This window comes from Spodoptera frugiperda, chromosome 15 (assembly GCF_023101765.2).
Source record: "Spodoptera frugiperda isolate SF20-4 chromosome 15, AGI-APGP_CSIRO_Sfru_2.0, whole genome shotgun sequence".
In the NCBI taxonomy this organism is placed as follows: Eukaryota; Metazoa; Arthropoda; class Insecta; order Lepidoptera; family Noctuidae; genus Spodoptera; species Spodoptera frugiperda.
The window spans coordinates 8,233,551-8,305,639 of NC_064226.1; the positions used below are offsets into that span (position 1 = coordinate 8,233,551).

General features: G+C 37.0%; 1 protein-coding gene across 8 annotated transcripts; it reads left to right on the forward strand.

Annotated features, from left to right (window-relative positions):
• Nucleotides 1-237: 237 nt before the first annotated feature.
• On the forward strand, nucleotides 238-54,655 carry LOC118274325 (band 4.1-like protein 4). Of its 8 annotated transcripts, none has more exons than XM_050698605.1 (21): nucleotides 238-593; nucleotides 11,860-11,993; nucleotides 30,072-30,176; nucleotides 31,447-31,568; nucleotides 33,917-34,014; nucleotides 42,678-42,798; nucleotides 43,442-43,529; nucleotides 43,616-43,768; nucleotides 45,353-45,507; nucleotides 47,268-47,368; nucleotides 47,713-47,791; nucleotides 48,232-48,426; nucleotides 49,545-49,694; nucleotides 49,854-49,929; nucleotides 50,005-50,090; nucleotides 50,173-50,355; nucleotides 50,433-50,576; nucleotides 50,648-50,884; nucleotides 51,084-51,417; nucleotides 52,117-52,301; nucleotides 52,770-54,655. In XM_050698605.1, the coding sequence occupies exons 2-21, from the start codon at nucleotides 11,907-11,909 to the stop codon at nucleotides 52,783-52,785; spliced, it is 2,715 nt and encodes a 904-aa protein (XP_050554562.1). In that variant the 5' UTR covers nucleotides 238-593; nucleotides 11,860-11,906; the 3' UTR covers nucleotides 52,786-54,655. The 8 variants fall into 8 exon arrangements, with proteins under 8 accessions (XP_050554562.1, XP_035447683.2, XP_035447703.2 ...); XM_035591790.2 differs by lacking the exon at nucleotides 11,860-11,993 and adding an exon at nucleotides 24,718-24,851; XM_035591810.2 differs by lacking the exon at nucleotides 11,860-11,993 and adding an exon at nucleotides 24,718-24,851 and having other exon boundaries at nucleotides 51,084-51,180.
• Nucleotides 54,656-72,089: the final 17,434 nt, after the last annotated feature.

Consider the following 72,089-nt stretch of genomic DNA (forward strand, 5'->3'; position numbering starts at 1 on the left):
ATACGTAGGAAGCGAACCGAGCGAGCTTTTTCCTCCCACGCAAAGCTTAAGCCGCTACGTATAACACCAGGAACGATAATTTATACGTTTGCTATCCATAGCTCGCTGAGTACGGAAGCCCCGTGAGATTGATATAGGAAGAGCAGCAATGTATGCGTCCAAATGAAAATGTTCGTGCGTGAATGTAAACCGGTAATGTCATGGTGAGCTGGAGTTGTGAACGCGGGACCGGCAGGCCGTGGCCGGCGGCAGTAGATTCGTGTTCGCTAACAGTGGCAGGTGGCACGCTGCCCCACACCACCACCAACTTGCGCTCGCGATATCATCCCTTGTACACAACACTTGTGACCCACGTTTGTGTTAACTTCAACAACTGATAAGTTTAAGACAAGTTTAAGTTAAAACATTGGAAAATGTGAACTTTAATAAAAGTGTTGTGAAGTGTTCTTAGAAATACCGGCTCCGTCAGTCATGTCGTCAAGTACGATTTAAGTGCAAAAATTACCTTGCTTTAAAACTTACGATGTCCACAAATACTGAATGTTAGTGTTCACCTCGACCTGTCTGCTGCACAACTTTGGACTTAGTTACTAGTAAGCAAACATTTTTTATCAACTTTGTTTTGTAGTGTTGTTTGATGTTTATGTTTAATAGGCATTATTCATTTGTTTGGACAAAGTATGCAGGTGTATCAACACAATAGTTGAGGCTTGTATGAATCGTAGCATGACAACTAGATTCATAGAAATTCATTTGGTTAATTACTTTATGATGCGTGACCATTCTCTTTCGTTTTGAGTTAATTACAGAATTTAACGGGCATAGCTTTGAGGTGGTCACGTCAGTTGTTTGGGTGAATGATGTTATGGGTGGTGCGGGTGGAGGTGGATAGTCCAGCGGCAGTGTTTCCATGAAGGCTAGCAGAGCGCGAGGCCACGGTTGAGTTGAATGGCCGCCGCCGTGGCCGCGGTCGTCGGCGCCGTGCATCCATCGCTGGCCGCACTTACCTCACCTTGGCAATAATCTCATTTTGTTTCGTAGCGGAACTGATTATACAGTAATCTCATGTACTTTTCGAGCCTATGTATAGAGTTTTCGAAACCCAAGGTGACTCCGCTCCTGGGGTTCTCATGGTCGATTTCCGCGGCGTACGCGCTCAGTGTCGGGTTCGATTGAATTTGTTATCAGTCGATGCTGAGTTATTACGGAGGTGCTCCTCTCGATTTCCTGAATGTAATAAAGTTGTCGTTAGGTATAGATACTAAGGCTTCTATACGTATCACACTGGTATCTTCGGTTGAAGAAGGTCTCCGGGGAGACTGCCATCTTTCTTTCTTTCTATCTCTGCCTGTCAGTGATAACGAGGTCGATGTCATTTATAGCTTTCCTTGGAAATCATGTCCTTTGTGTTCGAATCCTTTTTCTAATACATAATATGTACCTTTGAATTTTCTCGTTTATTTCTTTCTGTACATAAATTGATTTTGTAATCAATTTTATAGAATAAAATTTAACGACATCCTCTTTCAAATTATTTAACACTCATTAAGGAGATTGAAGATTAAATAACATTGATTGAGAGATAAAGATTAGAAATACTGTGTAATTTGCATAAATTATGTAGGTACGTACCTATAGAAGACGCGTATCTCTAAGGATCTGATAATGTGTCCCTATAAATTATAGAAATTCTGTAGTAGAGTCGGGAGCAATTCGGGCACCTCAAGAGAGGGTCAAGAGGGTTCTTGTCCTCGACAGAGATTTGTAAATCGCGGTCCACTCAGCGGTCCACCCACTTCTAAACCATCGAAAATCGACCCCTCGACTTATTCTTTTGTCGCAGAGTCGTCAAGATATTGCGAGAACAGAAATTGTTCTTGTAACTCCTCCTTATACGAAGTACTTAGTTTCAAGAGAATTACTATTGTGGTTCGAGAACGTTGTCAAGTGACAACTATTCTGATAAGATTCTATTTCATATTTCACGTTAGATTTGTGTATCAATCAGCGGCTGACTGGTTGAGTAATAAGAAAAACGAGTTTAGCCGAGTTGTCACTCATTTATATACAGCAAGAAAATGAAAGTTGAAACTAATAACATAATTGGAAATGTTGGCCTAACAAGCGAAGTAATCTATGCAACGCAATTAATGTGTAATTGCTTTATTAGTGCATTGTCGTGCTTCTTCCAACCGACTATTACACGCGTATTACGAAATTGTAGCTATGTATATCTAGATTTTATTTTCTTAAAAAAAATACAAGACGAAAGTTTACGTTGCCTACAAAAGGAGGAAATCCTTTGGAAAAGGATTTTCCAAGGAAATCTTTTCCTTAGTAATGTTCAGGGATTATTATTATTTCTCGGTATTTGAAAATGGTATCCAAATCTACGTAACAGATGTTGTTTGAATTAAGTAAATAAAATTTTGTTAAATACATTTATTTAAAAAGATAGAACCATAAAACGTGTGATTTTTCTATCGACAGGGTTGTAATAGTAAATAGTAATAGTTCATTACCTTATGAGTAAGACTAAGTTCAGAAAATGCACTAGACGCGCGTTTGTGTATGTAATTGTAAATGCACGTTACCAAAACGCGCGTTATGCGCTTAGGCTACAAATACCATTGGCAACCCTTAATGAAAAATATGAAAAAAGTTTCGTCGTTACGTTAAAAAAGAGTAATAGACGATCAACAAATCGATCATTCAATTAATAACGAAGCAAAATTTACAGTTCAAAAGGTGTTCTTCTTGAAATCAATTAGACAATTTATTTTTAACCGTTCTATTTATTGAAATATCTCTTCAAACTTAGAGGCTTTAATACGAGTACTTTTGTAGTTGTTTTAATTCTGCCACCCCATTTTCTAGCTCAAATTTATTTGCCTACAGAATGGTTTTGTTATCCAAACTAGAACATGGAGTTGTTCCGTAAACTAAGAACTTTGTGTTCACTAGAAACTATAGCTCGAAATAAAATACTAGTTGAAAATGAAATAAGGAATACATCATGTAGATAATCAAAGTAAATATATACTTCTCGACATGCATCGTTATTCTCTCTGAATTGAAATACTGATTCGTTTAATTGTTTACCTGAAAATAATGATGACAACCTCCATTTTTGTCATGGGACAATAAATTTTGGTCGAGATATGAGTGTGTATTTTCTATGGTAACAAAAGCGCATTGATACAATTGTTTTTGTATGTTTTGGGAGGCACGCCCAATTTTATCTTGTTATAATTTATTTTACTGTAAAATGCGTAAAAATATAAGTAGATATGTAGACAGACATGATTGACTTTTACGGTCTAAAATTAGCTGACTTAACAATGAACTTGATCAATATTGCCTTCCCATGTTTTCCTCAAAAGTCCTGTAGTCAAAATAGTACATATAAGTAGTATATCAGTCTCTTTAATTTACGAACTCTGACGTTTGTTACGCGTACTACCTGTGTAGTACAAAAATATCTCTTTTTATTTCACATTTTACAACCACTTAGAATTCGAGTAGGCACGAACTGTGCTCATAATAGCATTCCTGTTTCACATAAACAGGGATTATTTTAACGATTTCCCTACCTTGTTAGGAAGTTAGATACGTAATAAAGTGAATTTAATAAATATGTAAAAGTACTTCAGATATATTAATACCAAACGTTACACGAACAAAGTTATAAATATGATCAAATTCCGTAAAATAATTGGATAAAGTTGTTCAATGAAATGTAAAATGTTCATATTGGATGAGTATGTAGTTGACGTGTAGTAGGTTCGAGTCGTACAATACATATTGTGACGGACATGTTGGATTCAATGTGTGCCGTGCTGTATTATTGGTTGCGGCATGAATATTCGCGGGCATGCGGCGAGCGACAGCGCGGGCGCGGAGGACCATTCTGCCGGAGGACAATGGGACCTTTGTTGTAACAATACCCATTTCCGATTACTAGATTGAATCGTGTCTGTCGAACTGATGCTGTTCCAATAGCCGGTTATGGAATTAACGCAATTTTTGTAGCATTAAGCTGTTCACGTATTTCGCTGAACACAAGTTACAACACAATCCACTACCGTACCGCTTTAATACGTACAAACATTCCGTATTTATTAAAAAAAAGAACAAAGTTTAGTTCAATATTAAAACTGGAAAATGGGAATACTTGTGTGGGTACAACAACAACAACAACGTCGAATCAGGTCGAAAGTAAAGTGAAAAAGTTGGATTTTGTTGGTGAGGAAAGGGAAGCAGAATCATTCTGTTGAGTATCAAATAAAAACTTTACAAAAGTGAGAGTAATAGTTTTTCGATACATAAAAGTTCACTAAACAATCGTAGTACAGCTAAAAAATATTCTTCCTTCTTAGTCAACGTAGAAAAATTATAGATAGTGATCAGATACGAGATATGGGACACTGATAGTTCACACTTGGCAGTTTTCTCCGGTTAATGCAGTTCATTGACACAAATAAAAACCAGAATGAAATGTAAAGTCCGCGGAGTTCGCAGCAGCTTAGTAGTGTTAATGTTTAGCAAAGTGGTGCCAGCAGTAGGTAACTTGGTTCGTATTCGTACAGACGGACACGTCAAGAGCTGTTTGCGGTCAGGAACTTCCGATAGGAATCGAACTAATAATACAACTCCATCGCTACAGCACTCGACTCGAAATTCTCAAAGTTTGGTTGTTATTTAATTTAACCTCTCGTTATGCGGGCGGATGAGTAACGCGCAGTCTGCGAAACGACGCCTGGCGTACTCATTGTTGCGGAAATTTAGACGAATTTGCGACGATCGCGTTTCATTAAGGGGCGTTTTAGTGCGAAAGGAGCACCGCTTTTAATTCACAAAGCGAGTGCGGTGCGAACGTAAAACAAAGTTTTAGAGGGGTTCTTCGTTAGTTGCTCATTCACAAGGTGGAGGAGTGCCGCGCCACGTCCTGACGCACTGAGTATGTTAATCGGGACCATGTTCCTACTTCCTTCTTCTGCCCGCGTGTTATGACTTCCAGCCCTAACTAACAAGCAACAAACAAACATCCACTCTGACTCAACGTGCTCAGTCTACAATTTTGCAATAAGTAATTTATTTTGCTATCATTTTGAACTGAATCGAAGTACAAGTATTAAAATAAATGCGTGGGTGTATATTTTCCGCCAATAAGGAACTGTTACAACAAGCTCATGGAGTCTTAAATGTTTATGTTGGGAATAAAGTTAGAAAGAAGTAATGATGTGATATGTAACGTAGTATTACGGAGCAGGTGAGGCCACGAGGGCCGTTTACTTTACAGTTAGGGGTGCCATCTCCGATATTTATGGTTCTTTCTGTTGCCAAAAGCTTCTTCGAGGTGCTAAAGCAGAGTTAAATATTTTTGCTGTAAATATTTACCGGTGTAGTAGCGGTATGAAATTGCGGGAGAAAGTATGAGAATTTGTTTTTGAATTTACAAAATCCTCTTTACCTTCTTAAAAAGTTGGATATTATAACAGTATCAAAGCTTCAATATTTATAACGTTAAATTAATAAGCCTTGGTGAATAGCCAATAACCTATATGTAATTTTAAGAGTGTCATAAGTTCATTGCAATCTGGTACAAAAATATCAAATTATGCAAGTTTACGGAACAGACAAAATCCTGTCTCAATGTATTTTACAGACAATGCAATAACATTTTTATTCACAATCTTAATTAAAGTATAAGATACGCTGTTACTATTTCCCAAAGAGCTTTTAATAAAATAACAGAGAAGGAGAGATCGCAGTGCTCTTAGAATCCTTATGTGATAACTGCAGTTTTTTAATTAACGCTTCTATTATTACGTGACAAAAAATAACGATCTCACAATTTCCTCGTTCATACGGTTTCCGAGCTTGCGGATTGAGGCGCGCAGTTATGAGCGTGCGAATTTTATATCGCTTTAATGCTAATACACCCACTCGACGTCACTTACGGAATAACTACGTAAACAGGCCAACCGTTTTGTTTTCAATGTGCTTTCTGTATTTTATTGCTTTTATTCGATATTTAATGTTAATAATCATTTGTTTGTTTTCGATATATCGATCCTGTCTATGTACACCCACGTAAACGTTGTGATAAATGTCTATTTTAGAGAAATAAACAACGTGCCCAGCGAGCCACCAGTTCATCTAAAATCCAATACACGTTGAAAAAATATATCCCGTCAAATATTTCAAACAAAATCGAATAGTAGTGAGAGCTTCGACAAACTGCTTCGCTAACAACGTTTCACATGCAAGCTTTATTAGTTTTTGTTTTGACGTGCCGCGTTACAAGTGACCCGGTAATTTCATACGAAACAATTTAAAGACGTTGACCCTTCCATAGTAATCACGGCGCGCACAAAATAAAACCACACCACCGCGCTTCGGCTTAAGTCGAAAATAATAATGACAGTATAATTAGAGTGGTCTATAATAAACAATGCAACGAACTAGTATTAATTCCCAGGCGAGTTGAAAAATGTTAAACTGTGGGCGGAGCCGGGCAAACGGAGGTGAGCCTTCATATGAGATGCGTTACTATGCTGCGTTCCACTGATTGTTGCCGAGCTCGCCGGTTCCCGCCGCGGGCTACCTGCCTTAATTTGAGACTCCAGAAATTACTCATAATAATAAATGTACCTACTAATTTTCGAGTGAAAGAAAAAACCTTTCGATGAAGAGGCTGGGGTACTTGGAACGTATTACGCTATGAGTCAGGCTTGAATAACTTTAACCGCCAATTCCAACGTTTTGTGGTCTACGTGATTATTCCGTATTGCGAACGTTGTAAACATTTTATTGGATAGCTTTATACAAGTGAATCGCACTCACACATGTCCTAGGTTATACATATGTGTAAGTTCCTACTTATACGGCATTCGCGACCCTGTTTTTGGCTTCATTCCAGCTAAGTACTCGGATCTAAGTCATCTGTTAACTTTATTTCAAGGATATAGTGGTTAATGCATTACATTTTATATTCAAGACTGGCTATTGAATAATGCCGAGTGGGTGTATAATGGTGTTTTGTAGTTTTAACGACATGCCACATTCTGGGCGATAAAAGTGAGGGAATGGACCGAATCTATGATAATTACTTCCGTAATCTGTTGGAGCGGGGAGAGTAAATAGGTATATAATTTACCCTTACAAAGTGGCAAGAAGAAAACTCGCGATAGCGGGCCTTATCGATGTAATTCTGCGTTGGTTTACCGTATCGAAGCGCGAAAAGTGCGGCTGGTGTTGTGCAAACTTTACGACGTCCGGCGAGATACGGCCTCTGATCAATTTATTCCTTAAAGCTCGAACATTAGACTCGTACGGTACATGCAACTCGCGAGTAATGCGTGCGATTTATTGCCGAATAAAATTCGAGCTGGGTCATTTGGCTTGATAGGAATACGTATATTCGCCCGCTAACCGTAATTCGAAGGAAATAATGACTTAGAAGTAATGCGTTATTGGCATCTTTACAACCTTATTTCGGTAATGTCTACCTGCTACAATACATATGTATAATATGAATATATGAAACAGACAGATAAACGCAGTACATATTTGTATTAAATTCGCAGTCATAGCAATCACGGGATTAATTTGGAACATTATTGATGGACGTCGATGTAATTTCGAGAGGCCCTCATTCAATATCTAGGCACTCTACAAACGCATTCCATTGAAATTCATAAAACGTAGGTAGTTTCGGCGTCATTTAGTAGCAGTTGGTACAAAGCCACTCATTCATGCAGTGAATCCGGACGAAATATTCACGTTCCGTTAGTCAAACGAACTACAACGTGCGAGCACAAGCTTGTTTACTACTTATTGATACCAATGTATTTATTACCTTCTGTTTTGGGACATTTTACATCCTACCTGTATGTATTTAAAATTACTAATTAAGTGGCATGATTTTTGGCTCGTATGTCTCTATGCTTTTGGAACAGAGAGATTTAGATTTGTTAAGGTAAAATGAATCTGTAATGGAATTAAAATTAACAATGGTAAATCAAGATTTATTATAAGTACTCAACATAATAAAAGATTCATTGTGGTTGTGTCAGACTTTACAATTTGCTTTGTTTCACAGTTTCGCTAAAATATTACTTCTCATGCACTTATCGTAATGTTTTAACAAAGGTGAAAATAAAATAGAATCCAATAAAATATCTTTCATGAGACCTAAGATTCTATAATTATAACTATGCGGAGCAGTACTCCACCCACGGTCATAATGGGATCATGTGTTCAAATCAACTATCTTATTAACTTATCAAAACTTAAGTGGAAAAAATAATACAGAAAACAGGTTTAAACTTTCCCTGTGTCATCGCACAAAAACGCTTTTAGGTGTCAAAAATTTCTGCTCGTCATGAATGAAAGTAATTGTTTGTGTAGACAAATTAGTACTCACTTGGAAAATCAGAAATCTCAAGTAAAATCAGGTGTCAACATGCATAATCTGTTGCGTAAAAGCATAACTGTTTTAGAATTCTGGATAAATGATCAAAAATGGTTGAGCGTTTCTGAGTTTTAAAACAGTCCTTCTTGATTGAAATTGTACTAATAAGTGCCAGCTTCTCAATTGTTTCGTTGATTTAAAGTTCTCAAACTAAACAAAAACGTTGTTTCTTAATCTTTTAATGAAAATATATATAAAAAAAATCAAATAATGTCAATCTCAAACTAATACTTCACGAAGAATACCTACAGTTAATTCCGCTACAAAAATGTACGTAGCGTAGCGCGGTGTAGCATTGCGTAGTGGAATTAAAACTAAATTCTACTAGAAGTATGGTATGGATTGCCGCAAATTAACGTCCGATGTTATTCTGCTTAACGCAAATCCATGAAATACAGACGGAACAGGGAGCTTCCAACAAGATTTAAAAAACTCAAAGCTGTGTCATAAATTGACGCCATAAAAATATCCACAGCTATTTTTATCAACAAAATTAATATGCGATCAATCAATTCGATGTTTTAATTTAATTGTAGGTATCAATAAAAGTATCCATTTATGGCTAAACACACGTGCTAGTATATTTTACGTCAAACGTAATTGCTTAACACCGTTTCGTGCACATTAAGTGCTGTTAAAGTGAGCCACGCAAGTGGATTGACTTGTGCTTACACATTAGGGGCCAGTTCGACAAACTTTTCAAGAGTGGAATTGATAAGCAGTATTTACTATATTATAAAGCAGTTTAGATAGTGTCGGCACTCGGCACTCGGGGCAGCAGGCGTCACAAGGCTCACGCGTCGCCATCAGTATGCGCCCGGCGAGTGCGTGTCGGCATGCGACGCCGCGCCGTCCGCCTGCCGCTCACACTCTGTTTATATCACCAACAACTAAGAAACATTTTGTTACTAACATATTCCATACCGTACACACTACGTCCTATAACAATCATTAACCACATACTAAACAGGTTTTGATTGCATATCTCTTACATCATATCCGAACCTTCATATGTGATAATGCCAACAGGCTGTGTCTCGGTTCAAAAGGATTTAAACACTGACATTACACAAGCTCGTAGTGCCGCTAACGACATCGTAATTGCCTCGCTTGTCGTTTGTCCTCTCTGTGAAAAGCTACATGATACAAAAAACCACGCCCTTTGAAGTCCTTTAGATTATATTTATTTCCGTAATCACAGGAATTACACAAATAAAATCGCTCTAAAAAGTAGAAAACATAACGCCGGGAGGAATTTCTTAGAATAAATAAATTCTCTCTTCCTTTGTCTCATAAATCCTTTGTCTCTGCCTTATAAATTCTGTTTCTTATAAATCGCTTGTTATGCGTAACAACAAGGCATATTTCTAAAGAGGCAGCGTCTTCTACTGTAAATGTTAAAAAATGTACTCTAACATTTGTGTGCTGAGTACTGTTAAACTCGTTACCTCGGTGCACATGGGAAATATTATACGTGAGAACGTGATTATTGTGGGGAGACATTAGTACGGCGGCGGGAGAATATTGCCGGGGACTCGTGTTATTGAGATATCTAGAGTTCGTCGTCGATTCCATCGGCGTATCTCGTGTGTATCTTCTCAAGAAAACAAAGGAAAAATCGCAAATATCGAGTGCAACCGCGATAGGACGGGGTGCACGCTGGGTGCCGGCAGCGGCGCCGCGCGGCGGGCCGGGTCGCCGCGCGCAGCCACGATGTCAATCGCGACTCCTCTTTTTACTTCCTGCTCAGTCAGACAATGGCGGGAAAATGTTTTCTACGTGTGGGGACGTGGCGCGGGGTGTGGGGTCAATAGCGGGAGCACTAATCTCTGTCGGGATCGTTCGGATTAATGGCTCGTGTTGCCGTGTCTGTTGTTTGTTTCCACAATTCTTGGTCCTCCTTCCTTCTAGTTGTTATAAGTTTCTTCGTAACTCACAGGCGTTAGAATGAGTAGACTTTTACGGTACAAATTAAAGTTTTCTGCTATTGTCAGGTTATTTATTTGCACTTACAAAATTTCACACAGTAACTACAGTTTTCACTTTAGATAAAAAGTTAAGAGACTAACGGATGAAAGTTAGTACCTTTTTCTGTTTGAACACAGAACTTGTTTTAAAAGTGCTGTGATATGTTTGTCTATTCGATTTCTCTTTTCTGTATTCTATTTGAACCCTAAAACACTTCCCATTCATCTTCACCGAATCTTAAAAGATTACATCAAAGATTAACCTAAAGCATTCCAAGTTTGCACTGTTTAATATGTCAGACTACAATCACGGTCACAAAGAGAGGAGCCTACTTAATTTATGATGTCCTCTGCAAACTTACAACGACATTGAAAAACAATGAAAATGAAAAGCCATCGAGCGGGTCCAAGCGCTCTTGACCGACTTGGAAAGAGCGCAACACGGGAAACGAGAATTTATCCTACGCCAAACTGAATTTTATTTAACACAAGAGGAGGTATAAATTAAAATCTCCAACCTGTATATTTGGATTGTTAATTTTTATTCAAAGCGTTATGGAAATAGGAGCAGGTGATAATTATGCCTTTGAATTGTACTAATATGAATGATTATGTTCTTAATATTGTGTTTATAAATACCTATATACATCACTGACTGTAACTTTGATGTAGAGGAGTTACCTGTGGCTGTAACTAATGAACATATTCATAGTAAGGCAACAAAATCCTACCCTATTCAGACTATAACTGAAAACACTTTTTTTTGTGTACGTAAAAATCCAGCCGAATCAAATCCGCCTATTAGGGAGGGCGCTGCTACTAATTAAAATAAAATTGTTAAAACACAGAAGCGGGTGCGCGCTCTCTCCCCACACCAGACTAACTTTTAACGAGGATATATTTGGTTTCGACCAACCCTTTGGTGATTTTACTATTGAGTCTGACTGCAAATAACTCCTTAATTGACTTCAAACAACTTCTGGCTTTGTGGATGGAATACCGAGGTTACTCTACCTCTTGTATTACAATTTACGGCCTACCTGAGTATCGTTTCAGACCGTAACCAAATACAATCCTTGTATAATGTAGCAAATTACATGTGTACATTGGGTAATCGATCAGAAGTTCTTACGATACTAGGCAATAACAAGAAATGTTAAAATATCATCCGTACAGAAACACTTGCGCTGGTTAAACGAATCAATTATTTTTCATCTAAAAATAATTCGAGAGCTCCCCTGTAAATATCTTGTAATCTGTTTCTAGAATTCGTGAAAGAACCTTTTTATTTCGCTGTGTAAGGTTATGTCAAGAGCCACTTATTTCAGGTTAAGTTTATCGCCGCGTTAAGAACAGGCTGTAGTGGAGGTAATGTTTGGTGTTTGTTTTCTTAAGTGAGGTCATTTGTTGCAGGAGTCGCATAGCGGCTGGCAGCCCGGTGCGGCGGCTGCGGCGCCAGGATGATGGACTGCCTGTGCCCCGCGCCGCGCACGCTGGCTTGTCGCGTGGTGCTGCTCGACGAACGAGAACTCCTGCATGAAATACAGGTACACCGTGTAAACACTTCACAGTCACACAATTTATAACACAGTAATATCACACAATGTAGATATAATCATCGTTACATATCTTAACGCTACCACTGCCGCAGTCGTGGGTAACCACAACTTTTTTGTTTCGATCCAATAGTGATAATACGATTCCTATAGCTGACGTCCGCAGGGGAGTTTTTATGAATCCTGCCATAACCGCGACGACTCTTCAACACTCCCGAGTCCCAACGGGCATCGATAGTATTTTTCAATTTTCTCTCGTACATGAAACAACGCGTGGATTTTTCTCCATTCCTCAACCCACACTTGTGAAATGCAGCTATTCCGAGACGAATTATTTGAAGTACACCCAGGGGCTCAAGGAAGGTCTTTTATATGCGAAGCTCGGGTCCAAGGTGCGGGCGATGAATTCACTGAATCGTACGTCGGCTCTATGAATATTAAATTCTATTTGACTCGCATTGTCGCCGCGTGGTGAATGTGAGAGTGGCTCGCGAGCGATGAGCGGTCCGCGCCTTCCTGGGGCCCTATCAGTGTGTCCCTAATGTTTACCTACACACAACTTTTATTTATAGTCAAGCGACAACTTTAGAGACTTTCATCAAAAACATTATCTCTTTTGAAAATGCATCTCCTAAACTTGGAAGCACACAAGATCTCAACGATCACTAAATCTTCTCATTCTAAGATAATACGTATATAAGTCTCCATCGTAACCGTAAACAGCCGGGAATTTATGGCAGAAATGCTTTTGTTCGGTCTGTATGAAGACCCACAACTTGTTCGTCAAACAAATTCTCAAGATATATTGGGCTAAAATCATCCAATTTGGGTAAAGTGGAACCAACAAGAGTTCGACGTTTCTCGCTAAATTGTATGGATGTTTTAGATAAATCACCGTCCTTTCGTAAGTTTTCCCTATCTACAAAGGAACATTTGTCTTTAACGGATCTAGTGAGGACTTTTTCTTGCAAGAGATGAAAATAATATTCAGATTTATGGCCTCGATTGCTGTGAATTGGATTTCTGTCACGGATAAGATTGTATTCAGCAAAATTGTATTGAACTCACAAATTCATTCATTCCATAAATTCAAATCGGACCAATCACGGAGAATTGAATAGAACCAGAACTCGATCTTTTTAAAGTTTGAGAAATGTCGAAGCATCCGCTCGTAGCCCATAATTGGTTAGGCTCATACTTAAGTTTATTATAGAAAATTACAGGTAGACGAGTTGAACGACGGGATGATATCATCCCAAGCCTACACTTGAAGCCTGAAAAATACCGCAAACTCAAACGGAAATTTCCTGTTATTCAGATTCAAAGATTATAAAATGTTGTATATTTGTGTAACAATGAATATGATTACAGTGGAAATTCAAGAGAACAATTTAAATAACGTCGACGTATATTGAGTGTCGAGTTGGTAAAAGCAACAAGCTTTTCTTTTGTCAAGACAATTGAGTGTCGAGCGACGCGGGGCGGCGTTTTATTTGGCTCGGATAGTAAAGGGGAAGACAAGGAATTGCTGTGCAATTTATGAAGCGGGCCTAGTGTCGGCGGCAAGTGGTGCGGGCTTCGACGTGTATTGTCGTGCTGGCAAATTGACTCGGCGGCATTTCACGGTCTACTGCGCTGATGCACCTCGTTCCTAGTTCTGCTTTATTGATGACGTCTTCATTGGCTGTCCCTTGACAATCAGCCTGCTGCACAATGCAGCAAGCAATTACCTGTCCATTCGGGCCAGTGCAGTTGATTAACGTATTTTCTCGCACGGCTTTCAGTTTTGAATGAAGCATTAACGGCTAACAGAATTGATGATATTTTGAGTGAGAACTAGACATGCCACTAAATCGAAAATATTTTTGTATTTCTATTAAAAGATACATTATTATTATATTAGAAACTAGAATGAATACAAATTAATTTAGATAAAGATGTTAAAGTAAAACGACTTTCTTTCGAAACCCAAGGTGACTCCGCTCCTGGGGTTCTCATGGTCGATTTCCGCGGCGTACGCGCTCAGTGTCGGGTTCGATTGAATTTGTTATCAGTCGATGCTGAGTTATTACGGAGGTGCTCCTCTCGATTTCCTGAATGTAATAAAGTTGTCGTTAGGTATAGATACTAAGGCTTCTATACGTATCACACTGGTATCTTCGGTTGAAGAAGGTCTCCGGGGAGACTGCCATCTTTCTTTCTTTCTATCTCTGCCTGTCAGTGATAACGAGGTCGATGTCATTTATAGCTTTCCTTGGAAATCATGTCCTTTGTGTTCGAATCCTTTTTCTAATACATAATATGTACCTTTGAATTTTCTCGTTTATTTCTTTCTGTACATAAATTGATTTTGTAATCAATTTTATAGAATAAAATTTAACGACATCCTCTTTCAAATTATTTAACACTCATTAAGGAGATTGAAGATTAAATAACATTGATTGAGAGATAAAGATTAGAAATACTGTGTAATTTGCATAAATTATGTAGGTACGTACCTATAGAAGACGCGTATCTCTAAGGATCTGATAATGTGTCCCTATAAATTATAGAAATTCTGTAGTAGAGTCGGGAGCAATTCGGGCACCTCAAGAGAGGGTCAAGAGGGTTCTTGTCCTCGACAGAGATTTGTAAATCGCGGTCCACTCAGCGGTCCACCCACTTCTGAACCATCGAAAATCGACCCCTCGACTTATTCTTTTGTCGCAGAGTCGTCAAGATATTGCGAGAACAGAAATTGTTCTTGTAACTCCTCCTTGTACCAAGTACTTAGTTTCAAGAGAATCACTATTGTGGTTCGAGAACGTTGTCGAGTGACAACTATTCTTATAAGATTCTATTTCATATTTCACGTTAGATTTGTGTATCAATCAGCGGCTGACTGGTTGAGTAATAAGAAAAACGAGTTTAGCCGAGTTGTCACTCATTTATATACAGCAAGAAAATGAAAGTTGAAACTTAATAACATAGGTAATTGGAAATGTTGGCCTAACAAGCGAAGTAATCTATGCAACGCAATTAATGTGTAATTGCTTTATTAGTGTATTGTCGTGATTCTTCCAACCGACCAGAACACGCGTATTACGAAATAATATCTAAGTATATGTACAATTTTATTTTCTTAAAAAAAATACAAGACTAAAGTTTACGTTGCCTACAAAAGGAGGAAATCCTTTGGAAAAGGATTTTCCAAGGAAATCTTTTCCTTAGTAATGTTTATGGATTGTTATTATTTCTCGGTATTCGAGAATGGTATCCAAATCTACGTAACAGATGTTGTTTGAATTAAGTAAATAAAATTTTGTTAAATATATTTACTTAAAAAGATAGAACCATAAAACGGTGAAAGTGTAATTTTTCTATCGACAGGGTTGTAATAGTAAATAGTAATAGTTCATTACCTTATGAGTAAGACTAAGTTCAGAAAATGCACTAGACGCGCGTTTGTGTATGTAATTGTAAATGCACGTTACCAAAACGCGCGTTATGCGCTTAGGCTACAAATACCATTGGCAACCCTTAATGAAAAATATGTCAAAGTTTCGTCGTATTACCAATAAAAAAGGATAATAGACGATAAAAAAATCGACTATTAAATTAATAACGAAGCAAAATTTACAGTGCAAAAGGTGTTCTTCTTAAAATCAATTAGACAATTTATTTTTAACCGTTCTATTTATTGAAATATCTCTTCAAACTTAGAGGCTTTAATACGAGTACTTTTGTAGTTGTTTTAATTCTGCTACCCCATTTCCTAGCTCAAATTTATTTGCCTACAGAATGGTTTTGTTATCCAAACTAGAACATGGAGTTGTTCGGTAAACTAAGAACTTTGTGTTCACGAGAAACTATAGTTTGAAATAAAATGCTAGTTTAAAATGAAATAAGGAATACATAATGTAGATAATCAAAGTAAATATATACTTCTCGACATGCATCGTTATTCTCTCTGAATTGAAATACTGATTCGTTTAATTGTTTACCTGAAAATAATGATGACAACCTCCATTTTTGTCATGGGACAATAAATTTTGGTCGATATGAGTGTGTATTTTTCTATGGTAACAAAAGCGCATTGATACAATTGTTTTTGTATGTTTTGGGAAGCACACCCAATTTTATCTTGTTATAAAATGCGTATAAATATAAGTAGTATATGTAGACAGAGATGATGGACTTATACGGTATAGAACTAGTTGATTTAACATTTAACTTGATTAATATTGCCATCACACATGTTTTCCTCAAAAGTTCTGTAGTCAAAATAGTACCTATAACCAGTATATTAGTCTCTTTAATTTATGAACTCTGACTTTTGTTACGCGTAATACCTGTATAGAACAAAAATATCTCTTTTTATTTCACATTTTACAACCACTTAGAATTCGAGTAGACACGAACTGTGCTCATAATAGCATTCCTGTTTCACATAAACAGGGATTATTTTAACGATTTCCCTACCTTGTTAGGAAGTTAAATAAGTAATAAAGTGAATTTAATAAATATGTAAAAGTACTTCAGATATATTAATACCAAACGTTACACGAACAAAGTTATAAATATGATCAAATTCCGTAAAATAATTGGATAAAGTTGTTCAATGAAATGTAAAATGTTCATATTGGATGAGTATGTAGTTGACGTGTAGTAGGTTCGAGTCGTACAATACATATTGTGACGGACATGTTGGATTCAATGTGTGCCGTGCTGTATTATTGGTTGCGGCATGAATATTCGCGGGCATGCGGCGAGCGACAGCGCGGGCGCGGAGGACCATTCTGCCGGAGGACAATGGGACCTTTGTTGTAACAATACCCATTTCCGATTACTAGATTGAATCGTGTCTGTCGAACTGATGCTGTTCCAATAGCCGGTTATGGAATTAACGCAATTTTTGTAGCATTAAGCTGTTCACGTATTTCGCTGAACACAAGTTACAACACAATCCACTACCGCTTTAATACGTACAAACATTCCGTATTTATTAAAAAAGAACAAAGTTTAGTTCAATATTAAAACTGGAAAATGGGAATACTTGTGTGGGTACAACAACAACAACAACGTCGAATCAGGTCGAAAGTAAAGTGAAAAAGTTGGATTTTGTTGGTGAGGAAAGGGAAGCAGAATCATTCTGTTGAGTATCAAATAAAAACTTTACAAAAGTGAGAGTAATAGTTTTTCGATACATAAAAGTTCACTAAACAATCGTAGTACAGCTAAAAAATATTCTTCCTTCTTAGTCAACGTAGAAAAATTATAGATAGTGATCAGATACGAGATATGGGACACTGATAGTTCACACTTGGCAGTTTTCTCCGGTTAATGCAGTTCATTGACACAAATAAAAACCAGAATGAAATGTAAAGTCCGCGGAGTTCGCAGCAGCTTAGTAGTGTTAATGTTTAGCAAAGTGGTGCCAGCAGTAGGTAACTTGGTTCGTATTCGTACAGACGGACACGTCAAGAGCTGTTTGCGGTCAGGAACTTCCGATAGGAATCGAACTAATAATACAACTCCATCGCTACAGCACTCGACTCGAAATTCTCAAAGTTTGGTTGTTATTTAATTTAACCTCTCGTTATGCGGGCGGATGAGTAACGCGCAGTCTGCGAAACGACGCCTGGCGTACTCATTGTTGCGGAAATTTAGACGAATTTGCGACGATCGCGTTTCATTAAGGGGCGTTTTAGTGCGAAAGGAGCACCGCTTTTAATTCACAAAGCGAGTGCGGTGCGAACGTAAAACAAAGTTTTAGAGGGGTTCTTCGTTAGTTGCTCATTCACAAGGTGGAGGAGCGCGCGCCACGTCCCGACGCACTGAGTATGTTAATCGGGACCATGTTCCTACTTCCTTCTTCTGCCCGCGTGTTATGAGTTCCAGCCCTAACTAACAAGCAACAAACAAACATCCACTCTGACTCAACGTGCTCAGTCTACAATTCTGCAATAAGTAATTTATTTTGCTATCATTTTGAACTGAATCGAAGTATACGTAGAGGTATTGAAATAAATGCGTGGGTGTATATTTTCCGCCAATAAGGAACTGTTACAACAAGCTCACGAAGTCTTAAATGTTTATGTTGGGAATAAAGTTAGAAAGAAGTAATGCTGTGATATGTAACGTAGTATTACGGAGCAGGTGAGGCCACGAGGGCCGTTTACTTTACAGTTAGGGGTGCCATCTCCGATATTTATGGTTCTTTCTGTTGCCAAAAGCTTCTTCGAGGTGCTAAAGCAGAGTTAAATATTTTTGCTGTAAATATTTACCGGTGCAGTAGCGGTATGAAATTGCGGGAGAAAGTATGAGAATTTGTTTTTGAATTTACAAAATCCTCTTTACCTTCTTAAAAATTTTGATATTATAACAGTATCAAAACTTCAATATTTATAACGTTAAGTGAATAAGCCTTCGTGAATAGTCAATAACCTAAATGTTATTTCAATTGTGTCATAAGTTCATTGCAATCTGGTACAAAAATATCAAATAATACAAGTTTACGGAACTTAATCATTTGCATACAAAATCCTGTCTCAATGTAGTTTACAGACAATGCAACATTTTTATTCACAATCTTAATTAAAGTATAAGATACGCTGTTACTATTTCCCAAAGAGGTTTTATTAAAATAACAGAGGAGGAGAGATCGCAGTGCTCTTAGAATCCTTATGTGATAACTGCAGTTTTTTAATTAACGCTTCTATTATTACGTGACAAAAAATAACGATCTCACAATTTCCTCGTTCATACGGTTTCCGAGCTTGCGGATTGAGGCGCGCAGTTATGAGCGTGCGAATTTTATATCGCTTTAATGCTAATACACCCACTCGACGTCACTTACGGAATAACTACGTAAACAGGCCAACCGTTTTGTTTTCAATGTGCTTTCTGTATTTTATTGCTTTTATTCGATATTTAATGTTAATAATCATTTGTTTGTTTTCGATATATCGATCCTGTCTATGTACACCCACGTAAACGTTGTGATAAATGTCTATTTTAGAGAAATAAACAACGTGCCCAGCGAGCCACCAGTTCATCTAAAATCCAATACACGTTGAAAAAATATATCCCGTCAAATATTTCAAACAAAATCGAATAGTAGTGAGAGCTTCGACAAACTGCTTCGCTAACAACGTTTCACATGCAAGCTTTATTAGTTTTTGTTTTGACGTGCCGCGTTACAAGTGACCCGGTAATTTCATACGAAACAATTTAAAGACGTTGACCCTTCCATAGTAATCACGGCGCGCACAAAATAAAACCACACCACCGCGCTTCGGCTTAAGTCGAAAATAATAATGACAGTATAATTAGAGTGGTCTATAATAAACAATGCAACGAACTAGTATTAATTCCCAGGCGAGTTGAAAAATGTTAAACTGTGGGCGGAGCCGGGCAAACGGAGGTGAGCCTTCATATGAGATGCGTTACTATGCTGCGTTCCACTGATTGTTGCCGAGCTCGCCGGTTCCCGCCGCGGGCTACCTGCCTTAATTTGAGACTCCAGAAATTACTCATAATAATAAATGTACCTACTAATTTTCGAGTGAAAGAAAAAACCTTTCGATGAAGAGGCTGGGGTACTTGGAACGTATTACGCTATGAGTCAGGCTTGAATAACTTTAACCGCCAATTCCAACGTTTTGTGGTCTACGTGATTATTCCGTATTGCGAACGTTGTAAACATTTTATTGGATAGCTTTATACAAGTGAATCGCACTCACACATGTCCTAGGTTATACATATGTGTAAGTTCCTACTTATACGGCATTCGCGACCCTGTTTTTGGCTTCATTCCAGCTAAGTACTCGGATCTAAGTCATCTGTTAACTTTATTTCAAGGATATAGTGGTTAATGCATTACATTTTATATTCAAGACTGGCTATTGAATAATGCCGAGTGGGTGTATAATGGTGTTTTGTAGTTTTAACGACATGCCCCATTCTGGACGATAAAAGTGAGGGAATGGACCGAATCTATGATAATTACTTCCGTAATCTGTTGGAACGGGGAGAGTAAATAGGTATATAATTTACCCTTACAAAGTGGCAGGAAGAAAACTCGCGATAGCGGGCCTTATCGATGTAATTCTGCGTTGGTTTACCGTATCGAAGCGCGAAAAGTGCGGCTGGTGTTGTGCAAACTTTACGACGTCCGGCGAGATACGGCCTCTGATCAATTTATTCCTTAAAGCTCGAACATTAGACTCGTACGGTACATGCAACTCGCGAGTAATGTGTGCGATTTATTGCCGAATAAAATTCGAGCTGGGTCATTTAGCTTGATAGGAATACGTATATTATACGTATATTCGCCCGCTAACCGTAATTCGAAGGAAATAATGACTTAGAAGTAATGCGTTATTGGCATCTTTACAACCTTATTTCGGTAATGTCTACCTGCTACAATACATATGTACAATATGAATATATGAAACAGACAGATAAACGCAGTACATATTTGTATTAAATTCGCAGTCATAGCAATCACGGGATTAATTTGGAACATTATTGATGGACGTCGATGTAATTTCGAGAGGCCCTCATTCAATATCTAGGCACTCTACAAACGCATTCCATTGAAATTCATAAAACGTAGGTAGTTTCGGCGTCATTTAGTAGCAGTTGGTACAAAGCCACTCATTCATGCAGTGAATCCGGACGAAATATTCACGTTCCGTTAGTCAAACGAACTACAACGTGCGAGCACAAGCTTGTTTACTACTTATTGATACCAATGTATTTATTACCTTTCTGTTTTGGGACATTTTACATCCTACCTGAGTGTATTTAAAGTTACTAATTAAATGGCAAAATTTTTGGCTGGTATGTCTCCATACTTTTGTAACAGAGAGATTTGGATTTGTTAAGGTAAAATTAATTTGTAATAGAATTAAAATTAACAATGGTAAATCAAGATTTATTGTAAGTACTCAACATAATAAAAGATTCATTGTGATTGTGTCAGACTTTACAATTTGCTTTGTTTCGCAGTTTCGCTAAAATATTACTTCTCATGCACTATCGTAATGTTTTAACAAAGTTGAAAATAAAATAAAGTCCAATAAAATATCTTTCTTGGGACCTAAGATTCTATAATTATAACTATGCGGAGCAGTACTCCACCCACGGTCATAATGGGATCATGTGTTCAAATCAACTATCTTATTAACTTATCAAAACTTAAGTGGAAAAAATAATACCGAAAACAGGTTTAAACTTTCCCTGTGTCATCGCACAAAAACGCTTTTAGGTGTCAAAAAATTCTGCTCGTCATGAACGAAAGTAATTGTTTGTGTAGACAAATTAGTACCCACTTGGAAAATCAGAAATCTCAAGTAAAATCAGGTGTCAACATACTGCATAATCTGTTGCGTAAAAGCATAACTATTTTAGAATTCTGGATGAATGATCAAATACGGTTGGCCGTTTCTGAGTTTTAAAACATCCCTTCTTGATTGAGATTGTACTAATAAGTGCTAGCTTCTCTATTGTTTCGTTGCTTTAAAGTTCTCAAACTAAACAAAAACGTTGTTTCTTAATCTTTTAATGAAAATATATATAAAAAATCAAATAATGTCAATCTCAAACTAATACTTCACGAAGAATACCTACAGTTAATTCCGCTACAAAAATGTACGTAGCGTAGTTGCGTAGCCTAGTGGAATTAACTAAATTCTACTAGAAGTATGGTATGGATTTAAAACGTCTGATGTTTTCTGCTTAACGCCAATCCATAAAATACGGATGGAACGGGGATGCATATGGATTAAAAAACTCAAACCTGTGTCATAAATTAACACCATAAAAATATCCACAGCTATTTTTATCAACAAAATTAATATGCGATCAATCAATTCGATGTTTCAATTTAATTGTAGGTATTAATAAAAGTATCCATTTATGGTTAAACACACGTGCTAGTATATTTTACGTCAAACGTAATTGCTTAACACCGTTTCGTGCACATTAAGTGGTGTTAAAGTGAGCCACGCAAGTGGATTGAGTTGTGCTTACACATTAGGGGCCAGTTCGACAAACTTTTCAAGAGTGGAATTGATAAGCAGTATTTACTATATTATAAAGCAGTTTAGATAGTGTCGGCACTCGGCACTCGGGGCAGCAGGCGTCACAAGGCTCACGCGTCGCCATCAGTATGCGCCCGGCGAGTGCGTGTCGGCATGCGACGCCGCGCCGTCCGCCTGCCGCTCACACTCTGTTTATATCACCAACAACTAAGAAACATTTTGTTACTAACATATTCCATACCGTACACACTACGTCCTATAACAATCATTAACCACATACAAATCCGGTTTTGATTGCATATCTCTTACATCATATCCGAACCTTCATATGTGATAATGCTAACAGCCTGTGTCTCGGTTCAAAAGGATTTAAACACTGACATTACACAAGCTCGTAGTGCCGCTAACGACATCGTAATTGCCTCGCTTGTCGTTTGTCCTCTCTGTGAAAAGCTACATGATACAAAAAACCACGCCCTTTGAAGTCCTTTAGATTATATTTATTTCCGTAATCACAGGAATTACACAAATAAAATCGCTCTAAAAAGTAGAAAACATAACGCCGGGAGGAATTTCTTAGAATAAATAAATTCTCTCTTCCTTTGTCTCATAAATCCTTTGTCTCTGCCTTATAAATTCTGTTTCTTATAAATCGCTTGTTATGCGTAACAACAAGGCATATTTCTAAAGAGGCAGCGTCTTCTACTGTAAATGTTAAAAAATGTACTCTAACATTTGTGTGCTGAGTACTGTTAAACTCGTTACCTCGGTGCACATGGGAAATATTATACGTGAGAACGTGATTATTGTGGGGAGACATTAGTACGGCGGCGGGAGAATATTGCCGGGGACTCGTGTTATTGAGATATCTAGAGTTCGTCGTCGATTCCATCGGCGTATCTCGTGTGTATCTTCTCAAGAAAACAAAGGAAAAATCGCAAATATCGAGTGCAACCGCGATAGGTCGGGGTGCACGCTGGGTGCCGGCAGCGGCGCCGCGCGGCGGGCCGGGTCGCCGCGCGCAGCCACGATGTCAATCGCGACTCCTCTTTTTACTTCCTGCTCAGTCAGACAATGGCGGGAAAATGTTTTCTACGTGTGGGGACGTGGCGCGGGGTGTGGGGTCAATAGCGGGAGCACTAATCTCTGTCGGGATCGTTCGGATTAATGGCTCGTGTTGCCGTGTCTGTTGTTTGTTTCCACAATTCTTGGTCCTCCTTCCTTCTAGTTGTTATAAGTTTCTTCGTAACTCACAGGCGTTAGAATGAGTAGACTTTTACGGTACAAATTAAAGTTTTCTGCTATTGTCAGGTTATTTATTTGCACTTACAAAATTTCACACAGTAACTACAGTTTTCACTTTAGATAAAAAGTTAAGAGACTAACGGATGAAAGTTGGTACCTTTTTCTGTTTGAACACAGAAGTTGTTTTAAAAGTACTGTGATATGTTTATCTATTTTATATTTCTTTTCTTTTTATTTAAAAGCACTTATCATTCATCATCACCAAATCTTAAAAGATTACATCAAAGATTAACCTAAAGCATTCCAAGTTTGCACTGTTTAATATGTCAGACTACAATCACGGTCACAAAGAGAGGAGTCTACTTAATTTATGATGTCCTCTGCAAACTTACAACGACATTGAAAAACAATGAAAATGAAAAGCCATCGAGCGGGTCCAAGCGCTCTTGACCGACTTGGAAAGAGCGCAACACGGGAAACGAGAATTTATCCTACGCCAAACTGAATTTTATTTAACACAAGAGGAGGTATAAATTAAAATCTCTAACCTGTATATTTGGATTGTTAATTTTTATTCAAAGCTTTAGGAAATAAGAGCAGGTGATAATTGTGCCTTTGAATTGTACTCATATGAACGATTATGTTTTTAACATTGTGTTTATAAATACCTACGTACATCACTAACGGAAACTTTGTTGTATCAGGAGTTACCTGTTACTAATGAACATATTCATAGTAAGGCAACAAAATCCTACCCTATTCAGACTATAACTGAAAACACTTTTTTTTGTGTACGTAAAAATCCAGCCGAATCAAATCCGCCTATTAGGGAGGGCGCTGCTACTAATTAAAATAAAATTGTTAAAACACAGAAGCGGGTGCGCGCTCTCTCCCCACACCAGACTAACTTTTAACGAGGATATATTTGGTTTCGACCAACCCTTTGGTGATTTTACTATTGAGTCTGACTGCAAATAACTCCTTAATTGACTTCAAACAACTTCTGGCTTTGTGGATGGAATACCGAGGTTACTCTACCTCTTGTATTACAATTTACGGCCTACCTGAGTATCGTTTCAGACCGTAACCAAATACAATCCTTGTATAATGTAGCAAATTACATGTGTACATTGGGTAATCGATCAGAAGTTCTTACGATACTAGGCAATAACAAGAAATGTTAAAATATCATCCGTACAGAAACACTTGCGTTGGTTCAACGAATCAATTATTTTTCATCTAAAAATAATTCGAGAGCTCCCCTGTAAATATCTTGTAATCTGTTTCTAGAATTCGTCAAAGAACCTTTTTATTTCGCTGTGTAAGGTTATGTCAAGAGCCACTTATTTCATTTCAGGTTAAGTTTATCGCCGCGTTAAGAACGGGCTGTAGTGGAGGTAATGTTTGGTGTTTGTTTTCTTAAGTGAGGTCATTTGTTGCAGGAGTCGCATAGCGGCTGGCAGCCCGGTGCGGCGGCTGCGGCGCCAGGATGATGGACTGCCTGTGCCCCGCGCCGCGCACGCTGGCTTGTCGCGTGGTGCTGCTCGACGAACGAGAACTCCTGCATGAAATACAGGTACACCGTGTAAACACTTCACAGTCACACAATTTATAACACAGTAATATCACACAATGTAGATATAATCATCGTTACATATCTTAACGCTACCACTGCCGCAGTCGTGGGTAACCACAACTTTTTTGTTTCGATCCAATAGTGATAATACGATTCCTATAGCTGACGTCCGCAGGGGAGTTTTTATGAATCCTGCCATAACCGCGACGACTCTTCAACACTCCCGAGTCCCAACGGGCATCGATAGTATTTTTCAATTTTCTCTCGTACATGAAACAACGCGTGGATTTTTCTCCATTCCTCAACCCACACTTGTGAAATGCAGCTATTCCGAGACGAATTATTTGAAGTACACCCAGGGGCTCAAGGAAGGTCTTTTATATGCGAAGCTCGGGTCCAAGGTGCGGGCGATGAATTCACTGAATCGTACGTCGGCTCTATGAATATTAAATTCTATTTGACTCGCATTGTCGCCGCGTGGTGAATGTGAGAGTGGCTCGCGAGCGATGAGCGGTCCGCGCCTTCCTGGGGCCCTATCAGTGTGTCCCTAATGTTTACCTACACACAAGTTTTATTTATAGTCGAGCGACAACTTCAGAGATTTTCATCAAAAACATTATCTCTTTTGAAAATGCATCTCCCAAACTTGGAAGCACACAAGATCTCAACGATCACTAAATCTTCTCATTCTAAGATAATACGTATATAAGTCTCCATCGTAACCGTAAACAGCCGGGAATTTATGGCAGAAATGCTTTTGTTCGGTCTGTATGAAGACCCACAACTTGTTCGTCAAACAAATTCTCAAGATATATTGGGCTAAAATCATCCAATTTGGGTAAAGTGGAACCAACAAGAGTTCGACGTTTCTCGCTAAATTGTATGGATGTTTTAGATAAATCACCGTCCTTTCGTAAGTTTTCCCTATCTACAAAGGAACATTTGTCTTTAACGGATCTAGTGAGGACTTTTTCTTGCAAGAGATGAAAATAATATTCAGATTTATGGCCTCGATTGCTGTGAATTGGATTTCTGTCACGGATAAGATTGTATTCAGCAAAATTGTATTGAACTCACAAATTCATTCATTCCATAAATTCAAATCGGACCAATCACGGAGAATTGAATAGAACCAGAACTCGATCTTTTTAAAGTTTGAGAAATGTCGAAGCATCCGCTCGTAGCCCATAATTGGTTAGGCTCATACTTAAGTTTATTATAGAAAATTACAGGTAGACGAGTTGAACGACGGGATGATATCATCCCAAGCCTACACTTGAAGCCTGAAAAATACCGCAAACTCAAACGGAAATTTCCTGTTATTCAGATTCAAAGATTATAAAATGTTGTATATTTGTGTAACAATGAATATGATTACAGTGGAAATTCAAGAGAACAATTTAAATAACGTCGACGTATATTGAGTGTCGAGTTGGTAAAAGCAACAAGCTTTTCTTTTGTCAAGACAATTGAGTGTCGAGCGACGCGGGGCGGCGTTTTATTTGGCTCGGATAGTAAAGGGGAAGACAAGGAATTGCTGTGCAATTTATGAAGCGGGCCTAGTGTCGGCGGCAAGTGGTGCGGGCTTCGACGTGTATTGTCGTGCTGGCAAATTGACTCGGCGGCATTTCACGGTCTACTGCGCTGATGCACCTCGTTCCTAGTTCTGCTTTATTGATGACGTCTTCATTGGATGTCCCTTGACAATCAGCCTGCTGCACAATGCAGCAAGCAATTACCTGTCCATTCGGGCCACTGCAGTTGATTAACGTATTTTCTCGCACGACTTTCAGTTTTGAATGAAGCATTAACGACTAACAGAATTGATGATATTTTGAGTGAGAACTAGGCATGCCACTAAATCGAAAATATTTTTGTATTTCTATTAAAAGATACATTATTATTATATTAGAAACTAGAATGAATACAAATTAATTTAGATAAAGATGTTAAAGTAAAACGACTTTCTTTTCCATCCAAGTTATTGATGGCCAATTAGCATAACGTTATTTGGGTATGTATCTGCTTAACTAAAAATAAAATAACTTAGGCGTCGCGTCGATTGATACAGTATTTGTTTTGAGAACTACTCTGATATGTAAAAATTAGTTTATGGCTCAAATAAGAACACAGGAAAAGGGATTGGGTGTTTATTAAAACGTAGTGAAAAGTAAATTGAAGTTAGTGGCGGTAGGCCGTGGGGAACTGGGGACAGGCGGCCGTGGCCCGCGGCTGCATCGCGTGCACGTCGCTCGCTACAACTGCACCGTGCTGCCAGATTTTCAAATCGTTTGTTATTTTTCGAGCTTCACATACGCTGGGAGCAAACGCGCTCTGTTATTAAATCATTTATTATTCAGCCCAACGAACTGTTTCGCAATTTTCCCACAAGCCGACGAAGGATCCTATAGCCAATATACATTTATAGTGATATGTTATTTCAAACGCACGTACCTACCTCTTTTTATTAGGACTACTGATATCGTATTTTTTCAGATTCACCAATATTAGGCGTCATAATTTTTACCGTTGAATGTTCACCTGTAGGCCGTAAAGTGAGTAATGAAATCTAATGCTTCATTGTTAACGAAGGTCGAACTGAAACAACAGATCGTAAAAGAACCGTTGTTAATGTATATTAACGATTTTGACAGTAGTATGACTGTCAGCAAAAAATGTGTTAAAGATGGTAAATCTTTAAGACAATTTATTATAATATTTATACAATAGCATATTTTCATTTATAAAACAAATCGTACTTCTGCACCTATTCATCTTAAGCAAATCATAATGTAAGTAAAATATTCTCAATCTTCCCAGAACGTGTGGTCGAAATCAAAATTTGCCAAAAAAAGTACCTTACATTTGGAATTGTTTGGGAAAAATGTTAAGTAGCACCTTGGGGTGTAGTTAAGACGTCACGCGGACGCGGAGCGCGCACGCAAGTCGTTGTGTGAGACGTTGCGCGTGAGAGCTGCGCAGTGCGCTTGTTCCACGCGAACCCATTCATTATGTGAGTAGTACACAGCCCGTCGACTACTGGTGTTACTGGTCCAGGCCCATCGCGTGCCTATTAGCCTAATTGTGGAAACCTGAGCATCAAGAAATGCTAATCAGAGATAGCCCGACTGCATTATTGCTCGTGATAGCGTTTGATTTCTAACAGTAAGCTTTATACATATAACCGGTCTCGACCACTATCTAGTTTCTTCTCGGAAACCATGTATTTTTGCAGCATCAATAACTTAATTTTAATTGCAAATCTTCTATTTGTAGAACAGTTATTGAGATCACATTGTTTAAATACGAAACAAGATCGCTCTAAAGATAAATTTACAAAGGAAATGCTCTTGTTATCTTCAGATTGTATTTAATACTGATTTAAGTCTCACATAAAAACAAAGCACCCTATAAGATTCAAACGAACTTGGGTAAAATTAAATTGCAGGCAGACAAGAATTTCTAAGAAGGCATTCCACTGTCGATAAACGAATAATGAGAGCTTATTTTCGCTAAATTAAATTAGGACGGACGATAAATTCAGGTAACTACGCCGTTATGCCAAATTCAAATGGTTGTTCTGCATGAAAACTAGAATTGACCTTAAATAAATGTTTCTAAATAATTAGACGAACCAAGTAGGTCAGATATTCAGACATGCTAACGATGATAGCGATTGCCTAAATGCAAAAATACTATTAGAATTTTGCTACGCGACGGTGATTTATTCGTCCGAAAGACATTTATGGGAAAATGTTTTATGACTTTATTTATGGTAAAGAACTACACCTAAGGAAATAAATAAGTGGCCATATTTTAGGCGAAGGCTGCCATGAAACTTGTTTGCTTTTGTATGAAATCACAATTTATTTAAATGTTTAATTAAGGTGATAAATGTTGTTTACTGTTTTAACTATCACGGAGATAAATTTTATATTTGTCTAGTGTCTACCTGCTGTTTGTCTGCTTTCGATTTTATTAACAAAATAATTTGATTAACTTTTAAAACATCTATTCATCGAGATAAGATTTAAAATATACCAGTTTCGTACCGCTAGGTTTTTTAACACTGTATTTAATAAAATACCTTATGAGTATTAACTCATTAGAGTCTGAGAATCCTGATAATTTGACGTTCAAAGTTATTTATTTCAAATAGTTGTTTTTTAATTATTTAATAATTAATTTTAAATTTAATTAAATAGACTACTAAATACAATTGAAATAAATAGCTTTGTATACAGTAATAATTTTGACCTTTACTTATTATCATTAAAAAAAAATTGTACTTTAGTAACCACCATTAAACTTTTCTAACACTAAAATGAAAAACTAAAACAACCGCAAACAAAAGTCAGTAGTCTTCTTACATTTGAACTATTTAATTTCGTCTCAACTCAAACGTTCTCTTTACATAACAAGGATCTATATACACTACGTTGTTAGGGGAAACATCTTCGTCATTGCCATTAAAGGTACTTTCGTCATTGTGGTTACGTTCCTCTGAGATTTGCGGTTAAATTTAATCGAGCTCAAACGATTTGTAGTAGGTTTAGTTTCCGGCGACCGGCACAAGCGGTAAGTGATCGAATTTAGGATAGAATTACAATGTCATTTAACAATCTTGAACAAGGCTATGTATCAAAGGGTAGGCCTGCGGGCCGTGGTTATGCTATAGGTATTTTAGATGGTATCCAACATAGTTTACATGCTACGACTAGGGTTTCTAGTTAAATTATGCTGTAATAGTTGTTAGTGGTTTTACATAATTGAATTTAGATCGTAGTTTCAGCTAGATAAATGATATTTAAAAGTTAATCAAACAACTGAGGACTAATATGTATTTCTCGCAAATAAATGAATTTAAATTTGAAAAATCAATGTATGATATTAAAACTGATATCGATAACTTGTATCAAAGCTTATGTTAAACACGAACGATAACTTTCTGTTCACTCATTTGGGTAAAAAATATATTTCTGCTGTAAAATTAGTTCCTGTTAACTAAAAGGCAAAAAAGAAAAATTCAAAGAAATTGTTGACAAACTTTTTTGCTGCTTTTGTTAAGAGTTGTTGTAATATTTAATTTTGATATCGTATTTTTTGTATCAAACAAAACTGCTCATCTAGTATAAAGATGAAAATTGAAAATGCCAATTGTTAGAGTACCTATCTAAATGTATTTTAGTACAATGTATTTCAATATAAATTTTGTTTCAGGATAACAACACCGGCCAAGCGTTACTAGACGTAGTGTTTCGCCACTTGGATCTCCTAGAAACAGCTTATTTTGGTCTCCGCTACGTAGACCAAGATAATCAAACGGTAAGCCATTTAATATTCAGTGACCCATCAATAAATTACTAGTGAAACTATTTTAATATTAATCTCACACTTATTTTTATAGCATTAAAGTTGTTTTTTGCTATTTAATGGAGTAAACAAATTTATATTTTGAGTAGCATTAAATTAAGTAGCGAGCTACCGTTTTACTGAACTATTCTTGTTCAAATTGTGATTTATTTTAAGGCAGTGAATAACAAAAGAGTCTCATTTTATTTTAAGCACAATTTAAGTTAAAAAAAGCTTGAAGTAAGGTACGAAATGTTATTACGAGATAACATAACGCTACGTTTTATCCTCAAAGAGATAGGTAGAGTTGTACATCTTAACAATGTACCCAGTTTTCACTAGTTATAAATCCTATGAAATAGGTTAGCAAACCATATACCATAATGATGATATCGGGAAAATGTTGAAGAAGAACACTCTTCGATTCCTCGGTTAGGCGAACTATAATTGTCGTTCTTTTCGCTTTGCTGAGAAATTCACACGGTTGCTATAAAACATTATGTTTTAAAGCCAAATATATTCTCATTTAACATTCAAAACAGTACATACAAAGAGTAAAAATACGCACACCTAACAAAAAAGTAAAGTTATTTTTAAACTTTTTGGCTCTCAAAGTTGAGCCATTTTGCAAAGGTGACGTCACAAAATTGGATAAGAAGATTATATTCTGCGGAGACTTTTTACTTGTTGAAGTGCTATCTACGTCTGGGAATGAAACCTAAAGGACTTTGAAATGGAAAAATATTCTATAACTATACATAGACCATAATAACGTATTAATTATTGCATCGTTCATTAAAATTGATACAAATTATCTATTCATGGCTTTAAAAGCATGTCACATAATACAAACGTATTTATTAATTAATCAAATATAATATCAAAATAGTTCAATATAACTTTGTGATTGGTTTTATGATATATTTCGGTTAATATTTGTCAATGCTTTAATAGAATAATAGATTATATGCTTATTAAAATTCTGTTTCAATTACGCTATGAAAGCATTTCATATAGTGACGTTTTATATAAATTATTTTATTCATTTCTCCAGGTATATATCTGCTTATTTTTGATATTAAACTGCTAACAATTTGTTGGACATTTGCCATCAAAGAGCACTTTGACTTACGACTGCTATGTTAGATGACAAATTAATACATTCCTCAAATTCCTTTCACTGCGAGGTTATTGAGGAAATCCATTACATTGATATGTTATATCTATGATATTTCTTATACAGCATTGGCTGGACGCCGGCAAGAGATTGCGTCGTCAGCTTCGAGGCTCCGATCCCCATACTTTCTACTTCGGAGTGAAATTCTACGCGGCAGACCCATGCAAGCTCCTAGAAGAGATTACCAGGTACGTAAGGAATGCATGACTCATCCATTGTATACCCCTCTCCGTTCACGTCAAACATTGTTGGCGTTAGCGCAAAACAATCGCGGTCACCCATTGTTTGTCATTTACCTAATGAGAATTGTACAATTGCAACTTTTGCGGAATTAATTAAAATATCAGTGGAAATGTTCAAATTACCTAACCAACCTACTCTAACGTTTCCTGTGTTGTACGATTTAATTTTAATGACTCGTTAGCAACTACTAAAGTAAATAAGTATGTTCAATAACATGGACAGTATGTCGACGGAAAATCAATTAAACATGTTTTTGAACGTTACAGTCGCCCATAATTATATAAATGTTCCGAAATATTTTATATCATTACAAGTTGAACGCTACCTCATTTAAAAGTTTATAAAGCTTGTTAATACTTCGTCAATAACATGGATTTTATTGTCGACCTTCCGCTGTTTGTGGAACTCACATGTTCAAGTTTTAATAGGATCGTTGTACAACGTTGACCGATCCAAATCAAACCAACTGTCACACACATGTACGTAAATACTTTCAAACACATGTTCGTTTTACAAACAAAATCAGTTATTATAATGAATTCCAGCCAAACCGCTAACTGCACGTGAAAATCAAATTAATGGTTGAACATTAACAAATTATACTGAGCGATATTTATTAATGTGGTTTTCCATCAAAGCGTTGAGTGCGGTGTGTGTGTATAACTCGCACGTGTCTCGCTACGCAGGCACTAATGTAAGTAACGCTTTCACAACATCATTCATATTATGGCACATTAATTCGTGAGCGTGAGGGATGAAATAGGAAGTGATAATAAAACACATCTGTGTTCTTAACGTGCGCCTCGTCAGCGATTCGCCACCTCGGCACCGCGGCACCTCGGCTCCTCGCCACCGCCACCTCGCCACCGCCACACCGACACATTTCTGTCCGCTTTCTGTCACTAACACACAAGCTATAAAATGACACAGATATATCCTTTTTAATATTCAATGAACGAAACGCAAATGACGACATTGACTTATTTATAGACAATGCTTTACAGAGCTTCTATAATAACATTTTGTTATCCTTGTTATTTTGTTATTCTACCTACAAGTGATCACGGCTACCATGTTTTCTGATATCTTTGTCTCACGCTAAGCTATGACCCCATATAAAAACTTTGTACATTATTAAGAACATTGAGCTACGAGAGTGGCCCATTATTCCCACATATAACAAGATAACGCTGAGAGATAGTGGGACATAATTAGTGTAACGTTGCAAGGACGGTAGAAAGACTTTTATAGAGGTAGTCGCCGCATTTGTGTAGTGTATGTCGCAACTAAATAACTACATTAACCGTAATAATAACAACATGACTCGGTTATGTACTTTACGCGACTTCCATTGTGGAGAGAGTGACATAACTGGACACATTACCGTTCATATACGATAGCGTGTACCGTGAAGTGTACATAGTATCTACTTGTAGGGTGTATCTAGGAGGAGCACATCACTCACTATATTTTTATACTCGAAACTATTAAAATTTCATAATCATAAAAGAGAGTGAAGTCTAGTAAGGATACAAAAGAAGGTGTAGTGCTCTCGCAATAAACGCGGTGAGCTCGTAAACTGACGTCGCACTGATGAAATGAATGGGGCCAGGCAGTGCAGCGCCGCGCGCCGCTCCGTAGTGCGCTCCACTGTCAATGGTGAAACATAAACACAGGAATTTCATTTCACGAACAATTTTAATTGGACACCTTTTATAAAATAGGCTCCTCCGAGTTATATTTCCTATTCACTGAAACAAGAGTTTGCTAATTTTTTTCCATAGAGATACAATTTAATTTCTGCCTAAAATATCTTTTGTAACCGCAGAGAAACTTTCGTCTACTCGTATTTCCTTTAAACTTTACAACAAAGGCTACAATTGAAGTCAGTTAAGTGGAATTTTGAAGAGTTTCCATTTATTCTTTATTTTATTCGCTGTGAATGTTGGGAGGGTGCGGGGATGTTTTATTAAAATTTCGTTATTACGGTGTTGACGGTGCACGGCCGCCGGCACCGGCCGCGTCTATATCAGTACGTACAACACGAGGAAACGTCTTCCTTTAGGTAAGGGCCGCAGTTTAATACTCGTAAATTCTTTGAAAACCTTTGCCTTGATGGTCTTTTAATATTTAATTTCCTTCTAAGGCCAATCTTTTTGCAACACGTTTGTTGGGCTTGTGCCAGTTAGTGAAAACGAAATGAGTGAATAAGGATTTTATGTTTGGGGAAAATTAAATTTATTGGGAGTTGTCTAGATGTTTATTGTGTAAATTAATATGTGTGTTTGTACAGGTACCAGTTGTTCTTGCAACTGAAGCAAGACGTGCTGCGTGGTCGGCTGCCTGTCAACTTCGACCTCGCCGCTGAGCTCGCCGCATATGTGCTGCAATGTGAGTCACCACACATTAACTATTATCTACATTACAATGTTCATTACATTTTTATATATAACATTATGTCATGGGAAGTTAGGACGAGCCGTAGTTTTTAATTAGCTGGTAATGTGGTAATGTCGAGGTTCGGTGGGGCTCTGCGTGCTCAACATAAATTAATTATCGTTATTAAAATATTTTGTAACGGGAATCTTAAAAGTAAACACGTGTATGAGTATAGAGACCCTTAGTATGACTTTGCTTTACGTTTAAAGTAATCGAAATTTGAGCGCGTTCGGTGCTCTGATTGGTTGGTTTATTCGAGCCGACCAATCAGAGCGCGCTCTTGTTTCGATTACTTTAAACGTAGAGCAAAGTCATACTAACCGCCGTACTCAGAGTCATTTAATGGTTATTTAATTAAGTCCTTAGCTAGTGTTTTCAGAACAAAATCGTTACTAAGGTAAATAAGTAATCATTAAATATCTCTGAGTACGGCACTAAGGGTACTGAACTTGATTCGATTTTGATTTATTCTGTGTATTATTTTCGATTCTTTTTATTTTATAAACATTTTATCACAATGGCGTAGGAAAAACTGAAGTATCTAACATTTTGAACAAACCGAGAATACCAACATCATACACGGTAGTCATTCCAACCATAAGTCCAATGAGGCAATCTTTGTTGTAAACATGGTTGACAAATTGGAGTTTCTTAGTGTGGGACGAATAGTGGCAGTAAAATCCGCAAGTGCGACCCGTGCGCCGGGTACAAAGTGGCTGGGAGGCCACTAACCCGCCAGCTTACTGTGTTACTAGCCTAGGATTTGCTGGCGCCCCTCATAGGTACTATATAGTACCAGAATATAAATTATGTAAGGATTTTTTTAGTCTTCATTAAGGGTTTTTAAAAATGAGTGTCAGTTACATAGGATAGGTGAAGCAGGTTATTTTGTTGTAAAAAGATATTAGTCCTGATATTCTCCATAGGAATAAATCATGAAAGACCACAGAATCACCAAAAGCTAAATTTTTCAAGAATCACATTTAGTTACTCGAAACTCAATGACCTCTTAACAGAGAAACACTTATTTTTAGGACAGTATTTAAGCCGTCTCAAAATAAATGCCTAAAGCCTAGAAATAGGTCATAACTCTCATTTAAGTATAAACGAGTCAAGTCCATCTTAAAAAGTTAAAGTAACAATTTATCATTAAGTACATTTGCCAAGCCAAGTAACAACTTCATCAAAAATCGTTCAGAAAAAAAAATATGTCTCGTCATCATTCAACAATACGTTTTTTGATCAAACTCAGTTCAGTTTGCGAGCAATCACAATTCTCATTGTGATAGAGTTCAGATTGTATCTGTGTCCCTTACCGTGTTATTATCGACTGCAGATGAAACCATTTGCGAAACTCAACTCAATTTCATTTTAAATGGCGATTTTATGAAACACTCATAATGATCATGTGGAAACCTTTCGGTTGATTGCGCTGTAATCCGATATTCTTTTAGTACGCGGTTGTAAATGTGTTCGCTACGTACAATTATAAAATCGAATTATTTGATAAAGATTTTATGTTACACGATATGTATTGGTTTTCTGTTGGGCACATAACTAACGTTTGTTATTGTTTGTTTGTTTCTTGTAAAAAGTTTTCAAATTTATTTTCTGTTTGTAGAACAATGTTTATGTACCAAACTAATTTAAATTGTAACTTAATTAGGTAAATAGTCGGGAATAATTCTTATATATTATTTTAGTTCCTTTATAATACCTTCTTAGGTTTAAAAGAAGAAAAGTTACTGCTATAGCCTATACTTTTAATATCTTTTCACTAACTAGGAACCGTTTAATTTTCAAACCTTGTCATCATTCCTGTTCAATAGCAGTATACAATAATATAATGAAGTATACAATGACAGAATGAAGAGATAGGTATGTCCTTTGTATATACCTATATATAATCCAGTGCCGGCAGTATTGTTTACCGCCACACATGTTTACTATTACCATGCAATATCACGCCCAGTTTATTAACTTGATTGTCTACCCGTTTCCCGGAAAACTGCGCCAACGAGTATTTGAATTAGATTGTCTGCTCACATGAAAATCTAGATTACATTTCTAGTCTTGTATCTATGTAGTATTGTATCTATGTATTTTTAGGATCTGGTAATTTAATTATCGTCTATTATTTTAATCTATTCCATGGTATATAAAGTAATGTTTAATGAATGATAATGTAATACAGAGGATTGATTAAGTAGCAACGTATATTATGTAGTTAATCGATAAAGCAATAACCAATATAAAAAATTAATCCTCTCAGAACATAGCAAAAGCTTCACGACAAAAACTCCGACCTAATTGGTACGTAATTGAAAGAAACAAACCACTGCCGGGATTGGTTGAAACACTATAAAAAGTATTAAAATCATAAATAAATAACAACATGCCATCACATTAAAGTAGCGAGCACAGTTCTATAAAATAGTTTAGTACACGCAAGGGAATAATAATGTGTGATCATGTGGGATCGTTGACTCATCGCCGAGGGGCCGAACGATGGCCGACACAACAGTACGCATGAACACTTACATACAAACTACCGCGAATGAACCTAAATATATAGCGCAATAAAAAATATCTGCGACAAGAGAAATGTGCACAAAATACAAACAAATAAGAATTTGTATAAATAGATCTCGTAGCAAACAGGAACAACAATTGGAAATCAACGCTCAGCAACGCATAATCAGCGCGTTGTTTATGTGGATCTGAAAGAATACCAACACAAGAATTGTTATAAGTATATTTACCACAATCTTTTACTCAACTTCAGACTACTTCTATTAAGAATTTATTGCTATTCAACACTAGATAGCTAGAGTCCAAATAACTACCCAAAAACAGTAAACAACTTTTATTTTTAGGAACAAAATTAAACTCATTCATATTTTGTTGGATGTTTTTTAGTCCTATTTAAGTTGGTTTGAGAGCACAGATCATCACAATTTTCAAATACGAAGGAAATATCCTAAAGTCAACATTACCCGTGTAAATAGCTGTGCGTATTTCTTAAAAGAGGAAATGTGATACATGATTCAGAACGCATGATGATTTCAAATAGCCACCGATCCTAATAAACTGCCGTAGTCATCTTTGCACTGGATCGTAAGTTGACCTCACTGAATTTGTGCAGAATTCGTAATGAGAGGCAATGACGTAAAAAGCCATTTACTGTGTTTGGCGTGAATAAATAAATTGTAGAGAATCAAATCCACGGAGTTTGTGTAGTCCGCGGTACACAGAACGCTATTCAGTCGGACTGAATTCCGCAAGCAGTGCCATTCTTCTGAGATTCTGCAGTGTCGGGACGAGGAACTATCTAACCGCAAACGCAGTAAAATTTATCAGGCATTCCGCTCCGCTACTTCAGGCTCCGACTAATAGACTGCGCTCCTGCGATAACTATAAGGATTATACAAGTGTTTTCACCGAACACTTTATCGCAAACTCCCAAAAGACACCATAAAAACGACCCGTTAGCAACAGAAGCTTGATCGTCCAATTAAGAAAGGAAGGTACACAAAAAATAAATTTTATTATTACGACCTAATTTACGCAATCAAATTCGTTTTTTATAAACATTAGGAGATAATTACATCTTGTCTCGACTTTACCTTTGAAGATTCACGTAATTAATTACTCCCCAGTTTGATATTCGCTTTAATATTTATAATTGACTTTGTAACGTAATTAATTTTATTGCCATTTTCTTATGATCTCGTTATTCCTGAATAATATTTTATTAAAACACGAGATGTGTTAATAGGTGTACTTAAGAATGCCAACGCAAAACAAATAATGTTTTGTTTTGGGGATGTTCAAAGAGAAATCTTCGCCGGCAACGAATTGTTTTATGATGAAGATATTTAAAACGACTTTAATTAAGATTATTTTACTTGTTTCGTCTTTTCTAGGCCACAAATATTTAAATAAATAACAAGAAGTAGCTGTTATAATATCTTGGGAATTTTCCAGGGGTATCAAGTACCTGTTAAGTATTTTTGAACACAAAATGTTATGATATCGCAATTAGTACCTTAGTTGGTAAGAACAAGGAAAAACTGATAAACATACAAACATAGGATATTCTACTTCATTTTTAAAGTTAGTCGGAATAAAGCAAGAGCGGGGCCGTGGAAGTAACATTTTATATTAGTGGAACCCTCCCCTACCCGAGGGCGGCTGCGAGGTCTAATATCGATGCGTTATTCAAGAGGTAAATGAGCCATCAGCGGCGCACCATCGTTTGCATCTAATCTGCCTGTACCAGCGACCCTCGTGACCTCAAGGGACATATATCCTACCTCCTGTTGTCGACGCTCTAAACTTTTTTGCATGTTACACAATTGTCGATTTCGCCTGTCGACCTTCTAGGTAATTATTTTTCGTAGACCCAAAAACATACTGTAAAATGATTTCAATTACGTTTTCGTAATTGCTACCTACCGTTGTAAAACATGAGAGGTTATTATAATTGCGTATTTACCTACCTACATACATACGCGTCTTCAGATAAACATTTCGCTTCCTGGTGCGAGTAAATCAAATCTTCCGGCAAAATAATTACTTTAATAAAACATCAGATTTTTCGCAAAACATTCTAAACGCTTGTTCGTGTATTTATGAAACAAGAACGTAAAATATTTGCGTTTTTCCGCCCCTTTACACCCAAATGATCCACTCACATTACCGTCGTTATGTTAAAGGTATGCCTATTATATGCCTCGTCATAAATTGCACACGTGAAATCATCCTTTTTATATTATATACTTGGTATCATATATGGGGAAAGAATGAAGTATTGTTACGAGCCCTCAAAGCGTTCTTCGGATAAAATACATATTATTATTACGCGAAATGAGAGCCTGCGTCATCGAGGCAACTTTATGGAGTATTTTTATAAACAGTGCGGTGCACGTGGTATCAAAATCACATCATATTTGTTCAGATGTTAACGCAAGTCTACAGCACTAAACATGATTAAAATATTTCGCACGTCGAGCTGAGAACCGAGAAAATAAAATAACAACTTTTAGTACTGTGTGAATCTTACATGTTATATAAACGTTATAATAACACTGTATCTATTCAAACGAGAATAAAGTAGGATAATATTATGTGACGTCAACAAAGAAAGAATGGAAGTCATTTAGTTTGAGCGAGAAGGAAATTTTCTTTTTAAACGAATATTTCCGCTCGACTAACGTTTGAGCTACAGGACTGAAATCCTATTAATCAAGGAACATTGTATTCTTATTTTGTCTAGTCTTGTCCGTAGTCTCGGTTTGGGAGAGACGAATGGAGCGAAACAATCTGTCCTTCGCAACAAGTTAACGGACTCGTGTAACACGCTCACATTAATCAAGTAGATGGACAATCGTCGAGGCGCCCGCGCCACGGCACGGTCCGTACCCTGCCAACTGAGATATTCTACGCTGCGATATTAACTGTGGGATTATAATGCTGAATTACCATCCCAGAACGTACGCTCAATGTGTACTGTGAATTAATTTCATCCTCGAGAAGCCATGAAACTATTTAATGTCGCTCTACTGAAAACTAGTTTCATAGCCAACCTACTAAGATTCGTTCTTGATACTCACTATGTCTCGTTTGATATGATGAATTATGTTGGTACGAAAATCATTATGGCTTAGACATTACTCCCTAGTCTTTTCCCGAAATTTCGGTAATATTTTCTCTCCGAAAGCGTACATTTTTTCGGACAAATGGTTGCCTATTAGACTATCCAGTCCATAAGTCACGACGTTCCATTGAAGGATAGAGCGATCCGTTATTAAATATTTTTGAATGTACGTTCTTATGTAAGTATGGGTATATAAGCAGTATATAAGCAGCTGAATCAGAGCTTTTCATAGCGAAAATGCCCCTTTGATTCCTCAGTGCTAATAAAATTCACTAATGTGCGTTTGTGAGAACTTTTAATTAAGATGATTTATTATACATATGAAAACTTTCCCATAAAAATATTCAGTCATCAGTCATATAAGACAAACATATACTTAGAATGTATTAGCACATGTGTAACCAGTAAAAAATACAATTAGTGGTCGCTAGCCAAAATATTTTTAACGACTGACATATGTTGCTATTACTATGAATTAATTATAAATCATCGTGAGAACTTTTAAAAGGAATAACTAAAAGTAATTCAACCACACTATTAGAAATTAAATACTTTAACTTGTTGATAACAATTCTAATGCTGTGGTACTTATTGGACTTGTAATAAGTGTGGGAGAGCCATGTTAAGTGTGGGAGCACCACGCTTCGGCACGAATGGGCCGGCTCGACTGGAGTGATACCACGGCCTCACAGAAAACCAACGTGAAACAACGCTTGCTTTGTGTGAGTGAGGTTACTGGAAGCCCAATTACACCCCTTCCCCATGTTCCCAATTCCCGATTCTTCAACAACTCTTAAATTCCTAACCCCCAAAAGACCGACAACGCCATTAGGTGATGCGTCTACTCTTGCTGGCTTATTCCAAAAGAAAATCTTTACATCTATAACAACTTCAAAGAAAAATAAAATAAAGCTTTATGCATTCGACACACATTTTACGACAAATAGAGAACTGAAACTTTGCAAAGCAATATCTATTTGGAGCTTTATACGCTTAACGATATCTTGACTTTGAATAGTCAGTTCATACCCTTAGCAACAATTCGATATGAACATCGAACGTTATTTTGAAGTGAGTAAGGGTCTGAGGGTTGCAGAGTTGGAGTATTATAATTGACGTGTGGTCGACTACACAGTTAGTGTACCAGTGTGTTAGCTAAGCGCGGCTGTGGCGAGCTCTCCAAGTACCACTCATTTATCGTCCGCGACGTGTGGGCGGCTCGCCTCTTTGCCAAATGATAGATGGTCTCTTCACCCATCACTCACTTTTACTAACATAAAACAGATTCCAACTCGGAACTCCAATGTATTTGATAGATACCACTACCAATGAATTCCTTTGAACTTGTCCTAATAACAAAATGTGACGCACAGATGCTAAATACGCGAATGCTTAATGTAATAAATCGGATGCACATCAGTGAACACACACTATCTCACGAGTCATACAGTATGCAAATGAAAAATATGACTTATTTAACTGACTGCCTAACGTGTCACTAATACAATAATGATCGTTCCAGCAACTGTGTCCCCTAACAAACCTATTTTAAGATAGATACATGTAATTCTCCTTGTATCATAACTTTCAAAGCATCCATAAAATAAACCGTAGCGAGTGAGTTTAAAAATAATCAGATTTATGGCCGCCTCTAGCTACTTGCTCGGAAATTAAACGACAGGCATAAATATGTACTTAAGTAAAAATGAAAAGAGCGCTGTCTTTCAACAGATGGAAGGTTAAACGTAATGAGTGAAGTTCAGGATAATAGGAAGCCATTTAATATTTCACTGGATCATATTTAAAACTGAATTTCTTATATAAACAGTCATGAAATTGTAATCAGTGTGTTGAGTGACGGGAGACGTTCGCAGCTAGGTATGTGTCGGCCCTTTAATTTGGGAGCAGGCTGGCCCATTCGTCTTCCCGCTGAAACGTCAGCGTAATATTATTTATTCACAGGTGGTTGTGGTACTCGGCATGGTATTTATAATTCAGTACGTTATGTAAAATTCTATCAATGAAAACTAAGATAAGCCTAAAAGAAGATAAAACATTTTATCTCGGCCATATACACATGTAGGTCCAAAATTCATGAAACATTTATCATTAATGTATAAGTACCTTTTATATTTTGGTGCCTTTCGCAATACACATAGTATACGATTCAGTAATGACAAGGTTTTATTCTTCAGACAAGCGTGAATGTGATCTATGAGAGGTCCGAACATGTATGAGTGCTGCCGCCAGCGCACCAGATGTTGCGATTTCCGAGTACAAAAAAAGAGATATACGACGGGAAATGACTGTCAGCCTCGTTCACTAGTCATAGTTTTTCTGAGTCCGCTCCATATGTGGATATTCCTTCCTCACCCTGAGTAACGTGTACATAGAATGACTAACTATTTTCTTTTTATATGCCGTGGAAATGTATTTATTTTTATCTTGTCCACACAAGAAAGTTTAAATATCCGTGTGTAATCACAATGATATTCGTATACCTACCACCTTTCCCCCTTCAACGCGACTTTATCCGCAAGCTAACCTCAATTTTGTAATCAACGCGTAGAGATACATTTATTGTGTTTACCTTGCCTCGTATATTTGGTTAGGACACAAGCCCCCGCCTTTACAGAGTTAATTGCGATTGTAAAAGAGCGAGTGACTATCATAATAGCGATACAACCGCGCGTAAAGAATTTGTTCACGTTATTTTTGGTCAACTGCACGGGCCTAAACGAGATGTTTGTTCCAAAAATGGAATAGCGCCGCTCTCCCAGTTTATTTCCACCTACTGTTTGAAGTATCCTGTCAGCTAAATGAGTTCACCATGACAATGTTTGTGCTGCGTTATTTTGTACGCTTTATGTCCATGGTTCTTGCCGTCGGCCTCCTAATAAAGTTATCTGAGTAATGTTCGTTGTTTGTTTAGTACTTATTGTTACGATTTGTGCAGCGGAGCTGGGCGACTACGACCCGAGGCGACACGGGCTCGGCTACGTGTCTGAGTTCCGCTTGTTGGCGCACCAGACTCCGGAGCTCGAGGCGCGCGCCGCTGAAATACATCGCACACTCACGTAAGTCTCATACCGCTGCTAATTAGCTAAACATGAATTAACAGTAATTTATGCATTGTTCTAATCAATGTATTGTTGTCGACATGCATCTAAATACATCTTCTATCTCACAAACTCGTAAGGCCAATCTATACGTAGTGTTATTTATATCACAGTGTCTCTGAGAATAGACGCAGATTAATTAAGAACTTATGCGCCCGACGCGAGGAAGTCCTTCCTGTTATACGTATTATTGTCTTAATTAACTAAGGAGAAGGCAAGTTGCTAAAAATTAAGATTTCAGAGGCGCAGTTTCACGCCGAAAGCGTCGTCGTCCGCCCGCCGGAAATTAAACTTCGTCGCCTTTCTCGCCTAATTGAATGAATTTTTAACTGCGCAAAGATGCAGTCTGCGGCCAGGACGCGTCACAAAGCCGCAATTACATGCAAATTATGTGTACCTACCTACTTAACACCAAGTGAGCCGTGGCTTAGGGCGGCGACACCGGCTCGCCACGCCACCCGCGCCGTCCGGATTATTCATTGTTGCTTAGCCTTTTGTGGCCTTTTGTCCTTAATGCCTCCTATTAATTAAGGATAACAGTTTAATTGACTTTTAACTCTCTTTTCTTTTGATGAAATATTAATAACGACCCTCCTTACAGGGGAATTTCACCGGCACAAGCAGAATTGAGCTACTTGGATAAAGTGAAATGGCTTGACATGTATGGTGTGGATTTGCATCCAGTTTTGGTAAATACGCAACTGTTACATATTAAAAACATTGTTTGTTTTATTACAACTTTATTATTAATACATTGTTCTGTTTTGTGTGACAGGGTGAAGACAGTGTGGAGTATTTCCTCGGGCTGGCGCCAAGCGGTCTTTTACTGTTACGCGGAAAACACACAGTTGCAAACTATTATTGGCCGCGCGTCTCCAAACTTTATTACAAGGGACGCTACTTCATGCTTCGCGTAGCAGATAAGAATGTAAGAACTACCTTTTGACAAAAAATAACAAAGAATGTGAGTTAGACGAATAAGTAAACATTAAAATCGGGCGTTCCACTTGACCCATTTCTCGTTTCGGATCGCTGGGAGTGATAACGGGCGCACTTTGAATAGTGGTGCAAGATAGAGTCCACCTTGCCTCGCTTCCTTGAAAGACATTCGTAGGCAGGCAATTACAGATAAGTCGCGTAGAACTGAGCGCAGTATTTACAGCGCTGTGGGCACGGCGATAACGCGCGGCGCGGCGCGGCTCGGCTCGGAGCGGAGCTCCCTCAGCCACTGATTTACAGCCACACAGGCCCACGTCATCCGACTTACTTCTTACTTATCCTTTAACATGATACTTCTGTTTATTTTAAGGGCTTCTTTCAATTTTATCCAATTATCGAAATATTTCCACTAGCAGAAATGGCTCATAGAATAAATACTTTCAATTTCTACTCCATATATGTCAAATAGGTATTTAGTTACGTACCTTAATCGCACATTAACCTATAATTTTATACGTACCTACTGTATACCATAATAATGACAGTACTTTGTGATGATTTTGAACCAAAATGAAATAAGTTTAGTAATAAAAGCTACCTCTATCAAACTCTGCAGATGTTTACATTACCCTCGCTTGAACGGTTAGTTAAAGGTATTAGAATCCATATTAAATGTTTAATATCGTGTCGATACCTATTTATTGACTCGATTATACGATATTATGAAACTGAGGAGACTGTAGAGTAACGAGTTAGTATATAATTACATGAAATTATCTAAAATTGTACTAAGGAAAAGAAAAGTAATTAGGTACTAAATGGTTGCTATTATATAATCTTATAGCATAAATTGTGATACTCCAACTTTCTCAGCCTTTAGATTCATGAGCCTTTAACACTTTTATTAGGAAAAAATACTACCAAACTTCAGACAATACTTAAAAATAACACAGCATCGTATAGTAAATTTTTACTGATGACTGCCTTTTCGTAGTCGTAAAGAAATTTACGAAAATCATAAAAGATATCTCTTGAACATGAAAGAAGGTGATAAGCTCTGCAGTTTATGGCTTGTTAAATAAAATCTAGACATAATCTGGCTTATCTCGAACAAGGGTAAGGGCACAAAGAAATATATATCGCCTATGTAATGTTATAGAAATACAGTCTGACCTTCGTTTACCGAAATTGGCCGGAATCTGTTTAGGATCTTAGAAATGTTCTGAGAATAGACTTAGGTTTGTATTTTGAATAAAAATGGTAGTCAAGATAAGTATTTTTTGTATAGAAATCACTGCTATTTTTCTTTTGAAATTGACAAGGGTCTATTTCAAGTCAATCTGAGCAGGCTTTATCATTATTTTTATAGGTAAAATAGAAAGATAATATAACCCTCGATTCATTTGCCTAATATTTTTCCTAGGATCAATTTTAGGTTGCGACAGTGTGATAGTTAATTACTGAACAGTGAAATATTATTTCGCCCGAAAAGTAACTCTATTTCTTTGATTCTTAACTCTTTTTCTTTCCAATTATCAGATAACATGAGTAATCAATTTATTGCTTAACACAGAATGACACATCAACCTACGGCTTCGAGTCCCCGACGAGATCAGCCTGCCGTCACCTCTGGCGTTGCTGTTCAGACCACCACACGTTCTTCCGAATGCAGCAGACGTCACCAGCATCAGCAGATATCTTCTCATTAGGAACCAGACTGAGAACTAGGTAAAGTAAATAAAACCTCCTTTTCTTTATCTTACAATTTGCTAAAGTAATTTGTTTGTATTCTTGTCCTTAATCATGTGTAAGTTTGGGTCTTTTTTTTCTAGATCATAAGATATTTAATCATGGATTTATTGTTCCGTTGTAAATGGAACCATTGGGCAACCGGCTGCTGCGTAACGTGTAGCGGGTTCAATTCCCGCACGGACCAACTCTTTGTGTGATCCACAAATTGTTGTGACGTTTCTGGGTGTCTCACGACACAGGAGAAATCCTAGTGTGGCCCAACGGTAAAAAAACAATTGGTTGTGATTTTGTGAAGTGCTAAATCCCATTGAATACTATATCCCGGTAAATAAGAATAATTAATGTACAACTTATACTTATTCTCTGCCGGTTTCACATAATAAATTAACTTCTACGGCCCTTTCTTTTAAATACGAGTATTATTATCATAACCATTATTGTCAAACGCTGTCGGATAAATGAATGTAAAATATTAAAAAATAACTGTTTAGGAAGCAAATAAAAGAAAGGTGAAAGTTGCCGTGAGAACATTGTATTCAAATGTCAATAGTTATTGCTTATGGAAATAATTTAGAGATATTTGTTCACGTTCGTACTTGAGGCAATTAAAACATGATTAAACCAATCTACATAATTATTATTATCAATGTAAGGAAACGGGACTAAAAGTTGGTACTTTTAGTGCAGTTTTGTCACAGTTCCCATTGCAATCGGAAATTAGTCGATGACCAATAACCAGGCACAATTCTGAGCTGACAAAACTGAACAACATTTGTCTCGTAACTATAAATTTGAATCAATAATTTGTGAGATAGGAGCCAAATCCACGGGTGGTAACTGATCAGGACCACTTATCGATACCCGAGACACTCAAGAAGTAGCAAGACATTTTTAAGAAGAAATGTAGATCCGGCAGTAATCTCACTCAGACGAGTCGAGTTGAACTTACACCCGTATTCACAAACGATACTATGCGGTCTCTTAGTGCGCGCGAGCGCACAGGGCCCCTAAATCTAATTCATAAACAATACTTGAGTGACAGCTGGTACTATGCGTCCTTCAAAATGAACGCACAGCTAAAGTAGCCTGCCAGCTGTTTTAAGCAACGCATAGCCATTGTCAATGGCAATAGATGTCACAAGGTTTATTTCTTGTAAGAGAAATATAAGTATTTTTCGGACAGACAGACAGTTGTGTTTAGGGATCCCGATTTTGTTATTGTATCCATATTTGTGAATATAAAACCAACACAAATATTAACAAAATTGTTCTTGGATACCGGTAACTGTTTATGTTTTGACGTTGTTGTATGACAACTCAAAATTGTTCTTGGATACCGGTAACTATTTATATTTTGACGTTGTTGTATGACAACTCAAAATTGTTCTTGGTTACCGGTAACTGTTTATGTTTTGACGTTGTTGTATGACAACTGATATGAACGTCAAGCAGCGACGTGAAATACGCAACATACGAGAACCAATCACAGAGCTCTATTCAACGCTACGGGTTTGCTTAGACAAGGGTCGCTTAAGTATCGTTTATGAATTGAAAGGCTTGCCAGATGTTACGCAGTAATAAATGCCTTACTTCGCAGAGCGTTGCTACTTCACTGAGGAAAGTATCGTTTGTGAATACGGGTGTTAATCTCCTAGTTTAACAGTCACTTTAACCCGGAAAACCGTTCGTACCTCCTTATTTATGAATTTGTACTAATTATTTATTTATTTGTCCAGTGGCAGAGGATCAAGGCCCCGTCCTCCGCCCGCGTTCACGCGGACCCCATCCCGTCGTATCGCGCGACCGCAACACGCTTCGCACGCATCGCTTAATGATGGTATTCATGTTCATTTAAACTACCTTTTAACCACATTTTTGTGTTCAATTTCTGATATTTCAGTTGTATTGTCTTGATGAAGAGAGAAAAAAATAAATCTTTTAATTTTTTTTGGTGATACGCTTCAACAACTCTAAGTTTTCCTATGACTAGTTGGAAAGCAAAGCCTGTTTTCATATTTTCATTGTTAAAAAAATATTAGTATTTTCAAGATTGTTATTGTTGTAACTGTAACTTTAATAAAAAAAAACTCGACCTAGATATTAATTAAGTCAGTGTTGCTCACATAACACTTAATTTACATCTATAACTTCACTTGTATCTAAACTTACACTTTCTTCCAGTGCCAAAACTAGAAGACTTGAGAATAAAAGACTGTCCCCCAGAAATCAAACAACCTACCTCAGTACATCGGCCAAACTCGTAAGTACATTAGCTAACTTCACTAAATTAATTATAGTTGTGTCCCCAACAGTGTGCGTCCTCTACCAAAAAGGTTTCAGCAATCTTTTTTGTGGAAGATTTTTAGATACTTTCACTTACGCACTTATTTTCTTAGGATTTCATATTTAAGGTACAATATTACACAAATACCAAAAAAAAAAAAAAATGCTCATAATATCAAATTCTGAGCATTCCTCGTTGTGTATAAGCTAAAATATCTAATATATTATATGTACTTAAAACTGAAATTAAAACTCATTTATACTTTAATACGAACAAATTATAAACTTCTATATAATTACTTACTTCTCAACTTCCTTCCTCAGCATTTCCATTTGCAACGATTAGATTTGATGTACTATACTAAAGAAACAATTATCTCAATATTATTATTTTTTTACTCGTATCTTGTGCACCAGGCTTCGAATCAGTGGCGAAGTGTTGGGTGTCGAAGTTCCCGCGGTGGGAGGATCCCCAAGATCCACTCGGTCTGCTCCAACCAGACGTGGTCTCTACTCCGCATCACCTACTGCCACCAGACCACCACCGGCTCCAAGACATCGATCAGCATCAGTTGATTCACAGAGCTCCAATGATTCACGTTCCAATCGCAAGTAAGTTTAAGTGTTGCTCCTATGGTGTTGCGGGTGTCCATGGGCGGCGCTGATCGCTTACCATCAGATGACTAGTTTGCCTTCGTTGCCACCTATTCCATAAAAAAGTGATACTCAATTATTGAAGCGTAACACATAAAAAATGTTTGTAAGAATACACACTAAGTAACAGTCGTAATGATTAATGGTTACCAGAGAAAGAAACATTTTAACTAAGCTCTATAAAGTCTGACAGAGAACCTTATATATTTAATAGTCTAGACCTGAATTCTTTAAACGTCCTTGTTACGAGTAGATTTGGGCTGAGAAAAAATCCTTTTTAATCTAAAACCGTTTTATTTATATCCATAAAACGCGAACTTTACTTAGGCATATCTTACGTTCTTATTTTAAGTCAGAAATAATATAAATGTTATTTTAAAACGAAATTCGAGAATCATTATAATTTTAATCAAGTTCGATACTTTTTATAACAAGACGGGAAAATTGTAGCAGGATTGAATCTATCAGGGGTTTTTTAAACATCGAATAAAAAATGGTTGTGCGGAGTTAGTTACCTCTATATATCGTCAGTAGGGGTAACTCTCTGGAGTCCCCCTGTTATGTAAGTATACTGGGCGAGCGGGTGTACCACCCGCATACTCCTTTATATGTCTTGAAGCTGTAATCACTAGTTTTATGTTTATTAGATCATAATGTTTCCTCTACAAAGCGCCTTTCCTCGAAGCACGTAGGACCCGTTGCTTTCTTACGACTTTGTTACCGCTTGGAAAGTTTTGCTCGGTGAATAATGGTGGCCTCTCTTTAACTTTCCAACTAAAATTCAAAATCCATTATTATCACGCGGCAACTTTTGTCAGTCTTCATTTTTTTACGTCAATGTTCGTTGCCTAAAGTTTTCTTGATAGGTACATGTTACGAAGAAGACACTTCTGTAGATTGGGTTACGAAATGCGATTATTAAAACTTTGGACAACCTTTTATTTAGCAATTTACTGATTATATTCGTAAGATATATTTATAGAACCTACTTTAAACATGAAAAGGAACTTACTCATACGAATTAGGCGAAACAATCCCTTTATGCTAATAACTGACTCATTGTGTTTTGTATGTAGACATAAACATCGTTCACGAAGACAGCAATCAGACGCTGAAAGTGAACTATCTCGAGGCTCAGGCCGGTCAGGACGACGACACCGACGTCATCGGTCCAGACATAAGCACGAGTCCGGCTCCGAGAGGGATGACTCACAGCCAGATACCAAGTTAGTAAATTACCAATTAAGTTCTTCCACGGCATACCGTAACAATTTTAGTAAAAAAACCTGGTTTAATAAATTATTAAGAACTTTAATACACTTACATGCAATGTTCTCACCAAAATGTAAACCAGGTCAGCCATAAACGTAACTTTGAATTTACAGAGAATACGAACTGGTTGATTCGGAATCGCAATGGAAGGAAGTCCTACGACAAACCACTGTCGGCAGCGGAGTTCAAGTAAGTTCGGAAGATTTGTCAAAATGTACGAGCCAGTAAGCAAAAGCGTTGATGTTAAATGAAATATTTGTGTAGGTCGCAAACGTTCGTCGTTCACAAATGGAGCCAGAGACTGGGACACATCGATCATCGCACCGACACCGGCGACATAGAAAACATCGGTATAATTACTGCCATTGTTATCTCATTATACGACCTCACCTTTTACCACCTGAGCTAATTCTCACAATTCATTCTCATTAGGTCTCGGTCGGGCTCCCCCAACGACAAGAAATGGTTGCCAAGTGAGTTGAAACAACACTTGGAGTTCTCATTAGTAGACACAACCGGTATGACCGAGGAACAACTGAAGGAAATACCGTACACCGTTGTTCAGACCAGCCACGCGCGGCAGACTAAGCTTCGAACTTCTTCAAAGCATCGACAGTAAGAATTTCTCTCGTTGTAAACATTCTTGAAACATAATTTCTTGCACTCCATTTAACGGTTTTTATCTCTTGTAGAGCTGAACATGGATCATTAGCAAGACGAGATAAAAGTTCGTCATCTCATGGCAAAAATATCCATGATAGTCATAACCAGGGATCCCTTCGATCTAGCTCTAGCACACTCAGCACGCACCGGACCGGCCACGAGAAACATGGAAGGTACGCGCCGCATCCCATAAACTATGATTTATTGTCGAAATATGGATGATTTACGTTATGGGTTTTTGCAGACGTGTTTATCCGAGCTACGATGAACCCGTGGGGAGGACGGGCGATGATTTCTTGACAAATAACGGATACAAAGGCAATGTGACGCCGATCTCGAACAACAACAACCCCTACAGCCCCGTTACCAACAGCAACAGTAACAGCTCAAGCGGTGAGCTGATTGGCAGTGCGCGTGTCTCACACGAACACACCGACTCAGGGCTCGGAGCAGATCAGGACTACGCGTACTCTTCGGAGAGGTGATTATAATCTAATGTCATATCAGTTCTGGAAACTTTACTGAACTACACTTTTGTCTCTATGCTTTCAAAATCAAACCTACAAAAAATATATGTATGGTATAAGGATATAAGTTTACATCAGCGGTTACTAAGGGTTTTCGAAATTACGAAGAATTAATTACACATGACGAGTGACCCTGTTGTATTACTTCGGCAGCCGGCGAGTGGAAACTGATGTAAGGCCCATGTCTGTCGGGTGCAGGTCCAGCGACAGTGCCAAGTGCGGAGCTGGAGGATCTTCACGGACGGCGCCTGTGAGTAGGCAGTGGGCGATGGGCGAGGCTGGTTTGCGGGAGGCGCGGGGCGCGGGCGGGGGTGGCGGTGGCGCGGTCACTCGCCGGCCTCCTGCGGCTCCGGGGCGCGCGCGCGCCTCCGTGTCGGGCTCGCAGCGCTCGCTGCTGTCGGTGGCCAGCGACTCAGCCACCGCGCGCCGCCCCCGCGACCTCGCGCCGCGCTACCCTCACCCAGCCGACGGGGGCTTTTCTCTCTTCGTGAGTGGGCGCTTTGCTTTCTAACATGTCTTCCGCTCACCGACGGCTCTTGTCTCCACTTGTTCTTAACAGAGCTCAAAGCTAATAAAACCAGAACCATATGGATGAAACTCTTATATCCGATATCAATTCAAATAAATCTGCAACTTTTTAATTTTCATCTATAAGTGTATCATATCATAAAAAAATGCAGATTAACAAGGGCCGTCGGGATAATCTGCAGCTCCTGTTTCTGGGTCGCTGATAAAGCTAACAGTGTACAGGTTGCTGTAAAACGAGAATATTTTATACGAGCAGAAATAATTATGTACAATTTTTAGGATACTACTTAAATGAAAATGTTACTAAGTACTACGTAAGCGTAGAATAGAAGAGACTTGCGTAGGTTAGCCTAATTTAACTGACGAACTTTTGATGTAGATTTATTTACTTGTATTTATTTTCTTATATTTCAAGGATACTTTCAAGACTTCTATTTGCTTAAGGGGCTTATAATTTTACAGAGTGCTACAGTTGTTCGTTAATATTGTGACCTGGAGTTTGTACAGTTATATGAAAAACCGAATGGCACCACTTTAGCACTGTGTACGCGCCTATACTTGGGGACTTGATATCGTATATATTCACTGTTTAAACATGTATAAAGCTATAGGGTGTGCACAGGTAGTTTGTCTAGCGTGTATGATTATTGGGATGCAGAGACATGCTAGCAACAACAACATATTGGTGGGCGAGAGCGGGTCGCTGGCTCGGCGGTACGCGCGGCCGACGCGGGAGTCGCGCGACCACAACGCGAACGTGGCGCGCACGCACTCGCGGCTCGCGCACCACCGACACGACAACACCCTCGACATTATCCTTAAACCTCTCATAGAAAGCACGCAGTAAGTAAGGCACGCACCGACGATCCTCCATGTTTGTGTCGCAACACCATGTTTGTAGCGGAATGAGTAGCTGCACGTACCCTTGGTTTGTTCGTTGTTATGTTTGTTTTGTTTTGTCTTTGCATGCTGGTGACGGTGTAGTGGTGATCGTGTTACAGTAGACTAACCCCTAACTAACCTAACACTAACCGTCAATGTTTAGTGTCACTACAGCCGATTGTGTTACAATTTGTGTTACTTTTATGTTGCACCTTGTTGTGATTAAAATGTTGGTAACCGCATTTGTTGCGAATAAATATATTTACAGGATGTTTATTAATACAAACATGTTTTACAATTCGAATGTAATAAACAACGGATGGCAGTCCCCAAACACAGTTATGGAAGCACGCCGTTATCATTTTTCTTTTAGAAGAAAGATATATGTAATGGTAAGAAAACTCATATTCCGATTGTGTATGAACCCAGGCTGCAGAGCAACTGAGTACGGCAAACGAAGCGACATCTGGTGTCAGTAGCGGAGGTGACACACCTGGCAACGGAAACAAACCTGCCGGCGCTGCTGAAATGAGCACAGAACTATAAACGATTCCAAATTTTTGTTATCATTCTAGTTTCTATTAGACAAAAAAATTAGGTCACCATTTATTTAAGAAATATCTTTTTAAATGAAACAGAACGTTTTAAGTATTTCTTATTTTTCTCTTAAGAAATAAAAGTGTTCTTATTTTGAGAGAAACAGTCATGACAATCGTTGGTAATTGGCCTAATTTCATTGTCCACAATTATAGTTCAATTCGTTTTTATTGTAAACGGCTATTAGGTACTCATTTCCATCTTTCTATGATCGATAATACTCACGGTAATATTAATTTATTATCCTGACGTGTTATTTTCATGTTATATAGTTAAAATTGGGTTTTTGAAAAACCCCAACCTTAGGCTATAGTTCAACAGTATTTTTATAAAACCTTTTATAATAATGACATAGGTTAATCATCGATATTTTGGAGTCAATCAAAGATTCATCCTGTATATTCAAATAGTCTCATTTTAGTCGAATATTTTTCTGAAATATGAATAAAAATGTAGTTACAATTAATAGGTACTAAAGAAAATAATGTAGAAGTTTGAAACTTATTATTGTTTTCAGTTACTTTATTTCATATTTTATTTCAAATGTAAATAATATTTTTATTTTGTAAATAAATCTTTAAAATTGTGTCTTCGTAATATTTCAATGTGAAAGCAGCATATTTAAATAACAAAAGTATCTTGTGCCAAAGATTTTGTGAAGGAAAAATCAGTTACGGATAATTGTTTATATTTCTTTGTGAATTAGGAAACAATTTATCACCAAGTTTACCATTTCACATAGATACCAACTTCGAAACGTACGTGTGAGTTTATAACTTTGTTATTACCTCCACTTATAAAAAAAAGAACAAGTCGAAAATCTACCAACTTTAAGAAAATAATTACTATATCGGATATTTATTTATTCAATCGTTTACAACGGGTATTAATTAACGTATTTTACCATTCTCATTATTATAAGTGATCGACGTACACAAAATCTTGTACAGTTGTTATGTAGCTTAGTGTTAACAAGGTAATTTAGTCTCTAGTTGCTAAAGTAACTGTCTATTGAAAACAGAAAACAATAAACACAAGTTTAAGGTCCAAAATACAATGTCTCTTTGTCACAAAATCTACAGAAACGAGCAAAGGAACTGAGTAAAGTATGATTTTAAACAAAATTCATGGATTTATAAAAATAGTTTGCTTAACATTTTCATGTGAAAGTTTGAAATTTTCCGACCGAAGCGAGTCACTTTTACCTTTTTGCAATGTCGCATGTTGAGCTGGCATTACCAAGCGACTGCTATCGGGTGCCACTTAAGGGCGCGTATGGGAATGTGAGGGAAGGGTTGCAAGGATCGTATACCTTAGAACTCAGAGTACACTTTACGCGCCCTATAAAAAGACTCATTCAATAAAAGAAACTAACAGTTACACCATTATATTAAATTGTCTCCTCCGCTGTAAATAATCCTAGATAATTAAGATGTAAATAAATTTCAATATTACGCATCGATATGCTCAGGTTTCGATACAACATTGTAGCTATCTTACCTGCAGCCAATTCTCATGTCAGCTGCAGTACATCCGAACTCCCATGATATGTAATTGATACTCCCGAATGATGCGATTAGTCGGTCAAATTGTGTATTGTCAAGACTGATAAGATTGCGACTGTATTGCTACTCACACAATTTTTGTAACCGATTATAACAGTTTGTATGTATTTTTTCAAAATCGTTTCGATTGTTCGCATTAAACGATCTATATCATTTTGTGTGTTATTTCTTGTTCGACGCCTCCTAATGACTGCTATAGTATGCTGAGCCGTCTCTTTGTAACGTAAATCTATAAAATGACGTCATAAAGGCCGTTTATTAATCTACTTATTATTAATGAGCGCCATACAGCATCGCAAATGATTTATCGATTATCTGACAAAGAGTCTGGCTCTGGCATTAATTAAGCCGTTCTGTCTCAGATATCGGCTGCGTCCGACCGCCATTAACACTAATGAGGATGATTTGGTACCGTTGCCCGACGAGTGTTTTGGCTGTAAAAATATATGTCAACAACTCGATAAACAATAATAAACCGCATACTTTCATAACGACAAATTATTTTATATTGTGGGAATCATTGACCTGCAAAAGCCCGGGTTCTAGGTATTCGTTAACGAAAATGTAGCTGTGGACATTTTATTGACCACTAATTGTGTAAGTATGTAACAAAACGCTCAATTAATTTTGTGTAACAGTCCGCAAACGTATTTAGTTACAAGTAATTAAAACCATCATGGTTGGTCATTGTGTACTGAACCAACCTTTGTCAAACCAACCAAACTCGAGTTACAAAAACTGGAAAAAGTCACGAGTTAGTTTGTCACCCCTGTCTGCCTAGTTCGGAAACAAAACTACGAGAAGTTCTATCAACGTCGCTTCTGTTCCGTCGACGAGTAAAATTAAATATCGTGCAACACATTGGCTGTGATCCCCGCATCTAAAATCCGGCTAATTGAGCGAACGCGTCACTCGGGCCCAATTTGCCTGCATGAAAGCAAAAGACAAAATAAGTTGGCGCAGTCTATCAAAGCTCCGATGTCCACTATTCGGCGAAGGGTGAAAACTCATTACCCGTAATGAAAGGGTTCCCGGGGCGTGTATGATTACTAGTTAATTGGAAGGCGGCAAATCAGGGGGTGACCAGATAAAGTTACCTTATTCATACAAAGTGTCTGTTAACCATAAATCTTTGGTAACTTTAGCTTTTTGCTAGACGATTTCTTTATCTTGACGATAAATACATATACATTTTCTTCGCTACTATAATTATTTTTAACACAATATCAATCAAATATTCTTTACATAAACTCAAACAGAAATATTATCTCAACAATATTGTGTTTAAAACAATCATATTGTTAATGAAATGTAAATTAATTCAATGAAACAAGAGATAAAAATCTTTATGAAGTGGAAACGTGAAGGCAGTAAAATAGAAATAGTGGGCAACATTTAAAATCTTAATAATGCGTTAATGGCTTCGTCAAGTTTTCATAATAAAAACGAAATGAACAAAGAATTTTGTTATACAAAATTAACTTAAAATATGAGTAGGTGTTGTTGTGAGCTGGATAAAAACTTGCTTTTATACGTACTATCAAGATAGACTAAAATACAAATGAATTTACTTACTTTTCCTTTACTTTTTACAATTTTCTATTTAGGATTACCTTGTTGGGCGAGTGATCGTAAGTGGGTACTACTGAGCTGCAGACTATTTAACGGGTTTACCGGGGCTCCGGCACGAAAAGCAGTAGGAGGGGGTGGTTTTTAGACAGTAAGAGTAGTAACCAAGACGAGAGAAGTAATTGGATGATTTTGAACCTTTAAAAAAGTGGGTACTGCTGCTGATTCCCCGGTTACGTAAAGAATTATTGGTAATTTTCCGAAATCTTTGGAATGAAGTCTAGACAAAATAAATATTTAGTAACGTTCTCTCAGAAAAAAAAAACAACGTAATATAATGTTATGTTGTTGTGATTGTTTTTGTTTATCCTAGGTAGAAAATAAATAAAGTATTTACATAAATTCGCAATAGTCGAGGTAGTCTAATCAGGCTGAGTGGTTGTCGCCATATATTAAGTTCAGAGCGAGGGTTCACCGGCTATTCAAAGCGTGGAACCCTGGAGCCAGGATTTCGATGTAAGCCCTGAACACTGAACGTGTTATTGCTGCGGAAATGTTTGTTTCAATATTCAAGTCTTTAAGATCTATGTATGTCTGTACTCGGTACAGTTTTGTTGCATGGCACTGATAAATATTGATTATTACTTATGATGGTATATCTTTAATGTTAACTTATTATGTTATTAGTCCAATAGTAGTTAAAATTTGGAACGAGTACATCTGTTAAGATAGTCAAAGTACAGTTTCACTTCATATAATTATGAGAATTTTAAAAATAAAATCCATAACATAATAAATAAATATAACTAACAAATAAAATAAAAAAGTACGTAAAGAATATTTTTTCATTACCTGACTGACGGACAAAATAGATTTTTAATTTTCATACCCCGTCATCATAATTCTGCAATAATTCCACACAACTCCATTGCTGAATATTACCAACCCAGGAAGCTTTACCAAAATACACGATTCCATGAAGCATCGATAAATCCATCAGCGCTGTTAAGTACATGCCGTAAAAGCCTCCAGGCATTACGAACTCAACAGACAGAATATTACACACACTGATATTTAAGCTGAATTAATCCTGTTGTGAAAATTCCATGTAATTTATTTGCTATAAGCAAGTTCCATATGTGGCTACTTCATTACTAAGAATTTTGTAATAAAAGCTATTGAGTTTTCGATTTTGGGAACTCTCAGTAATAGCCTGGGAATGGGCTCAGACCTTATACATATGGTAAGCTCACCTCTACCTATTATATACCTTACATACTCATTAAAATAAAGTATTTCTTTCAATATGTCCAAATGGACCTAAATTGCCATAGGTACAATATGAAATTAACACACTAGTGAGCTTAAATCTGCGGTACAAACAAATTATCAAAATCAAATGAGCGGTTTATGCAAAATTAAGTGACTTACATACACATACACACCCACAGCTATTACCTATACAAAGCTAAAGCAGAAACTAAGTATGAACCTCAAAAGCGGCAAGTAGGTAATAAGTAGCAACATAACTATAAAAGGATTAGTAATACATAGTTGCGTGTCAATACCCACACAATTGACTACACACGAGGCTAATTAAATTACGTTTATTATGCCACGAGTGTAGGCCTAACCTGTACGTAGTGTACATGAATAGAAACGATTTCATTGTTTGTTTGTTTGCACTGAACAGGTTCCAAAACTGCTGAATAGATTTGAACCATTCTTTTATTATCTTCTCGTCTTGAAACTCGTCGAGTTAACTTGTTAAATAGCCGGTAAACATAAATAATTAATTGTTTTGCTGTTCGTAAACTTACTTTGCAGGGAGTAACAATGATAGATTTTTTTTTCAAATTACCTATTGTATTAATAGATACATAAGATAAAATTTCTGTATACCTGCAAGGAAAGCCGCAGGCAGTAAGCTAGTTGGCTTTAAAACGCGACATATTGTACCATTGAACAATTAGCCTTTGATACGGCTCGTCGCTAAATCATATTTGCTATGCTGTCCTGCCGTAGGCTATATTGTCTGGCAATATCCACGTGAATGAAATTTACTTTGCGCGTATTTTCGATCGGGTTTAAGTTATACTATAGGTACTACCAATTTGTTTAAATATTAATTAATATTTGAGTCAGACAAAGGTAGAGACGTATTTTAATGTAAAACTCAATTTATGCCAGTTATGTTAAGGTCCATTTTACAGTCTACTGGGCACAATTTCAAATACACCTAGACCTTGACGAGGTACTGGTTTTTTTTATTTAAAAAGTATATATATTATCTACTTGCCAGACATATAAATAATACTTTAGGACCTCACAACCATGTCAAACTTCAACGCAATTCATTTAAATAAGTGCCACTGAAACTAAGTAACAGTAATTTACTAGACTAAAGGTCAAGTAGACACATTTATTTAACTACCCCAGCAGACGTTACTAAGGTCTGCGTTGTAAATTCTTGAATTTTAAACACTTTGAAGTATGAAATAAAAACACGTGCTTTTGCAGTATTTTACTTTACAGCGTAACGGGGAAGTTTCTCTGTGAAACATAAAATAAATATACTACGAATGATACTATGTAAAGTATTGCAAGCAAAGCTAAGAGGTAAAAGAATTTAAAGTAATGTAAACACGAAAAGTTTGCTTTCGAGTTGAGGCAACTCAAGCCGGAAGCGCATTCGAACTCAACTGCCTGGAAAAATTAATTCGAAGCTGTGGCGGCGACGAGGGCGCCCTCTGCCTGAACCGACTGCGTGCGGCCTTCTCTTTTCACGATCATTTTCGCTCCTCATAAACGAAATAAACAGACTTTAAAATATCATACTCGTATCGCCTCGCCCGCGGGGCACCTCCAGCCTGTAATATTGCTGTAATAATCTCGCCGAGATACGAATAAATATTACCTTATACCTCATTAAAGTTTTAATGAGAACAGCTGGTGGTGTAGCATGAAAAGCCGAAATTGCATATTCAGGGGAAAATAGAGAGGTATTGTAAATGTATGTAGATGTGGGAGGTGTGGGCGAGGCCGCGGCGCGAGCTCGTGCAGTCACCGGCAATTAGCACCGTGACAATGACATTCAAAACGTGTGCAAATAGAGCAGACGGTGGATACGAGAGCATTCCTCCCTACAACGCGGCCCTGCCTCCTATATGTTCTGACAACTTGATTTGTCGCCATAATAATACAATCTGGGAGAACGTTCATGTGACAATAAACTGTTACGACGGCTTCCATATTTCAGGCACGTTCTTGTTGTGGCATTTACGGCTTTGTAATAGCAGCTCGAGTATCGCGAATGCTTTCTTACAATGTGATACTTCATTCTGAAAATATTTTACAGGAAACACTTTGTAGGTAAAGCTACAGACATTTGTTTCTTTTTGATGACACTACACATATTACATACTACACTACAGACTACATATATATCCTAATCATTAAGAGGATTTTAAATCCTGCAGCAGAAGATAACACCATTATCAACAATTTCGAAGCAGACAATAGAAAGTTCATTCAGAATACTTGCCCGTACGGTACCTACAAATGCTTTGTAGCAATCCTCACATCCAGACATTATTGCTTTACGTGGCTTTCACGGAAGCTGCATCGAACGAATTTACAACTAAGCTTTAACTTTAAGTTATTGGTTTGATTTATAAATGCAAAATTCATATTATTATTTAACAGAAACAAATTTTCTATAACATTTTTTGTTATTCATAATATTCCTTAATAGGCACAAAAGCTGTTTATAAATGTCATCATAAGTTACACTAGGACTTGATAAGATCAAACTTTTTTCTTTAGTAAGAAATTAAAAAGTTGGAACTACTACCAACAATCTACAAGAGAATACCTTTCTTAGATACTGGTTGACCCAGTTTAGCAAAAGACGATGCCTTTACATAATTAAAAAGCAAAATACATCACACATGCATACTACCTATAATTGCTATTAAATACTCAATTGTAAAAATCCTCAAAAGAACTCAGTATATTATTATAGCTCAGTAAAGCCAGTGATCAACAATCCATGAAACATACAAAATGTGGTCAAACATCGCAGAACAAAGTTGTCCAATCACGGCGGCTAACAATAGCCTTTGAAAATGTCCAATGAAACGTGACGTAGTACCGACATTGTATCTATTGACAAACATTTTCGTATGTTACTTACTTTAGATTTTAACTGAGTTTCCTTCTAACAAAATGTTTGATTAGAAAAAGGAGGTTTGTAATTTTCGGACCTTTGATTTGGACATAAAAATAATTCGGTATTTATTTATATATTTAGGTACGTCTTAAGGCATTCTCTGACAGTCAGTAGTGCAGAGAAATGAAGCTATGCTATAATAAATGAAAGTAGGTATTTAGGTATTGTTTCTGTTTGAAGTTTATTTTTGATTCCCTTTTTTGTTAAAAAAACTCTCGGAAAACCCTTATCAATCATCATCAATCAACATTTCAATAATCAGCAATATAATAAAAGAAACACTCTTTATCACTTCTAAAAAAGAGTTAAATAAATAAAATACCGAATTGATCAACAATATCTAACATGAGTCTGTTACAATCCACTAATCTGTATACAAAAGAAAATTGATCATATAAATAAAATACTCCGTAATAACACAATGTTATGCTAAACAAACTTACTTGGGATTACTGACTGCGATTATTTGCGAAGAAGTTCATCAAAAATCAATAACGTGAGCCGCAAGAAGTGCTAAAATTTTAATCCAATTAGCGCGCTCTTGCTTCCCCTTACAAAATATAATTCAACGTCGAAATTAATTTAACAATAAATTAATTTGCTTTAACTTCATGTAGATATGTCTTGTCTAAATAATTTACGTTGAGAAAATAATACAATCATAACATCAAGTTTAATAGAGACACACACAAAAGGTGTTGTTTACTGTAAGACTGACAAAAATATATTATTTAAGACGGGCGAAACTTAGAGTGACTATAAAAGGATTATGGAAATCCACCTATAGTTATCCGAAAATAAACTAATCATGATCTCATTCGAAATTATAATACCACCCAGAATATATAGAAGAGTTTGGGTATTACCGTATACCGTACTTTTTTTGAGAAGGAAGAGCATCACTATGTCTTCTTCCACCTTGAGCGAGGCGAGAGGGAGTGTCAGACTCTTACTGATTAAAAAAACTGCCCATTCCTACTCCAGTTTTTTGAGCCGGAGACCCGGTAAACCCGCTAGGTAGTCCGCAGCTCCAGAACACCCTAGCCTACATTGCTATTTAGTATACAGTCAATTAAATATCTACCATATATAAAATAATAAAAAAATATGTGTTAAACTTGATATATCGAAAATTCCCAACCCTTAGCAAACGTACATACATGATACGAACTGTGAATCCTTTGTTTAAAATACACGACAAAAACCCATAGAGCATGTCCGTAACAGGTCAATAAAAACGAATCACGAATTCTGTACATTTAATTTTATTTTCACAGTCCGAAAGTTCAGGCATGCACGAGCGTGCGTTAAAATAGAAAGTTCCGAACTGAACGAAGCGACACGGACGAAAATATTCGAAAAATGTAAAAATTTATAGCAGCACAAATTAAAAATCGTACTCTATTAATAGGCGTTTCATTGGGAAAATGTGTGTAAAACAAGTAACCCGTTACTCTGCCCTGAATGTGACATCGTATCTAAATTTTGCCAAATCTCCACATGTGTGAGACGGTTTGGAGATTGCGATTTAATTTTGTTGCCTGGTCTCTGTCAAGTGTGTAGTGGTTTATCGGGTTCTTACTATTTATGATATCCGTATATTCTAACTTCGTACAAGAGAATGTACTCTATCATCGCGATGACCTCAAGACGTGTTGGTTACTCTGCCGTCACGACAGGTCTTATTAGTCAGCAAAATTTTTGACAGGGTAAGATTTAATTAAACAATACCAAAAAAATCTTAGACATCATTTGCCTGACGACAAAACCTAAGCAAAACATAATAAAGTATACATATTTACAAATAAAATGTAAAGACAAAACGAATCTCCATATCGACGTAGTTTCTTAATACGCAATAGGCTGGTACTTACGAAAATGGATAAAGTTGGCGGGCTGAACAGCTCTTGTTCCAATCGTCGGCATCAGAGCCTGCTAGACGATGCCAGCAAATTATTTTGAGTACTACCTACAAGCAAATAAGCTACACAATTGAAACTTTATAATCGAGGATCAACTTCGGAACAGTCGTTATGTGTACATTTATGAGCATCCACCGAAACTTAACTGCTTTTGAACAATTAAATGAGCGACGTGTATCCACTTGTATGTATGTAAGTACCTATGAGCTATATGTTTACATCTAAGTATATGAAAAACATAAAATCTTGACTTTACATACCCGAAGGGAAAGAGCTCTGATACAATGGAATGCCCACTTTTCACCAGTTATATTATATGTCCTTTGTAGTAGTGAGAAAGTCTATTGTCATTCATTTGATGGTAAGCAAACGACACCGCCCATAGACATCCGAAACACCAGAGTCGTTACAAGTGCGTTGCCTGCCTTTTGGGGAGGTTAGGAATGTGCGGATTGGGGAGGAGGGTAATTGAGCCTCCGGTAACTTCAGTCACACGACAAAATATGCAAGCATTGTTTCACGTCGGTTTTCTGTGAGGCCATGGTATCACTCCGGTCTTGCCGGCCCATTGTTCTTTCATTCATTCTTCATTTGAATATTATCACCTACCAGTCTATATCGTGATACATTTCGTTTATTTGCACCATAATGAACGTCGACAAACTCAGCTAAACGATTTTCTTATCTTCAAGTCCGCTCGATGGTTGCTAAAATTAAATCCAATTAATATTTTCTTTTCACAAACGCTGAAACCGGTAGCTCTGTTGAGTTAATTAAATTCTTGTGAAGCTGCGAGCCGAAGCTGAAAGTATAATTGTATTTTTTTGTTAACCCACGTAACGACCATTACATATTTCAGTTTGTTTACGTAAAAACAATTAGTCTCGATTACTCGTTTACCTAAGCAAATAAAACAAATTAAACGCTGAACAGCGGGCCTTTGTATAAATTACTTTGATATTAAGTATACCTGCTCGTAAATTATGATTACGTTAATTAAAATTACATTAAAAGTAATGTGGTAAAATAATGAACGAAGCTTTCGTACCTCCCGTCATCTTTAGAGCTGAGAGAGACATTCGCTTTGAAGTGATTCTGAGTTCCAAGAAATGTTAGATTATATGGCGGCTGTTTACCTACTGTAACATAGTAATATGTCTAGGACTAAGAGAGCTCGTTTTCTAGTTAAAGTATAATTCAGGATCTCAAGTTCCAAGAACTCTTTAGCGAGCAGTATTTATATTGAACAGTTTCAACTCAAGTTATAAATTACGTGGAATATTGTTCAGAAATTATTCTTAGTTCTTGTTACAATTTCTTACGTCGAGTTTCTGATTAAATTTAATTTAATAACCTTTACATAGTTGGGTCCTTTACGCGTTCACTACAGTATGAAGCTCAGTTTATCAAAGCCTTGTACCGGGTGATTAAGGGCTTCAGTGGCAATGACGTTTGATTTAGCTTTGTGGCAACGTACACGCAGTGTAACGCGAAACTAGTCGCCCCATAAATGCAATACCAACGGGTAAGGATTACTCTTGGATTAATGTTGTTCGTTTTATCCGCATACTAGATACGCAGTAGCTTGTTTTCGGTACTTACGCATTTATTTTAATGTGGAATATTATGAAGCTTTTTTCTAATGCTTAATTTTATTATTCGTAATAAAAATATTACGTTTTGTAACTAGATGTTTTATTTGCTAATGACGAAGATACTTTTTTAATTGTAGTCACTAGTGTAATTACAATATAAGCTCTGATTCTGGTGCTTGCATATGTCATGACACTAAAACACATGTAAAAAAAAGGAACTCGTTTTACAAACCATGGCACTAACTAACTCGCTGCCAAATGAGGACACAGGTTGCAAAAGAAATCTGCAAAACAACAAAAAAGTGTGGAAAAAGTATTCCCATATTTGATATTACATGTCCAAAAAATAAAAGTCCCGAGAGTCCGGCTTGCGACAAACAATACCTTACCCTTTGTTCGTGCCAACTACGCAGTTGTAAAATGTTCTCAACAAAATAATAACCGTCTATGAATGCTATTACAACTTATATACAAATGTTAAATATATTTTTCTTATGTACTTATTTTATGTACTTCATTATAATTCGTCTACTTCGAGTGTTTCATCATATTACATTTCATTATTATAATGTTTTTGATTCCCAGAATGGACAAAAAATGTTATGATTCCCAGCAGTAGCTAGTTCTTAGAAAGGTGACTTTGTATTCGTCCCCGTTAATTAAGATGAAGAAGTATAAAGATATAGTTAGCGAAAAATGTTCTTCCTTTAACAGAAAATCCAGTTCTAATAAAACTCGTTGTTCTTTACTATTTACAAAATGATTTAATTTGAATTTCGCCTAGGTATAGGTTTCCCTTTTCGGATAGACAAATTATCCGCAACGGAGAGCCCATTACAGTTGCCTTTTACAGGATTAGGTTAATTAATTAACGTCTTTAATTTTCCATTCGGTTAAAACCGGCGTACAAACCGAAACTGACCTACAGTAACCCCAACCGTTAGCCACTTTCGTAACTAACAACTATTATGTATGAAAGAGTAATCAGATTGCTTTGTGACATGACTGTCTGTCTGTCACACACAACGGGACGGGTCTCAATCACAACCTGAACAATTTTCCTTAACAATATTACCGGGCAACGGGCGTATCCTGTAACTTTATTACAATTTCCTTGTTTCCTACATAACGAGTGGCAGGGGTCCGGAACCCCCGCCTCTAATAGTTATCTGTTTTGTTATTAATGCCTTTATACGGATCTCCAATTATATCGTCAACCCCTCGCTTCAATAGACACGGCTTTCTGTTTGCTATCACGCTAACTAAATTGATACAGAATTAATATCACGCCGAATCTAAATATTCACTGCTCAGGTACGTGACATTGCTGACTAGAATACCTACCTAATGAGAACGTATATGTGATAACAATTAATTCATAGCGGCGCTCGTGTCTAGTATAAGGCTGGGATTGGATTCGATTCTCAGGTAAATTAATCACGGTGTGACGGGGAGACATCCGTCTGATCGTGATAACCAGCTGCTAATGTATTCCGCTCTCCGTTCGTCTGTGTGTGAATAGTTTCGAAAATGTTATTAAACCCGTAATTACCATCGCTCCGAGCAGAGTCCATTTCCCGATGTTTAATACTTATGTACAAACTATCGATATATTCAACGGTGAGGGCTCCAATTCGAGAGTGTATGTTTGGAAGGTAGTGTTTCAACCCGTACACAGTTATCGATTTCGATTCCAATTGTCTAGCTTAAGTCCCATAACGTGTCTAACCAAGGATGTAGCCTTGTGAATAATGTGTGATGAAAAACAGACGTCTGCCGCTTCACATATAATGCTGGCAGACTTTACGTAACGTCCTATAAAGTCGACAGATACATAAAATTGATTTGTTTCCTTAGGGAAAAGCACGCAGAGCGATATCTTTAAAACTTATAATGAAGGTTCTTCTTCAAAATTCTGTGTAAAGTTTTTAAGAGGTTCTAAATTACTGTAATAAACAACCTCAAGTTGAAGTGTGTATTTCTGTGGTGTCAAATGTATTTCGAGGTGGAAATAGAGCAGTGTCCCCACGTTACGTCACTCGAGTAAATGTTCTCCACTAGGAGGATTAGTCGCTTGCTATGAAATGAGGACATACTGTAAGTAAATATAAGGTGCTTACACATACCAAGCGCCGGAGCTCCGCAGAGAGAACATAAAATTTCATTGGAAGTCTTTAGAACAGTTACAAAATCCCACGTATGGAGTTCTATCTGCAAATATTAAAAATTCTATAGGTAATATTCGCAAAGTATTGACGTTGTTTCGTCTCATACATACCTTTCCATTTTTTATAAAATAAAATTGCGGGGAAACTTGGAACGTTTACCATGTTATGCTCTTTGAAAGATATTGAAACTTTTCCTTTCTGTTTATTAACTCGGGATCTTCTGTTATTAGGGTGTACCATTAGGTAAATATCGGAGGTTCAATCCCGCATATTCGAAATGAACTCCACCCTAAAATTGGGTCAGATGTTACAACAGCTTACATTTCAGTTAGAGGTTACGCGACACGAGTGGCCGGGCTTAAGCCGACTTTTTTAGATTTTGCAATAAAAAATAACATGGCCTGTTTTTTCCTCAAAGTGTAGGAGGTTTATTACCTGCCTGCTGCCAGGCTCGATAGTAAGCTTGAGCGAGTCCATAAATAGCAAATATTTTTGCTATTTACAGCTTCTTACAAGTTGGTACAAATTTAGATTATATAAATAACAAATTGCCACTTAAGATCTTGCGATAACTTTTTATATTATAAATAAAACTTGACTTTAGTCCTAAAGTTATTCACGTTCTTAAAAGTATGAAACTAGAAAATATTGTCATCTAAAATTGACAAATAATAATAGTATGTACCTATTCTTATTGATGTTGACACTGGGTAAGTATGTAGGTACTAAACAAACAAAATTGTTGTACGTACACAATAATTATAGCACATACAAACAATCATAGCGGCATAGTACAGCTACATACATACTGGTTGATTTTTCTTTTCTGAGAAGGGAAAATCATCCATTGACTTTAGGCGAGAGGAAGTGTCAGACTCTTACTTACTAAAACCACTCCATTCCTACTCCTGCGTTTCGAACCGGAGCCCCGGTAACCCGCTAGGAAGTACACACCACATCATCATCATCATCATCATCAGCCGAAAGACGACCACCGTTGAACAAGGGCCTCCCCCTTAGTCCTTTACGTAGAGCGATAACACATACATACTGGTTAAAATCATAACCTCCTTAAAACTTAAAACAATAAAGGTAATATTAAATTTACTGAAAACATCATCTTGAAAATGAATGGAGAAGTAATTTCATAACAAGGTTACATTCAACAATGTACTAAGTTTAGTATTATAGGTACCTCAGTTCGTAAATTGTCGCTGATATGAACCCGTATGTAACAAAGTCGTCTGCAATTTGTCTCCGGCAACCTGCGGCGTTATGATTGGAATTCTTATCGTTCTTTCCAACAAGAACTGTGATGCGACGAGACTCTAAGTATTTGAGGAAAAGATTAAAACATATTTTCTGTATTATGAAAATTTTTCGTATTTTTGAAAACTGAAAAGTATGAAAAGTTGTGTAAGAGTTATGTTTTTGTTGATAAAAATGTCCATTTGTAAACAGGTGTGTAGTAAGTAGGCCGCAGGTCATGTTTGTGTTGGTAGAATATTAATTGACACATTTAACCAAAGGAACAAAAAAACAAATATTTACCTATTGAATCAAGTACTGTGGTCTAACGGTAATTGTGGTATATCTATAATACATAATCATATTATGACTTTCCTGTGCATTAATGTGTCATTAAGTTTCAGATTTTCAATTAAATGAAATACACACACACATGAACACCAACCCTTACATCGGATATCATGCCTACTCATCTCCCATCTTGTTATAAAAAACACTCTTAATACTAAAAATCTAAACTAACTAAGACTGACCAGCAAAACCTCTCCTCCTCGCACACACAATCTCAAAATGTTATATATTCCATGTCAAAAAGTTCAAACGTGGTTTATCAACGAAAACATACCTAATAAACGAATTTAAATTAAAGTTAAAACGAGGAACCGTCCTCACTTGCCACAGTAACATACTTAAAAACCTTTTTAACTGGAGTTCCTGAGATTTGCATTAACCGCCCGGTCCCTAAGAAATGCCAGTGTTGTAATTAGCATATTCTCCTGCAAACGTAATAACTACTTACAAACGCGTATAGGTAATCTCATTTGTATTATAATAAGACTTTTAGGTACTTAGAATTCTTTGATGTTATTAGGAACAGTAAACAAGTAATGTCAAATTATCATGAATGTTATTCTACGAATATGGGCTCACTTCTAATTACTGAAACTGGTTAAAAGTGGATGTTACATTTTATATGTATAATATACATAAAGAGACTTCCCCTTTCGAAAAGGTTCCACTATATTTCCAATAGAATATGGAAAGTTCGTGTCCTTCTCTTTTCTACTTGAGAAAATCTCTAATTCCCTTGTATCTGCGTAGTGTTTACTCAGATTACTTATTCCTAAGTCAAGAAGCAAACTGCATGCTGCAGAGATCGTTTTCTTTATTTAAAACAGAATTCACCCACAGACTGAACAAACAGCTGGCAAAAGGAGTTCTCTAATATAAACTCTCGTAAATAGAACATCGGTGTACTAGTGCGGAACTGAGCCAAATATTAAGAGAGTTATTTCCATTTACGAAGTTCGTATTAGTCCATGAAACAAAGCGGTTTTTGGAACTGGCCAAACAGTAATAAATAATTTACAAAAGCGGTCATGTGAAAGAGGATCCCCCTCCTCTGGCGGGGCCATGCGGTGGTTAGGTATTTGAATTGCTAATGACTTTCCCGGTCGAATAACTTGGCGAGACTCGTTAACTGGTTTTGGAGACACTAGATACATCGCCACGGATTGTTCTAGTGTCACAGACTCGAGGACCCCTGAATTGGCTGACATCCACCATCGCCATTTGAACCGCAGCAATGCCCCGCAGTAACTCTACAGAGCAATAACTTAAATTACACCAAAATACCCATTCCATCCAACATTCCGTCCGTTCAAAATAGAGGTACGATCAAAGCCTTTCTAAACGTTAAGTTGAACATCTTAATTGGGTTTAAACGAAGCAATAATTTACGTGAAACATTGTTACAGTTACAGGTGTTGTCTTTTGTAGTTCACAAATATCACAAATATTCCATGTGAACACGTTCCAGAGCTATTTAATTATAAAGCCTATATTTATACCCGTCTGACTTATTGAAATGTTAATAAACGACATATTTGCGAGAACATATTCTCGAATACCAAAGTCTGAGCCATAAGCAAATATTCGGAGATTGAGCTTAGTAACTAGATCGACTCTTATATAAACTTAGGCGAACTGCCAGATGAAATAAAGGTCACGCAAATATTGTTTTCAGACCGTACGGAGGTAAAACATCCTTTCTTGTTATACAGACTGATTCAGATTTACCTTACATAGGGGAAAATACAATGAGAATTTCAAGAGCTCAACCCTGTCAGGATTACGAAACAATCTTTGATGTATTTTATCTTAATAAGAGGTAATTCGCAGAACAGTTTCATGTTTGTAACAAAACACAAGCTCAGCTACGGAATATTATGCCAAGTTGCCAAGCACCTTCATCGAGTAAGTACACAGCAGCTTACAAATTAACAGCCAGCAGTTTGCTTGTTGTGTTATGTAGAGTAACGACGTTGTTATTATATAGTTTACTGGAATATGCAGTAAACAACAATGTAAGAACAAACATGTGGCGTTCCGTAGAGAAAGTAGAAGTTTGAGTTCCATTAAAAAATTGACGTCGATAAATGTTTGCACTTTGAACGTTACAAAGAGCAATACTTTATAGAATTTAATAACATTAGCTGGTACGGAGTGCGGATAAACAAGGTAGGCAGGCGACGGGGGCCGGTGGCGGTCACTGGCGCGCTGTAATTAATTGCAAATTGTGGTAATTGCCCCGTCTCCGTCTGCCGCGCGCCCCAGCACGTGGCCCGTGCCCACTGCCCACTACACTGGTACGCCCCGCGTATTGTGGTGCCCGCTTTCACTTTACATACCACACAGCTACGATAAATCCACGTCTGCAATCTGTAATATAAAACATAATACACCCGCCTACCAACGCCACATGCTGGAAATAATAAATTACGAACAAACATTTTCGCATTGTTTACTTTTCATATCGATCAAATTGCATATTTTATCATCTTTGTATGTTGGTTATTTGGTCGATGAAAATAAGTGTTTACATTATTCGCAGACAAACAAATCTAATATAAGCTCTTACAATCATACAAACGTAAATAACATACATAATCAAACACACCTAGTTCCCGAAAGTGTCTATATAATACATTTGATACTACATAACGTTCAGCTTGCAGCTTCAGTCAGATTATTAAATAAAGCTCGGTGATATAAACGCAAATCTCCGAACTGCGGTTGCTCGGTACAGTCATTAGCAAAGAGAAGTTACCTATCCATTGAGTATATAAATTAGCATGGAGTGGTGAAACTTAGTTATTGTATCCATACTATGACTATTCAAAATTGAACTAGATTAAGTGATATTGTGTAATTAGATATCGAGTGCAACTCCCGGATCAATAAGTATGAGTTGTCTAAATTTTAGTGTATGAAACAAAGACAGATTCTCTACTTTTACTCTCAACGATATCAATTAATTACCATTTCATCTAAGATATAGATATCACTGTGTCATTTTAATCCAAGATTGTATAAACCAACCAGTTGAAAGATTCAAGTAGTACAACCTTTTTGCTCAAGACTGTACATTTATATTATATCGTTTGGAAATTTTATGCCTCCGAAAGGGATGAAAGCGCATCAAATCCTCCAGCATTTTAGTACAAAGGTAGAAAGTATCTTACTGTTATTATGTGGTCCATAAACTGGGAATCATTATGATTACTCATTTTTAGGGTTGCGTACCAAAAGGGTAAATCGAGTTGCTACGATTTTTCGGTCCGTCCGTCTGTCTCTCTGTCAGCGAGGTGTATCTTATGAACCATGATACACAGTTGAAATTTTGACTAATGATTTATTTCTGTTGCTGCTATAGTAACAAATACTTTATATTTCTCAAACACAGGGACGAAGTAGGTATAGAAAAAGAAATGCACATTCGAATGTTAACAAGTATGAATATGACATCTTCCTAGACCATAAACACCACAATTGGGGTGTTTTCAGTCGGAAAACCATCTACGGCACACATCCATAGCACGCATCTTTCCATATAAAAAAACATAGCTTAGCCGAGTCCGTTTCCACCAGTACTATGCTATGTGTACCAATAAATATGATTGATCCACAACAACGTAGCATAAGACATCTCTAATAAAGAAAATCTTCGATTGTGAAATTGAACTTATACATCTATGAAATCAACAAACGCATTCCATTTCTTCAAGGTGATTGACGATCAAAGCATTTTCCTTCTCTTCGCGAGAAGAGAGCCATTGTCCAACACTGTGACAGAAACACGTTGTTATTTATTTTTATATGCTAGTGATGGAAACATAATTACATAAGTAAATAGCCGAATAAAGTTTTGGTGAAACAGTTAATATTCAAAGTTGGACAATTTGTCGGATAGCAGAGCAATTTATAGCCTGACTGTGATGTTGATGACATCGTTTATAAACGTAATGTTACAATATCTATTAACTTTAGTAGTTATTATCGGTAATTTGCGCTCAGATCGCGCTATAAAAGTTGCAATAAACAACTTATGAACGGGACCGCTAATAAATAATGTTGGTATTTATCGCAAGTTTTACTGCCCTATCGGCAAAATCGTGTGATAACTGAGCAACAACATAAAGTCACCAACAGCAATAGACCGTGACAGACCTTTGTTGGGCTATGTACCTCTTCTACTCTTAGAAGAAGAGAAGAGCTTAAGTTTTCTTCTACTCTGGTATAAGAAAACTTAAGCTTAACCTACTCTAGGCCCTTGTAAACATAGCTACATAAAGTTACTGATAAAAAAAAAACGTTTATTTATTTTTAAAATAAACACATCGTTCTATGTATGTGTAGCTCTGCTTTCTGAAATGTTACTGTGTATTCAAATTCAAACATTTATAATTTTAGATAAATAATTGTGCCTATCCCCTGAATAAATACAAATAGCTATTTCCATTCAATAAAATGTTGTTTATCACTAAACGTCCAAAACACTGATTACCCGATTAA

Coding starts and splice junctions, on each gene's coding strand:
- LOC118274325 (XM_050698605.1), top strand. CDS start 11,907: ATGATGGACTGCCTGTGCCCCGCGCCGCGCACGCTGGCTTGTCGCGTG. Junction 50,091..50,172: donor CGGCGACATAGAAAACATCG/GTATAATTACTG, acceptor CATTCTCATTAG/GTCTCGGTCGGGCTCCCCCA. Junction 50,577..50,647: donor GGCCACGAGAAACATGGAAG/GTACGCGCCGCA, acceptor GGGTTTTTGCAG/ACGTGTTTATCCGAGCTACG.